Raw genomic sequence first — 69,421 nt, forward strand, 5'->3', positions numbered from 1 at the left:
ACATTTGTGTCTCCCTCGCATTCTAGTTTGCTGTTGTATTTTCAAAATGTCCGCCTTGCTTATTCTCTTCCCACACTGGACATAACACCGGGGCATATCTCTGATAGATGGATGAGCGTTTGACCGCATAACACTCTCCTTGTCATATCTACCGGTACATTTCCTTTGACTTTGGTCACATGACTGCTCTGGAGCCATTCTGACCCGCTTGTCCAGTTCACCAATCACAAGGCTGCATTTGGTACCAACTGACTCACTTGAGTCACTCTGTGGTTGGTCAGTTCTTGCACAGCGTTCTCTGGAAGGTGTTAGATTCACACATTCACGACTGGACTTAGTGCTGCGGTTCCCAAACTGCGGGTCAGAACCCCATGTGGGCTTCTGTGACTTAGGGCTTGTGTCCCCTCTACTGGTCCCTGTCTCTGAAGTGGAGACACTGTTGGAGATGCACTCGACGTCCGACAGCGATTCAGATTTATGTGGTTGGTCTTCAAGAACATCCAATCCAACGTCCTCCTCCTCTGGCATGTTGATGCAAATGTCCAGAGAGTTCCCAAATGTTCCATCTTGGTGTTTTTGGTTTGTGAGGTACTCCTGTAGAAAACAATCCCATTCCGTTTCGCCGTCCTCTGTTTAAACCTGACCAATTAGGTTTACTGGTTATCTGCCCAGTGTCCACCGTACCGTCAAGGTGGTCTGGTCCAGAGGCTCTGGGAGAATCCATCTCAGTGTCAGTGTGGGGGAGTTTACAGTGTAGATATTCTGCAAAAACAAATGATCCACATATCAGAACAGAAACGACATTGGTAGAGAAATTATGGTAGAGAAATGAACATTCAATTATTTGGCAAAAGCTCTAGTGGACATTCCTGCAGTCAGCATGCCAATTACGCGCTCCCCCAAAACTTGAGACATCTGTGGCGTAGTGTTGTGTGACAAAACTGCATATTTTAGAATTACCTTTTATTGTCCCCAGCACAAGGTGCACCTTTGTAATGTTCATGCTTTTTAATCAGCTTCTTGATATGCCACACCTGTCAGGTGGATGGATTATCTTGGCAAAGAAGAAATTCTTACTAACAGTGATGTAAACATATTTGTGCCCAACATTTGAGAGAAATAAGCTTTTTGTGCATATAGAACATTTTTGGGATCTTTTATTTCACCTCATGAAACATGGGACCAACACTTTACATGTTGCGTTTATATTTTTGTTCAGTGTATTTAGGCCTAATTACCACTAAAATGCCATGAAAACGTGAGAATGACAAACGTAATAAATATGTTGGCTATAGCAGCCTATAGGTAGGGAGCCTAAATCGTGGTTTCTTCCCTGTATTCTTTCTCTATGGCGGTGGCATGAATAATTTACTGTAGGCGTGTGTGCAGAGGCCCATCGATCCGAGGCGTGACCACTTTGAGTGGGCCGAATACGACGTACCAAGAATAGCCACAGATAGAAAACTCTCCCAGGTGTTTCTAAAACCACTGTCCTCAAAACAGTCTAGCACTCGCCCTACTGTCCGAGTGCTTAGTTTACAGAAACGTACCACCTCTATTGCATTGCAGACAAACTGATCCAACGCATGAACCTTATCATCAAATACACCATCACACCAACGAGATTTACTATTCAAATTCACTGCGTGTCTGTCATGATGTTCATACAACTCCACGGAACCCCTCGTGCAGTGGAAGCCAGAACGATACGTGACCACTGCTGTCCTTTCAGCACCACGATTTGAAGGGCGCTCAAATTGCTCAAAATAACCCTAACCAAGATGTTGCCAACTAATAGTTCTACTCATCACTTATTATTACAAATAGAAGATTATCACGTCTCACAATGGTGCTCGTTTAGTAAAGTTAGAATGAATGTCTCGCAAGATCACATAATGATTCATTTGTATTTTACATAGCATATCCGAATATAATAAGTATACTGCAGCATAGTATGCCTATAATACAGTGGGGGAAAAAAGTATTTAGTCAGCCACCAATTGTGCAAGTTCCCCCACTTAAAAAGATGAGAGAGGCCTGTAATTTTCATCATAGGTACACGTCAACTATGACAGACAAATTGAGGAAAAACAATCCAGAAAATCACATTGTAGGATTTTTAATGAATTTATTTGCAAATTATGGTGGAAAATAAGTATTTGGTCACCTACAAACAAGCAAGATTTCTGGCTCTCACAGGCTCCTCTGTCCTCCACTCGTTACCTGTATTAATGGCACCTGTTTGAACTTGTTATCAGTATAAAAGACACCTGTCCACAACCTCAAACAGTCACACTCCAAACTCCACTATGGCCAAGACCAAAGAGCTGTCAAAGGACACCAGAAACAAAATTGTAGACCTGCACCAGGCTGGGAAGACTGAATCTGCAATAGGTAAGCAGCTTGGTTTGAAGAAATCAACTGTGGGAGCAATTATTAGGAAATGGAAGACATACAAGACCACTGATAATCTCCCTCGATCTGGGGCTCCACGCAAGATCTCACCCCGTGGGGTCAAAATGATCACAAGAACGGTGAGCAAAAATCCCAGAACCACACGGGGGGACCTAGTGAATGACCTGCAGAGAGCTGGGACCAAAGTAACAAAGCCTACCATCAGTAACACACTACGCCGCCAGGGACTCAAATCCTGCAGTGCCAGACGTGTCCCCCTGCTTAAGCCAGTACATGTCCAGGCCCATCTGAAGTTTGCTAGAGTGCATTTGGATGATCCAGAAGAGGATTGGGAGAATGTCATATGGTCAGATGAAACCAAAATTGAACTTTTTGGTAAAAACTCAACTCGTCGTGTTTGGAGGACAAAGAATGCTGAGTTGCATCCAAAGAACACCATACCTACTGTGAAGCATGGGGGTGGAAACATCATGCTTTGGGGCTGTTTTTCTGCAAAGGGACCAGGACGACTGATCCGTGTAAAGGAAAGAATGAATGGGGCCATGTATCATGAGATTTTGAGTGAAAACCTCCTTCCATCAGCAAGGGCATTGAAGATGAAACGTGGCTGGGTCTTTCAGCATGACAATGATCCCAAACACACCGCCCGGGCAACGAAGGAGTGGCTTCGTAAGAAGCATTTCAAGGTCCTGGAGTGGCCTAGCCAGTCTCCAGATCTCAACCCCATAGAAAATCTTTGGAGGGAGTTGAAAGTCCGTGTTGCCCAGCGACAGCCCCAAAACATCATTGCTCTAGAGGAGATCTGCATGGAGGAATGGGCCAAAATACCAGCAACAGTGTGTGAAAACCTTGTGAAGACTTTCAGAAAACGTTTGACCTGTGTCATTGCCAACAAAGGGTATATAACAAAGTATTGAGAAACTTTTGTTATTGACCAAATACTTATTTTCCACCATAATTTGCAAATAAATTCATTAAAAATCCTACAATGTGATTTTCTGGATTTTGTTTGTCATAGTTGACGTGTACCTCAAATCAAATCAAATCAAATTTTATTGGTCACATGCGCCGAATACAACAGGTGCAGACATTACAGTGAAATGCTTACTTACAGCCCTTAACCAACAGTGCATTTATTTTAAACAAAAAAAGTAAGAATAAAACAACAACAAAAAAAGTGTTGAGAAAAAAAGAGCAGAAGTAAAATAAAGTGACAGTAGGGAGGCTATATATACAGGGGGGGTACCGTTGCAGAGTCAATGTGCGGGGGCACCGGCTAGTTGAGGTAGTTGAGGTAATATGTACATGTGGGTAGAGTTAAAGTGACTATGCATAAATACTTAACAGAGTAGCAGCAGCGTAAAAAGGATGGGGTGGGGGGGCAGTGCAAATAGTCCGGGTAGCCATGATTAGCTGTTCAGGAGTCTTATGGCTTGGGGGTAGAAGTTGTTGAGAAGTCTTTTGGACCTAGACTTGGCACTCCGGTACCACTTGCCGTGCGGTAGCAGAGAGAACAATCTATGACTAGGGTGGCTGGAGTCTTTGACAATTTTGAGGGCCTTCCTCTGACACCGCCTGGTATAGAGGTCCTGGATGGCAGGAAGCTTTGCCCCAGTGATGTACTGGGCCGTACACACTACCCTCTGTAGTGCCTTGCGGTTGGAGGCCAAGCAGTTGCCATACCAGGCGGTGATGCAACCAGTCAGGATGCTCTCGATGGTGCAGCTGTAGAATTTTTTGAGGATCTGAGGACCCATGCCAAATCTTTTTAGTCTCCTGAGGGGGAATAGGCTTTGTCGTGCCCTCTTCACGACTGTCTTGGTGTGTTTGGACCATGATAGTTCGTTGGTGATGTGGACACCAAGGAACTTGAAGCTCTCAACCTGTTCCACTACAGCCCCGTCGATGAGATGAAATGAAATGATGAAAATTACAGGCCTCTCTCATCTTTTTAAGTGGGAGAACTTGCACAATTAGTGGCTGACTAAATACTTTTTTCCCCCACTGTATAAACAGCTGTGGAAAAAATTAAGTGACCACTGCAAATTTTTCTTAAATCAGCATCTCTACATGTATGACAGCCATTCCATTCCAGTGTCTGTTGAATTCCAACACAGGCACACCTCATTCTACTGAATTAGGTACTGATTAGGTGATCACATGAACCAAATCTTATTTAATGAGGAAAAGTATAAAAACCACTGCTGTGGTCATCACTATCCTCTTGCAATAGGACCAGCTGGATGGCAAAAACAGTGCTAATAGTACCTCAAAAGTAATATTAATCAAAAAATAACTATTGACCATGCCAAAAGAGTTGAAAAGGAAAGTTGTAAGTGAGGAAAAGAAGGGGTCAATTCTGGCTTTACTGGCAGAGGGATACAGTGAGCGTCAGGTTGCTTCCATCCTTAAAATGTCAAAGATGGCGGTTCATAAGAAAAAGGTCAAGCAGCAGACATTGGGGACAACAAAGCTACAGACCGGCAGAGGGCGAAAACGACTCTCTACTGACTGGGATGACCGCCAACTAATTCGAATGTCACTCAACAACAGTAGGATGACATCAAGTGACCTACAAAAAGAATGGCAAACGGCAGCTGGAGTGAAGTGTATGGCAAGGACGGTTCAAAACAGGCTCCTAGGGGCAGGGCTGAAGTCGTGCAAAGCTAGAAAAAAGCCCTTCATCAATTAGAAGCAAAGAAGAGCCAGGCTGAGGTTTGCAAAAGACCATAAGGATTGGACCGTAGAGGACTGGAGTAAGGTCATCTTCTCTGATGAGTCCAATTTTCAGCTTTGCCCAACACCTGGTCATTTAATGGTTAGACGGAGACCTGGAGAGGCCTACAAGCCACAGTGTCTCGCACCCACTGTGAAATTTGGTGGTGGATCGGTGATGATCTGGAGGTGCTTCAGCAAGGCTGGAATCGGGCAGATTTGTCTTTGTGAATCATGCATGAATCAAGCCACATACAAGGTTGTCCTGGAAGAAAAATTGCTTCCTTTTGCTCTGACATTGTTCCCCAACTCTGAGGATAGATTTTTCCAGCAGGACAATGCACCATGCCACACAGCCAGGTCAATCAAGGTGTGGATGGAGGACCACAAGATCAAGACCCTGTCATGGCCAGCCCAATCTCCAGACCTGAACCCCATTGAACATTTCTGGAATGTGATCAAGAGGAAGATGGATGGTCACAAGCCATCAAACAAAGCCGAGCTGCTTGCATTTTTGCGCCAGGAGTGGCATAAAGTCACCCAACATCAATGTGAAAGACTGGTGGAGAGCATGCCAAGCTGTGATTGAAAATCAGGGTTATTCGACCAAATATTGATTTCTGAACTCTTCCTAAGTTAAAACATTACTATTGTGTTGTTTAAAAATGAACATTAACTTATTTTCTTTGCATTATTCGAGGTCTGACAACACTGCATTTGTTTTGTTATTTTGACCAGTTGTCATTTTCTGCAAATAAATGCTCTAAATGACAATATTTTCATTTGGAATTTGGGAGAAATGTTGTCAGTAGATTATAGAATGAAACAAAAATGTAATTTTTACCCAGACACATACCTATAAATAGTAAAACCAGAGAAACTGATAATTTTGCAGTGATCTCTTAATTTTTTCCGCAGCTGTATATATGTAAATAAAAATAAAAACTTATATATATACAGTAGCAGTCAAAAGTTTGGACACGCCTACTCATATAAGGGTTTTTCTTTATTTTTACTCTTTACTACATTGTAGAATAATAGTGAAGACGTCAAAACTAAGAAATAAATATGGAATCATGTAGTAACCAAAAAAAGTGTTAAACAAATCCAAATATATTTTATATTTGAGATTCTTCAAATAGCCACCATTTGCCTTGATGACAGCTTTGCACACTCTTGGCATTCTCTCAATCAGCTTCACCTGGAATGCTTTTCCAACAGTCTTGAAGGAGTTCCCACATATGCTGAGCACTTGTTGGCTGCTTTTCCTTCAATCTGCGGTCCGACATTCCAAAACATCTCAATTTGGTTGAGGTCGGGGGATTGTGGAGGCCAGGTCATCTGATGCAGCACTCCTTTACTCTCCTTCTTGGTAAAATAGCCCTTACACAGCCTGGAGGTGTGTTGGGTCATTGTCCTGTTGAAAAACAAATGATAGTCCCACTAAGCTCAAACCAGATGGGCTTAGTTTCTTAGTTTCTTGGCCCAAGCAAGTCTCTTCTTCTCATTGGTGTCCTTTACTAGTGGTTTCTTTGCATCAATTCGAACATGAAGGCCTGATTCACACAGTCTCATCTGAACAGTTGATGTTGAGATGTGTCTGTTACTTGAACTCTGTGAAACATTTATTTGGGCTGCAATTTCTGAGGCTGGAAACTCTAATGAACTTATCCTCTGCAGCAGAAGTAACTCTGGGTCTTCCATTCCTGTGGCGGTCCTCATGAGAGCGAGTTTCATCATAGCTCTTGACATTTTCCGAATTGACTAACCTTCATGTCTTAACCCTTGTGTGGTGTTCATGTTTTTGTTATTCACCCAATGTTCGAAGGGTCTGACGGACCCACAACATTATTGGGTTTTTAAAACAATACACCCATAACAATTTACGTAAAAATACTTATTACTTACAGTTGAAGTCGGAAATTTACATACACTTAGGTTGGAGTCATTAAAACTCGTTTTTCAACCACACCACACATTTCTTGTTAATAAACTGTAGTTTTGGCAAGTCGGTTAGGACATCTACTTTGTGCATGACACAAGTAATTTTTCCAACAATTGTTTACAGACAGATTATTTCACTTATAATTCACTGTATCACAATTCCAGTGGGTCAGAAGTTTACATACACTAAGTTGACTGTGCCTTTAAACAGCTTGGGAAACTCCAGAAAATGATGTCATGGCTTTAGAAACTTCTGATAGGCTAATTGACATCATTTGAGTCAATTGGAGGTGTACCTGTGGATGTATTTCAAGGCCTACCTTCAAACTCAGTGCCTCTTTGCTTGACATCATAGGAAGATCAAAAGAAATCAGCCAAGACCTCAGAAAAACAATTGTAGATCTCCTCAAGTCTGGTACTTCCTTGGGAGCAATTTCCAAACGCTTGAAGGTACCTTGTTCATCTGTACAAACAATAGTACGCAAGTATAAACACCATTCCTTGGCTTTGTTGTCCTTAAGCCATTTTGCCACAACTTTGGAAGTATGCTTGGGGTCATTGTCCATTTGGAAGACCCATTTGAGACCAAGCTTTCCTGACTGATGTCTTGAGATGTTGCTTCAATATATCCACATACTTTTCCTTCCTCATGATGCCATCTATTTTGTGAAGTGCACCAGTCCCTCCTGCAGCAAAGCACCCCCACAGCAGGTTTCTGCCACCCCTGTGCTTCACAGTTGGGATGGTGTTCTTCGGCTTGCAAGCCTTCCCCTTTTTCTTCCAAACATAACGATGGTCATTATGGCCAAACAGTTCTATTTTTGTTTAATCAGACTAGAGGACATTTCTCCAAAAAGTACGATCTTTGTCCCCATGTGCAGATGCAAACCGTAGTCTGGCTTTTTTATGGTGGTTTTGGAGCAGTGGCTTCTTCCTTGCTGAGCAGCCTTTCAGGTTATGTCTATATGGGACTCGTTTTACTGTGGATATAGATACTTTTGTACCTGTTTCCTCCAGCTTCATCACAAGGTCCTTTGCTGTTGTTCTGGGATTGATTTGCACTTTTCGCACCAAAGTACGTTCATCTCTAGGAGACAGAACGTGTCTCCTTCCTGAGCGGTATGACGGCTGCGTGGTCCCATGTTGTTTATACTTGCGTACTATTGTTTGTACAGGTCAACATGGTACCTTCAGGCGTTTGGAAATTGCTCCCAAGGATGAACCAGACTTGTGGAGGTCTACACATTTATTTCTGAGGTCTTGGCTGATTTCTTTTGATTTTCCCATGATGTCAAGCAAAGAGGCACTGAGTTTGAAGGTAGGCCTTGAAATACATCCACCGGTACACCTCCAATTGACTCAAATGATGTCAATTAGCCTATCAGAAGCTTCTAAAGCCATGACATCATTTTCTGGAATTTTCCAAGCTGTTTAAAGGCACAGTCACCTTAGTGTATGTAAACTTCTGACCCACTGGAATTGTGATACAGTGAATTATAAGTGAAATAATCTGTCTGTTAACAATTGTTGGAAAAAATTACTTATATCATGCACATAGTAGATGTCCTAACCGACTTGCCAAAACTATAGTTTGTTAACAAGAAATTTGTGGAGTTGTTGAAAAACTAGTTTTAATGACTACAACCTAAGTGTATGTAAACTTCCGACTTCAACTATAGACATTGACTTATGTCAATTACAAGCAATATAGACAGCATACATGGTTAATATTTGCCATTTACCTCTGCTAGATCACATTTATCAATAAAAGCGCTATTCGTTTTTTTAAATAACATTTATAATTATGAACAAGAGATTGGTGGGATAAATCATGTTTATCTTGAACAAATATAAATGAAACAAGGTTTTCATCACTATTGATGTTTATTGCTTTGAACTGAACAAATCGTAAGGACAAATTTTACATACAGTATTTAATGGAAATGATAAATGAGCTCCATTGAACACAAATTAATGCCGGTCTACACACCACATGAGGGACTGAGTTTTACTGTGTGTGTGTGTTGCAAATGTATTTCTTGCGCTTGATGCATGTGTACTGTGTCTTCCTGTCCTTCTTGGGTCCACACACATCGCAGCGCTTCTTCTTGTTGCTACCGGCTGCAATCTAGAATGATGAAACACTTAGTTCAGGAATCACTCACTCAATCACTCCTTCACTCACTCACTCACATATATAGTTACAGCAGGCCAAGGTAGGAGAGTCAGACACACACACACATGCAACAACATCACTTACACTTACTTCCGGTATTAGAGTTGTTGGTTCTGTGGGTCGGGCGGATGGGCGGATGAGGCACCAGCATCCTCGTCCTGAATCCTCCTCACGATGGCTGCAGAAGCTGGGGTCCTTGGGATATGTTGCCTCCTCTGGATTTGTGGTCTTACCAATTTGTGGTCTTGCCCAGCTCCTCGAGAAAGAGCTGTCTTCTCTGGAGCTTCCCCCTGTTCCAATCTGGGTTCAACGCCATCCAGATGACAAACGCGTTGTACGCCGAGATGTTGAAGAATATCACAAGTGGCCAGCATAGGGTTCTTCTTTTGCAGCTGTAGCCAGTAACCAGCTTGTCTAAATTGTCCACCCCTCCTTTTGTGTCATTGTAATCCATTGTGATTTCTGGTTTTTGATGTTCCTGGCCACAGATTCTCCCATCCCTATATATCCAAATAAATCCCTGTAAAACGTATGTTAGCTACCCTATCCTTTTCCCATCTCCCTTATCTGATTTGTTTTTAAATCACTGGACACACTACACACAAACATGGTGAAGCAACATTTCCACGATGGAGCAAACTTCCACACTGAAATATTTGACTCATGCACCTACTTACTACGACACTGTCCTCCTGTGCACTCTTAGAAAAACATGTTATACCTAGAACCTAGTACCCTTTGATGAATCCTTTTATGTTCTAGGTAGAACCTTTCATTCTTAGAGTGCACAGGAAGACAGTGTCGTAGTAAGTAGGTGCATGAGTCAAATATTTCCCAGTGTAAGGCAATTATTGAAAATGATTTCTAAGCCAGGAACAAGTTTCCCTTTATCCAATTATCTCTGCACGATCCATATATTAATTACAAAACTGCATATGTTCACAATGACCAGTGACTAATTATCTTTATCCTGCCTTGTGTAGGCATGGATTGAGGACCATGGCATTGAATGGTATGGACCAGTAAATGCACATGGTGAGATCGTCACAGAGCCTGTCCCTCCCACAGAAGCACTGCGGGGGTCAGTGACAACATGCCTGCAGGAGATTGATCCCTTAATGTACAGCAACTGTTTTGGCATTGACATTTACATGGATGCCCTGAGAATCCTGCAGGAAAGCTTATTTGCTTAGACGAAAGTTGTGATACTGATGTTATTGTAGTGGCCATATAACTGCAGTTTTATACTAATGGTGTAAGCAACCAATTAAAGGAATATAACGTAAGGTCTGGGATCATGTCATTCTGATATTCACCCAAACCATGACATCACAACAGATTACTCCAAACAAGTTGTTGTTGAGAAGCTAGTTGTTGTTGAGAAGCTAGTTGTTGTTGAGAAGCTAGGTGTAGTTGAGAAGCTAGTTGTAGTTGAGAAGCTAGTTGTTGATGATAAGCTAGGTGTAGTTGAGAAGCTAGGTGTAGTTGAGAAGCTAGTTGTAGTTGAGAAGCTAGTTGTAGTTGAGAAGCTAGCTGTTGATGAGAAGCTAGTTGTAGTTGAGAAGCTAGTTGTTGATGAGAAGCTAGGTGTAGTTGAGAAGCTAGGTGTTGTTGAGAAGCTAGTTGTTGTTGAGAAACTAGTTGTTGTTGAGAAGCTAGGTGTAGTTGAGAAGCTAGGTGTTGTTGAGAAGGTAGTTGTTGTTGAGAAGCTAGGTGTAGTTGAGAAGCTAGTTGTTGTTGAGAAGCTAGTTGTTGTTGAGAAGCTAGTTGTAGTTGAGAAGCTAGGTGTAGTTGTGTGTGTGTGCAGCATGTGACATACTTAACTCTTCCACCTTTCCCGTCACAGGATGAGATTATAGTTCTGTGTAGTAATGTCAGTGTTGGAGAAAGCTAGTGATGACAATGTAAATAAAACCACTCGTTTTTTGTACTTTATACCATCGATGACTACTCTGTCGTTGCTCTACACCTCCTATCTGATTATGGTTAGCCAACACCATCTTACTTTCACCATCTGTTTTTCCTCTCACTGGAACACGTTACAGCTTGAGCACATGTAAAACAATAACTTGAAAAGCTACTTACATGCCATGATTTAGACTTTCATTATAACCTTGTTTATGATCTGTTTATTATGTTATGTAAATAACTGACGATTATTTATGAAGAATGACAACAACCTTTCATTGCAGTGTGGTTTATTTATTTACTTTCAACAACAAAAAACATTCACAAATATGTTAATCAGGAGTGTTTACTCATTAGAGAAATTGAAATAAGTTATAATCCCCAGTATCTTCACAAAGTCTATTTGGTAAAATTATGAAATAGACTTTGTGATGATACTGAAGGTTTTACCATGGGCCTGCATCTCAGAGGCCTAACACAGTAACTACTTTATAGTCTGCCCAGTAGATAATCATGGCATTCTGTAATGAATAGACGGCAGACAGGGTATAGGCCAGGATGGTCCACCATGCTAACAGACTGTTCTGGTCCTGCATCTTCTGGTGACCTATTGAAAACTACAACAATGATATAGCAAATGAAGATTCATTATGTGTTCCTTTTGTTTTGATGACAAGACAAAGTAGCCTACACACCTGTGGAAGTTTGCTGCTTTCAGTGTCCAACTCCAACTGACAGGTTGAATACCATGTGGCATTTTTTTGTATTATTATTTTTATTGTTCCCCGTTCCTGAGCTTGAGGAAAACACTGTAGAAAAGAATAAGGCACAAGACTAATACCCCTTTTAACACAGCTGCGCTGGACTGCGTTGGCCCTGGTTGTGTCATTGCCATAGTTGCTGAAAAAAGGACAATGTGAAAAAGAGTATATCTGGACCAGCACAAGTCTGCAGGGTGAAAAAGGTTCAAACAGATACCAAACAACTGAATATGATACGATTATGGAGAGAAATTTAACTTTTCATTTTCTATGGTGTTTTTATCAACAGTTAAAAAGGCACAATATGGGATATAATACCCAGGTTAATGGTTATTGCAATAATATTTACCATTCTTGAAGAACAGAATGTATGTTAACTTATGGCCCTCATGTTGAACTCTAGGTTTCCATCCATCTTGAACCCACCTGGTCTTAGTGGGTCGTCATCACATCAGATCACAGCATACTAACCTGGTGCTACACAAAACAGACACAGACAATACAGTTAGATTTCAAGGTTTGTACTGAATAACATCAAATGTGATCAGTCGATGCAGGTACAACCACCATTCTGTAAAGTGGTAATGTCTGCTAACGATAATGTAATAACAATGTCCCAGTGATGTGTATACCTGTCTGTTTAGGCTAGCTGAGTCTAGAATGGGCTGGGGAAGACACTGTAATTTATGATGCAGAGACATGTTGTAAGTTTGTGTGTGTTTAGCTTTTGTCAGGTCACACACAAGTTAAGATATACAGTGAGGGAAAAAAGTATTTGATCCCCTGCTGATTTTGTACGTTTGCCCACTGACAAAGAAATGATCAGTCTATAATTTTAATGGTAGGTTTATTTGAACAGTGAGAGACAGAATAACAACAAAACAATCCAGAAAAAAGCATGTCAAAAATGTTATGAATTGATTTGCATTTTAATGCAATCAGAAAGATTTCTGGCTCCCAGGTGTATTTTATACAGGTAACGAGCTGAGATTAGGAACACACATCTCAGCTTGTTACCTGTATAAAAGACACCTGTCCACAGAAGCAATCAAAATCAATCAATCAGGTTCCAAACTCTCCACCATGGCCAAGACCAAAGAGCTCTCCAAGGATGTCAGGGACACGATTGTAGACCTACACAAGGCTGGAATGGGCTACAAGACCATCGCCAAGCAGCTTGGTGAGAAGGTGACAACAGTTGGTGTGATTATTCGCAAATGGAAGAAACACAAAATAACTGTCAATCTCCCTCGGCCTGGGGCTCCATGCAAGATCTCACCTCGAGGAGTTGCAATGATCATGAGAACGGTGAGGAATCAGCCCAGAACTACACGGGAGGATCTTGTCAATGATCACAAGGCAGCTGGGACCATAGTCACCAAGAAAACAATTGGTAACACACTACGCCGTGAAGGACTGAAATCCTGCAGCGCCTGCAAGGTCCCCATGCTCAAGAAAGCACACATACATGCCCGTCTGAATGATTCAGAGGAGAACTGGGTGAAAGTGTTGTGGTCAGATGAGACCAAAATGGAGCTCTTTGGCATCAACTCAACTCGCCGTGTTTGGAGGAGGAGGAATGCTACCTATGACCCCAAGAACACCATCCCCACCGTCAAACATGGAGGTGGAAACATTATGCTTTGGGGGTGTTTTTCTGCTAAGGGGACAGGACAACTTCACCGCATCAAAGGGACGATGGACGGGGCCATGTACCATCAAATCTTGGGTGAGAACCTCCTTCCCTCAGCCAGGGCATTGAAAATGGGTTGTGGATGGGTATTCCAGCATGACAATGACCCAAAACACACAGCCAAGGCAACAAAGGAGTGGCTCAAGAAGAAGCACATTAACATTTACATTTTAGTCATTTAGCAGACGCTCTTATCCAGAGCGACTTACAGTTAGTGAGTACATACATCATTTTTTTTTATACTGGCCCCCCATGGGAATCGAACCCACAACCCTGGCATTGCAAACGCCATGCTCTACCAATTGAGCTACATCCCTGCCGGTCATTCCCTCCCCTACCCTGGACGACGCTGAGCCAATTGTGCGCCGCCCCATGAGTCTCCCGGTCGCGGCCGGCTACGACAGAGCCTGGATTCGAACCAGGATCTCTAGTGGCACAGCTAGCACTGCGATGCAGTGCCTTAGACCACTGCGCCACTCGGGAGACACGGTCCTGGAGTGGCCTAGCCAGTCTCCAGACCTTAATCCCATAGAAAATCTGTGGAGGGAGCTGAAGGTTCGAGTTGCTTAACGTCAGCCTCGAAACCTTAATGACTTGGAGAAGATCTGCAAAGAGGAGTGGGACAAAATCCCTCCTGAGATGTGTGCAAACCTGGTGGCCAACTACAAGAAACGTCTGACCCCTGTGATTGCCAACAAGGGTTTTGCCACCAAGTACTAAGTCATGTTTTGCAGAGGGGTCAAATACTTATTTCCCTCATTAAAATGCAAATCAATTTATAACATTTTTGACATGCGTTTTTCTGGATTTCTTTGTTGTTATTCTGTCTCTCACTGTTCAAATAAACCTACCATTAAAATTATAGACTGATCATGTCTTTGTCAGTGGGCAAACGTATAAAATCAGCAGGGGATCAAATACCTTTTTCCCCTTACTGTATTAAAACACAGGAAAAACACGTTTTTAATTGCACTAGGCCTTTAAGTAACCTTCTGTCTTATGTAACCATATCAAACATAACATATCATACTAATAGAGTACCACAGTATGAGTCACAATACCCAGAAAACCTAGCGGTCAAACAGGTTCATTTTTCCACCATTCATTTTTCCCATAGGGGATTTTAGAAACACTTAAATAAGGGCTGTGTTTCGTGTAAGGTTACCCTGACGTAACATTTTGATAACCGTATAAATCTTTCTAGGGCAAGGTGACGTTTATCAAGTGCATTCAGAAAGTATTCAGACCCCTTGAAATTTTTTCACATTCTGTTATGTTACAGCCTTATTCTAAAATTGATACAATATTTTTTTTTACTCATCTACACACATTACCCCATAATGACAAAGCGAAAACATTATTTATTTTTTTGCAAAATAACAAAAAAAGAACAAAGAAATAGCTTATTTACAGAAGTATTCAGACCCTTTGCTATGAGACTCAAAATTGAGCTCAGGTGCATCCTGTTTCCATTAATCATTCTAGAGATGTTTCTACAACTTGATTGGAGTCCACCTGTGGTAAATTCAATTGATTGGACCTGATTTGGAAAGGCACACACCTGTCTATATAAGGTCACACAGTTGACAGTGCATGTCAGAGCAAAAACCAAGCCATGAGGTCGAAGGAATTGTCCGTAGAGCTCCGAGACAGGATTGTGTCAAGGCACAGATCTGGGGAAGGGTACCAAAAAATTTCTGCAGCATTGAAGGTCCCCAAGAACACAGTGGCCTCCATCATTCTTAAATGGAAGAAGTTTGGAACCACCAAGACTCTTCCTAGAGCTGGCCGCCCGGCCAAACTGAAAAATCGGGGGAGAAGGGCCTTGGTTATGGAGGTGACCAAGAACCCGATGGTCACTCTGACAGAGCTCCCGAGTTCCTCTGTGGAGATGGGAGAACCTTCAAGTAGGACAATTATCTCTGCAGCACTCCACCAATCAGGCCTTTATGGTAGAGTTGCCAGACGGAAGCCACTCCTCAGTAAATGGCACGACAGCCCGCTTGGAGTTTGCCAAAAGGCACCTAAAGGACTCTCAGACCATGAGAAACAAGATTCCCTGGTCTGATGAAACCAAGACTGAACTCTTTGGCCTGAATGCCAAGCGTCACGTCTAGAGAAAACCTGGCACCATCCCTACGGTGAAGCATGGTGGTGGCAGCATTATGCTGTGGGGATGTTTTTCAGCGGCAGTGACTGGGAGACTAGTCAGGATAGAGGGAAAGATGAACAGAGCAAAGTACAGAGAGATCCTTGATGAAAACCTGCTACAGAGAGCTCAGGACCTCAGACTGGGGTGAAGGATAACCTTCCAACAGGATAACCACCCTAAGCACACAGCCAAGTCAGCGCAGGAATGGCTTCAGGACAAGTTTCTTGAGTGGCCCAGCCAGAGCCTGGACTTGAACCCGATCGAACATCTCTAGAGAGACCTGAAAATAGCTGTGCAGCGACGCTCCCCATCCAACATTTACATTTACATCATTTAGCAGACGCTCTTATCCAGAGCGACTTACAAATTGGTGCAATCAAGTTATGATAGCCAGTGGGACAACCACTTTTTTTTTTTTTATGGGGGGGGGGGGGGGGGTGTAGAAGGATTACTTTTATACTATTCCAGGTATTCCTTAAAGAGGTAGGGTTTCAAGTGTCTCCGGAAGGTGGTCAGTGACTCTGGCGTCGTGGGGGAGCTTGTTCCACCATTGGCGTGCCTGAGCAGCGAATAGCTTTGACTGGGCTGAGCGGGAACTGTGCTTCCGTAGAGGTAGGGGGGCTAGCAGGCCAGAGGTGGATGAACGTAGTGCCCTCGTTTGGGTGTAGGGTCTGATCAGAGCCTGAAGGTAAGGAAGTGCAGTTCCCCTCACAGCTCCGTAGGCAAGCACCATGGTCTTGTAGTAGATGCAAGCCTCAACTGGAAGCCAGTGGAGTGTGCGGAGGAGCGGGGTGACATGAGAGAACTTGGGAAGGTTGAACACCAGACAGGCTGCAGCGTTCTGGATAAGTTGTAGGGGTTTAATAGCACAGGCAGGGAGCCCAGCCAACAGCGAGTTGCAGTAATCCAGACGGGAGATGACAAGTGCCTGGATTAGGACCTGTGCCGCTTTCTGTGTAAGGTAGGGTCGTACTCTGTGAATGTTGTAGAGCATGAACCTGCAGGATCGGGTCACCGCTTTGATGTTAGCGGAGAACGACAGGGTGTTGTCCAGGGTCACGCCAAGGTTCTTTGCACTCTGGGAGGAGGACACAATGGAGTTTTCAACCGTGATGGCGAGATCATGGAGCGGGTAGTCCTTCCCCGGGAGGAAGAGCAGCTCTGTCTTGCCGAGGTTCAGCTTGAGAGGATCTGCAGAGAAGAATGGGAGAAACTCCCCAAATTCAGGTGTGCCAAGCTTGTAGCGTCATACCCAAGAAGGCTCGAGGCTGTAATCGCTGCCAAAGGTGCTTCAACAAAGTACTGAGTAAAGGGTCTGAATACTTATGTAAATGTGATATTTCAGTTTTGTTTTTTTATACATTTGCAAAAATGTATAAAAACCTGTTTTTACTTCGTCATTATGAGGTATTGTGTGTAGATTGATGAGGGGGAAAAAAACTATTTAATCAATTTTAGAATAAGGCTGTAACCTAACAAAATGTGGAAGAAAATGCACTGTATTCTGTATTTACCCCCCAAAATGAAATGCTAATTAGCTGTTAATGTGGCTATAATAAAGAATTACAAATGCAATGATGATTAACTATGCATTTTTAAATGGACAATTCTGTGAACTGTCTTGTGCACGTTTTAAAATGACACAATAACTGTTAGCAAAGTTGTCAGATAGAGATGACGTGCAGGAGCTTGCAGGGATTTGTAGTTTTGGATGATGTCTACTTCGATGCTAATTAGCTTTTTCGAACCAGAGTAAATAGAGACGAATATATTGATAAAAGTAACTTTGTCTACGAGATTTACATGGTTATCAAAACGTTACACCAGGGTAAGCCAACCCGAAACACAGCCCTTATTTTAAATGTTTCTAAAATCCCCTATAGGAAAAATGAATGGTGGAAAAACAATTGGAACATTTCCCTGTTTGACCGCTAGGTTTTAATGGTATTATGACACTTCCACTGTGGGGCTCTATTTTAGTGTCACATATTTGCATTTGCTATGTTAGGTCTGACATGAGACATTTCTTTGAATTATAGTTTCAAGAATTCACAATCCAAATGCAGTTTGACTGTTTAATGTAAACATAATATGTGGTCGTCTGAAAGAAGTTAATGAAATGTAATAATAATAGCACATAGCATTTTTTTATATATGTATATTTTTTTATAACATTCATGCTGAGTTTATCGGCTGGATAGAATGACAATTTTACCACATTCAAAATCACCAGTATGAAAACACCCCCAAAATATTATATATATTTTTCAAATCAAATTTTTTTTAATCCCTTGCAGGACAAAAAAGCCATTTATCACCATGTTCTTTTCAGAACTGTGCAAATGGATAATGATACAAAACATGTCTAAAGTAACAAGTTATCTATTGCTGCAACCATTAGAAGTAGGCCTACAAATGTTTCTCCGAACTACAAGTCATGAGACATGGGTCATGTTCATTAGTGCACACCATTTCAAAACGCAAAAGGAGAACAAGGGCTACTTATTGGACCAGTTCTGGTAGATCTCTCCCTGTTTCAGTCCGTTCTCCCCCCTCCCCCCGTTTGGTGCCTAATGAATACGACCCAGATGTGCAACTGATTAAAAACATAATACTGTAAGAACAATTAATTATTAAACAACAGACTGATAAACATATAGCTCACCATCTTTTACATAACTTTCAAAACACCCACGCTTCACATACTCATCCACCCGTTTCTTAAGTATTCTTTGGTTTCATTCTATCACCTAACTTTCTTTGGTATAAATTCACATCAAGCAGAATAGTCAGGACACACACTCACATTTGTCTGGTTACACATATACACCTAAATGCTAGCCCAGATCTATTTCTGCTGTCTGGCCAACTCCGATGGTCATTAATATTGGAGCTGGCAAGACCGCACAAACAGATCTGATCTGGGACCATGCTACCTAAATGCACTAATGGTGAATAATTAGTCCTGAGCCCATTGTTGTTTATGAAGAAATTCATTTCTGCCAGTGGTCAGTGCAACACTTAAATTATTTATATTATGTATAATTATTTATCAAAATGCCATCAAATAATAAACACCTTATAATACATAGTAGAAAAAAAGAAGGGAAGCGCTGCTAAGGTACACAATAGTAGATTCTGGTAGACAGAAGGTGCTCTTTGGTAAAAGGTGTAAATTGGTCATCATAAAGAAAGGAGGACCAAGGCTCTCTTTATATAATTAATTTAAATGCCTTTATTTGTATAATACATGTCTTCCAGAGAAGACATAATACAGCCCTAACCTGGGTTCAAATACTAGGTGAAATTATTACAAATACTTCCATCTGCGCTTGATCGAGCTTGCCTGGTTTAACGGAAGCAATAGAATAGATACAAAACTACACTACAAAGCAAACGCAGAAAAGTATTTCAAAAATGTCAAATACTACTTGGACCCAGGTCTGCAACAGAGCGGTTGGGCACATCAAAAGTGCTTTAGTTAAAAACAAAACCGTATGAGGTTAGAATGAGAAGCCCAGTTTCAAGTGTTTATGTTATTCCAGTATCATCCTGAACTTTAGAAAAATTGTCTACGTCCCAAATGGCACCCTTTTGCCTATGTAGGGCCCTGGTCAAAAGTAGTGCACTATATAACAAATAGGGTGCCATTTGGGATAATACACAAACATCTCCCCTTCTAAACATTGATGTATAATATTGAAAAGGTTTCCCAAAATGGTTATTTTGGTAATATATGGAAAAATCCAAAGTAATATTTTCACACATTATTCTCCCACTGACATCAATGCATGACTTTTTGACTGAAAATCTGACTTAAATGGAAGTCATTTCATCAGTCTGAATGACTCTCCTCTTCCTCTTCTTCTTCATCCTCCTCGTCTTCCTGACCGTCGGGACTGTAAAGTTCGTCTGCTGACTCACTCTGGTCGTGTACACCCTCCTCTTCCTCACTCCTCATCTCCTCAGCTTCTTCTTGCTCATCTCCATCACTGCTGTCGTCATCATCTTCGTCCTCCTCCTCCTCCTCTCCTCCGCTGTCCTCCTCTACCCTGACTACAGGACCTGGTAGAAGACAAAACCGTTTAAGATGGAATCCACATTTGGTGAAACCGTGCCACTGTTCGCCCCCCAGTCTCTTTGTTATTGTTTTTGTTGATGAAACTGAGGAGAGGAGCGTCCGACAGCGTTGTTAAAGACATATGCTGTTCTAAAGACATGTTGCAGTACATATTCTGCTGTTCTAAAGAAATGTTGCAGTACATATTCTGCTGTTCTAAAGACATGTTGCAGTACATATTCTGCTGTTCTAAATACATGTTGCAGTATATATTCTGCTGTTCTATCGCGCGTGCAATGAAGTCTGAGGAGAAAAATGTGTTTGTGTTTTCAAGTAACTTCTTCAGGTTTGTTTATTTGTCGAACACACACACACAAAAGACAAGTAAAAGAAACCGTGCAGATAGAAAAAAGCTATGTAAAAAGAAATGTACATGTGAAGCTGCAAACCCAAAGGGCTTATTTAAAAACCCACCAAAAATATATACATATGTGAACATGATACATTATACTTTTTGTGTGCTCTTGTGCCCACAAATTCAAAATGTATTCAAAACACCCTGGTTCCCTCTCTCCTTTATCACACACACCAGTCTGTTACTCACAGAGCTCGTTGATGAAGTGAGAGACGTGAGAGTGTACTTCAGTGAGGAAGTCTTCCTGTTTAGCCTCCATTGACTCGGCCAGGCCGTCTGAGTCCACGCAAGCACACTCTGGGTGGAACAGGGGTTTCTTCAACTGCCTGCAGAAACTGGGACACACAAACACACTCGCATTAGCAATGGACCATAGATATCAGTGGTTAGTAGGTGGTCAGGTTGAGAGAGAGAAAGACACACACACTGCAAATGGCTAAACACCCATAGACATTTGGAGAGACACACACACACTGCAAATGGCACAACAACCATAGACATTTGGAGAGACACACACACACACACTACAAATGGCGCAACACCCATAGACATTTGGAGAGACACACACACTGCAAATGGTGCAACACCCATAGACAGTTGGAGAGACACACGCATGCACACACACACACACACACACACACACACACACACACACAACCAAACAAGCAAACAAACAAACACTTACTTTTTGCTTGTTGACTTGTACGCCTAAACAGCAAATCAGCAAAGAATACCATTACTTAGTTCACGAAAATAAAAAAATTAAGCTATTTAGATAACAGCAGGAGGTTTTAAAAATAATAATGTTACATGCATATCCATTTGTCCATGTATATCAATTTATCCACTTGTGGCTGAATTACTACCAGAAGAATGTGTCAAAAACCAAGCACTGACCTCCAGGAAGCAGAAGGGGTCGTTCTCCTGGGCGAGGGTCTGGATGCCACTGTGGACATCCTGCAGCCGGGACTGGTCCTGGACCGCCTTGGCTATGTTTCGCTGGATGCTGGAGCTACACTCGACCCCGTGGGAGCAGGAACAGTCCCTGAGGGAGGTGAGGAATCCCTCCAGATGGACCTGTAACACCTCCCCCAAGGCTGTGACCCGCTGGTCTGAGCCCTCCAGGAACCTCTGCACAGAGAGAGATAGGGAGAGGGTTGAGAGTTGTGTGTCTAACCAAAGAAAACTAACTAATCAGTATCCAAAGTTTCTCTTCATCTTCACATATGAAAACAGAGAAAACCAAATACAAAAAAATTAAAAACTAAAACAAAAAATATCAAAATATACGGCTCTGTAAACAATCCAAATACATGACACCTTACATTATGGAAAGGAGTGCTGATCTAGGATCAGGTCCGACCGTCCGCCCCTTTGTCCATAATCATGTTCATTACAATCTTAAAATGCAAAAATGATCCTAGATAGGACTGTTACGGTGACCATATTACCGAATCACGAATCATGACGGCAGTCAAATTCCAAGTGAAAGTTTAGTCACGGTAATTAGGCTTCTCCAAGCTCTGATGCTGCTGATGGTCATTAGTAGCCTACCAAACTTGCTAACTGCCTGGTACTCCGCACTCTATTGTCCCTCTAATCACTGACATCTTTGCAAATGTTATCAAAAATCTAATCAAACACACTGAGCTCATGTTGCGCAACATTTCTATAGGCTATGCAATTGCGTGAGAAAACAGTTTTGATGGCCTCTATTAAAAAGAGGAGGATCCCATCAGCTTTCTATAGGCTAGGCCTACTATATTTATTTCTCAACTTTGCTTTGATTTACAACAGGAGTATAGCTTACCTGGCTGGCATGAAAATGAACCACGGGAAAAGAGTACTCCATTCGCTATTGAAGTTCATAGATTACATGTATTTTTTCCCCCTGCCCCTGTTTCGAGACAGGTGCATGATAATGGTCCACACTTATATTATTTAGTATATGTAAAGACAAGATTAAATCAAGAATACTCTGCCGAAAAGTAAATGGGGACAGTTCTTCTAATATCTTCAATATTCACCTAGCCTGTGAGAAAGACCCGATCACGTGACGGGCATTGGCTAATAAGAATTGAGCGATCTGAGAGAGCCATGTGAGTGAGAGGCGCTTTGGAGCATGCAGCCGGGAGAAGGGAATTATAATGATTATATTCAGCCCAAGGGCACAATGGCCACAGGCCGCAAAAGGCATGGATGTTTTTAGGGGGCATTACGGCCACACAAAGGGGATGCTGCCGGGAAAATGGAGGCATTATCAAGTGCTTGTCAAATTGTGAATGAGAGACTGATGAAGTGTGTACAGTCTGCGCAAAAAACTAAGCAGAGCTCATGCCTTTCATGCAACTTTTTTCAAATCATCATTAGAGTCGCATCATGCAGCCTTAGAATGTATTAAAAATCAAAACATATAGCACAACGTTTGTATCGCAACTAAAGTTGCATAAATCACTCTAAATTAAGCATAATAGGAGGATCTGTTTCTTTTTTAACCGCTCAACACAGTCCCTCAAATCGTTTGGGGAAAATATCATTTTTATTTTATTCAGCTATGTTCAATTGTATTCTTCATACTATAAAATAATGCCACAGAAATCTAAGCAAATCTTGTCTGCTAAATGAACTAGTGTAGCCCACAGGTCATATGGCATAGCCAGATCAGGGCCTAACATAAGGATAACTCAGAGTATGCTGTTCTGTTCTTCTGAAATAGACTAGATTTTCTTAATATCATGTTTCTTTAGACCTGTCTAAAATAAATAATGGATTTATTGTGATGGTGTAGGCTATATTACATGGATTTATTAGACTTTTTAAAGTGTAGATGTTCCAAAGGTCTGCATTAGAGGCTTGTAGGCTATGTGTGGAAGCCAGGAGATGCTAAATGTGTTTATGTTAATTAACGGTCAATTACTGTGAGACTGGCAGTTATTTGCTTGACAATCACCGGCTGACAAAATGTCATGGCCGCCACAGCCCAAATCCAAGATAAGCAATATTACCTCGTTCAGTCGTTCTTGTTCTTTCTGCTCCTGGAGATTTCTCTCTGCTTTGTTCAGCTTCCTGTCCACCTTCTGTAGCTGGGTCTCCAGAGAGCCCTGACACCAGAGAGGGAGAGAGTGTTTGGGGGAGGGGAGAGAGAGAGACATATGTTACATTCAGTGTATTTTTATTTTTTAGGGGGTAGATCAGCTTTAATATTGCAGATAGATTTTAACTTCCATCAATGTAATTGTCTGCATCACTTCCAATCCCCCATGTTTTTTTCCCGCAAATATACAGCTGCGGAAAAAATTAAGAGACCACTGCAAAATTATCAGTTTCTCTGGTTTTACTATTTATAGGTATGTGTTTGGGTAAAAATAACATTTTTGTTTTATTATATAAACTACTGACAACATTTCTCCCAAATTCCAAATAAAAATATTGTCATTTAGAGCATTTATTTGCAGAAAATGACAACTGGTCAAAATAACAAAAAATATGCAGTGTTGTCAGTTCATGTTCATTTTTAAACAACACAATACTAATGTTTTAACTAAGGAAGAGTTCAGAAATCAATATTTGGTGGAATAACCCTGATTTTCAATCACAGCTTTCATGCGTCTTGGCATGCTCTCCACCAGTCTTTCACATTGATGTTGGGTGAATTTATGCCACTCCTGGCGCAAGAATTCATGCAGCTCGGCTTTGTTTGATGGCTTGTGACCATCCATCTTCCTCTTGATCACATTCCAGAAGTTTTCAATGGGGTTCAGGTCTGGAGATTGGGCTGGCCATGACAGGGTCTTGATCTGGTGTTCCTCCATCCACACCTTGATTGACCTGGCTGTGTGGCATGGCGCATCGTCCTGCTGGAAAAACGAATCCTCAGAGTTGGGGAACAATGTCAGAGCAAAAGGAAGCAAGTTTTCTTCCAGGACAACCTTGTACGTGGCTTGATTCATGCGTCCTTCACAAAGACAAATCTGCCCGATTCCAGCCTTGCTGAAGCACCCCCAGATCATCACCGATCCTCCACCAAATTTTACAGTGGGTGCGAGACACTGTGGCTTGTAGGCCTCTCCAGGTCTCCGTCTAACCATTAGACGACCAGGTGTTGGGCAAAGCTGAAAATTGGACTCAGAGAAGATGACCTTACTCCAGTCCTCTACGGTCCAATCCTTATGGTCTTTGCAAACCTCAGCCTGGCTCTTCTTTGCTTCTAATTGATGAAGGGCTTTTTTCTAGCTTTGCACGACTTCAGCCCTGCCCCTAGGAGCCTGTTTCGAACCGTCCTCGCCATGCACTTCACTCCAGCTGCCGTTTGCCATTATTTTTGTAGGTCACTTGATGTCATCCTACGGTTGTTGAGTGACATTCGAATGAGTTGGCGGTCATCCCAGTCAGTAGAGAGTCGTTTTCGCCCTCTGCCGGTCTGTAGCTTTGTTGTCCCCAATGTCTGCTGCTTGACCTTGTTCTTATGAACCGCCGTCTTTGAAATTTTAAGGATGGAAGCAACCTGACGCTCCCTGTATCCCTCTGCCAGTAAAGCCAGAATTGACCCCTTCTTTTCCTCACTCAAAACTTTCCTTTTCAACTCTTTTGGCATGGTCAATAGTTATTTTTTGATTAATATTACTTTTGAGGTACTATTAGCACTGTTTTTGCCATCCAGCTGGTCCTATTGCAAGAGGATAGTGATGACAACAGCAGTGGTTTTTATACTTTTCCTCGTTAAATAAGATTTGGTTCATTTGATCACCTATTCAGTACCTAATTCAGTAGAATGAGGTGTGCCTGTGTTGGAATTCAACAGACACTGGAATGGAATGGCTGTCATACATGTAGAGATGCTGATTTAAGAAAAATTTGCAGTGGTCACTTAATTTTTTCCACAGCTGTATATACATATACAGTGGCTTCCGGAAGTATTCAACCCCCTAGGCATTTTTCCTATTTTGTTGCCTTACAACCTGGAATTAAAATGGATTTTTTGGGGGGGGGTTTATCATTTGATTTTAACAACATGCCTACCACTTTGAAGATTTTGTACCTACCACTTTGTAGAGCCACCTTTTGCAACAATTACAGTTGCAAGTATCTTGGGGTAAGTCTCTATAAGCTTGGCACATCTAGCCACTGGGATTTATGACCATTCATCAAATCAAAACTGCTCCAGCTCCTTCAAGTTGGATGGGTTCCGCTGGTGTACAGCAATCTTTAAGTCAAACCACAGATTCTCAATTGGATTGAGGTCTGGGCTTTGACTAGGCCATTCCAAGACATTTAAATGTTTCCCCTTAAACCACTCGAGTGTTGCTTTAGCAGTATGCTTAGGGTCATTATCCTGCTGGAAGGTGAACCTCTGTCCCAGTCTCAAATCTCTGGAAGACTGAAACAGGTTTCCCTCAACAATTTCCCTGTATTTAGCGCCACCCATCCTTCCTTCAATTCTGACCAGTTTCCCAGTCCCTGCCGATGAAAAACATCCCCACAACATGATGCTGCCTCCACCATGCTTCACTGTGGGGAAGGTGTTCTCGGGGTGAAGAGAGGTGTTGGGTTTGCGGCAGACATAGATTTTTCCTTGATGGCATTTTTTTTTAAATATTAGTCTCATCTGACCAGAGTACATTCTTCCATATGATTTGGGAGTCTCCCACATTCCTTTTGGCGAACACCAAATGTGTTTGCTTATTTTGTTCTTTAAGCAATGGCTTTTTTTCTGGCCACTCTTCCGTAAAGCCCAGCTCTGTGGAGTGTACGGCTTAAAGTGGTCCTATGGACAGATACTCCAATCTCTGCTGTGGAGCTTTGCAGCTCCTTCAGGGTTATCTTTGGTCTCTTTGTTGCCTCTCTGATTAATGCCCTCCTTGCCTGGTCCGTGAGATTGGGTGGGAGGCCCTCTCTTGGCAGGTTTGTTGTGGTGCCATATTCTTTCCATTTTTTAATAATGGATTTAAATGGTGCTCCGTGGGATGTTCAAAGTTTCAGATATTTTTTTATAACCCAACCCTGATCTGATCTGTACTCCACAACTTTGTCCTTGACCTGTTTGGAGAGCTCCTTGTTCTTCATGGTGCCGCTTGTTTGGTGGTGCCCCTTGCTTAGTGGTGTTGCAGACTCTGGGACCTTTCAGAACAGGTGTATATGTACTGATATCATGTGACACTTAGATTGCACACAGGTGGACTTTATTTAACTAATTATATGACTTCTGAATGTAATTGGTTGCACCAGATGTTATTCAGGGGCTTCATAGCAAAGGGGAGAATACATATGCACGTACCACTTTTCCGTTATTTATTTATTTTACTTTTTTTTTTAAACAAGTTATTTTTTTCATTTCACTTCACCAATTTGGACTATTTTGTGTATGTCCATTACATCCAAATAAAAATCAATTTAAATTACAGGTTGTAATGCAACAAAATAGGAAAAAACGCCAAGGGGGATGAATAATTTTGCAAGGCACTGTATGTACATTACATACACACACACGTTTGGGGTCACTTAGAAATGTCCTTGTTTTCGAAAGAAAATCAATTTTGTCCATAAAAACATCAAATTGTTCAGAAATACAGTGTAGACATTGTTAATGTTGTAAATGGCTATTGTAGCTGGAAACGGCTGATTTTTTATGGAATATCTACATAGGCATACAGAGGCCCATTATCAGCAACCAACAGTCCTGTGTTCCAATGGCACGTTGTGTTTGCTAATCCACGTTTTTCATTTTAAAAAGGCTAATTGATCATTAGAAACCCCTTTTGCAATTATGTTAGCACAGCTGAAAACTGTTGTGCTGATTAAAGAAGCAATAAAGCTGGCCTTCTTGAGACTTGTTGAGTATCTGGAGCATCAGCAATTGTGGGTTCGATTACAGAATCTAAATGACCAGAAACAAATAACTTTCTTCTGAAACTCGTCAGTCTATTCTTGTTCTGAGAAATAACGGCTATTCCATGCGAGAAATTGCCAAGAAACTGAAGATCTCGTACAACACTGTGTACTACTCCATTCACAGAAAAGCGCAAACTGGCTCTAACCAGAATAGAAAGAGGAGTGGGAGGCCCCGGTGCACAACTGAGCAAGAAGACAAATACATTACGGTGTGTAGTTTGAGAAACAGGCGCCTCACAGGTCCTCAACTGGAAGCTTCATTAAATAGTACCCGCAAAACACCAGCCTCAATGTCAACAGTGAAGAGGCGACTCCCGGATGCTGACCTTCTAGGCAGAGTTGCAAAGAAAAAGCCATATCTCAGACTGGCCAATAAAAATAAAAGATTAAGATGGGCAAAAGAACACAGACACTGGACAGAGGAAAATTTGAAAAAAAGTGTTATGGACAGACGAATCAAAGTTTGAGGTGTTCGGATCACAAAGAAGAACATTTGTGAGATGCAGACCAAATGAAAAGATGCTGGAGGAGTGCTTGATGCCATCTGTCAAGCATGGTGGAGGCAATGTAATGGTCTGGGGGTGCTTTGGTGCTGGTAAAGTGGTAGTATTCCGTCTGAAGAAGGAATACTATCACTCTATTTTGCAACACCATGCCATACCCTGTGGACGGCGCTTTATTGGAGCTCCAAACTATGCAATAACTATTTAGGGAAGAAGCAGTCAGCTGGTATTCTGTCTACAATGGAGTGGCCAGCACAGTCACCAGATCTCAACCCTATTGAGCTGTTGTGGGAGCAGCTTGACCTCAACAAATTGACAACTAGAATGCCAAAGGTCTGCAAGGATGTAATTGCTGCATTCTTTGACGAAAACAAAGTTTGAAGGACACAATTATTATTTCTATTAAAAATCATTATTTCTAACCTTGTCAATGACTACATTTCCTATGCATTTTGCTATATTTCCTATTCAAACTAATTTCATGTATGTTTTCATGGAAAACAAGGACATTTCTAAGTGACCCCAAACTTTTGAACAGTAATATATATATATATATATACACACACACAGTGGGGAGAACAAGTATTTGATACACTGCTGATTTTGCAGGTTTTCCTACTTACAAAGCATGTAGAGGTCTGTAATTTTTATCACAGGTACACTTCAACTGTGAGAGACGGAATCTAAAACAAAAATCCCGAAAATCACATTGTATGATTTTTAAGTAATAATTTGCATTTTATTGCATGACATAAGTATTTGATCACCTACCAACCAGTAAGAATTCCAGCTCTCACAGACCTGTTAGTTTTTCTTTAAGAAGCCCTCCTGTTCTCCACTCATTACCTGTATTAACTGCACCTGTTTGAACTCGTTACCTATATAAAAGACACCTGTCCACACTCAATCAAACAGACTCCAACCTCTCCACAATGGCCAAGACCAGAGAGCTGTGTAAGGACATCCGGGATAAAATTGTAGACCTGCACAAGGCTGGGATGGGCTACAGGACAATAGGCAAGCAGCTTGGTGAGAAGGCAACAACTGTTGGCGCAATTATTAGAAAATGGAAGAAGTTCAAGATGACGGTCAATCACCCTCGGTCTGGGGCTCCATGCAAGAGCTCACCTCGTGGGGCATCAATGATCATGAGGAAGGTGAGGGATCAGCCCAGAACTACACGGCAGGACCTGGTCAATGACCTGAAGAGAGCTGGGACCACAGTCTCAAAGAAAACCATTAGTAACACACTATGCCGTCATGGATTAAAATCCTGCAGCGCACGCAAGGTCCCCCTGCTCAAGCCAGCGCATGTCCAGGCCCGTCTGAAGTTTGCCAATGACAATCTGGATGATCCAGAGGAGGAATGGTCTAAACTCCAATCGCCGTGTTTGGAGGAAGAAGAAGGATGAGTACAACCCCAAGAACACCATCCCAACCGTAAAGCATGGAGGTGGAAACATCATTCTTTGGGGATGCTTTTCTGCAAAGGGGACAGGACAACTGCACTGCATCAAACAACCTCCTTCCCTCATTAAGAGCATTGAAGATGGGTCGTGGCTGGGTCTTCCAGCATGACAACGACCCGAAACACACAGCCAGGGCAACTAAGGAGTGGCTCTGTAAGAAGCATCTCAAGGTCCTGGAGTGGCCTAGCCAGTCTCCAGACCTGAACCCAATAGAACATCTTTGGAGGGAGATGTTCGTATTGCCCAGCGACAGCCCCGAAACCTGAAGGATCTGGAGAAGGTCTGTATGGAGGAGTGGGCCAAAATCCCTGCTGCAGTGTGTGCAAACCTGGTCAAGACCTACAGGAAACGTATGATCTCTGTAATTGCAAACAAAGGTTTCTTTACCAAATATTAAGTTCTGCTTTTCTGATGTATCAAATACTTATGTCATGCAATAAAATGCAAATTAATTACATCAAAAATCATACAATGTGATTTTCTGGATTTTAGATTCCGTCTCTCACAGTTGAAGTGTACCTATGATAAAAAATTACAGACCTCTACATGCTTTGTAAGTAGGAAAACCTGCAAAATCGGCAGTGTATCAAATACTTGTTCTCCCCACTGTGTGTGTGTGTGTGTGTGTGTGTGTGTGTGTGTGTATATATATATATATATACACACACACACACACACACACACACACACACACACACACTGCTCAAAAAATAAAGGGAACACTTAAACAACACAATGTAACTCCAAGTCAATCACACTTCTGTGAAATCAAACTGTCCACTTAGGAAGCAACACTGATTGACAATACATGTCACATGCTGTTGTGCAAATGGAATAGACAACAGGTGGAAATTATAGGCAATTAGCAAGACACCCCCAATAAAGAAGTGGTTCTGCAGGTGGTGACCACAGACCACTTCTCAGTTCCTATGCTTCCTGGCTGATGTTTTGGTCACTTTTGAATGATTTTGAATGCTTTTTTTGAATGATTTTGAGTGCTTTCACTCTAGTGGTAGCATGAGACGGAGTCTACAACCCACACAAGTGGCTCAGGTAGTGCAGCTCATCCAGGATGGCACATCAATGCGAGCTGTGGCAAGAAGGTTTGCTGTGTCTGTCAGCGAAGTGTCCAGAGCATGGAGGCGCTACCAGGAGACAGGCCAGTACATCAGGAGACGTGGAGGAGGCCGTAGGAGGGCAACAACCCAGCAGCAGGACCGCTACCTCCGCCTTTCTGCAAGGAGGAGCAGGAGGAGCACTGCCAGAACCCTGCAAAATGACCTCCAGCAGGCCACAAATGTGCATGTGTCAAACGGTCAGAACCAGACTCCATGAGGGTGGTATGAGGGCCCGACGTCCACAGGTGGGGGTTGTGCTTACAGCCCAACACCGTGCAGGACGTTTGGCATTTGCCAGAGAACACCAAGATTGGCAAATTCGCCACTGCCGCCCTGTGCTCTTCACAGATTAAAGCAGGTTCACACTGAGCACATGTGACAGAGTCTGGAGACGCAGTGGAGAACGTTCTGCTGCCTGCAACATCCTCCAGCATGACCGGTTTAGCGGTGGGTCAGTCATGGTGTGGGGTGGCAATTTCTTTTGGGGGGGGGGGGGGGGGGGGGGGTCGCACAGCCCTCCATGTGCTCGCCAGAGGTAGCCTGACTGCCATTAGGTACCGAGATGAGATCCTCAGACCCCTTGTGAGACCATATGCTGGTGCGGTTGTCCCTGGGTTCCTCCTAATGCAAGACAATGCAAGACCTCATGTGACTGGAGTGTGTCAGCAGTTCCTGCAAGAGGAAGGCATTGATGCTATGGACTGGCCCGCCCGTTCCCCAGACTTGCATCCCAATTGAGCACATCTGGGACATCATGTCTCACTCCATCCACCAACGCCACGTTGCACCACAGACTGTCCAGGAGTTGGCGGATGCTTTAGTCCAGGTCTGGGAGGAGATCCCTCAGGAGACCATCCGCCACCTCATCAGGAGCATGCCCAGGCGTTGTAGGGAGGTCATACAGGCACGTGGAGGCCACACACACTACTGAGCCTCATTTAGACTTGTTTTAAGGACATTACATCAAAGTTGGATCAGCCTGTAGTGTGGTTTTCCACTTTAATTTTGAGGGTGACTCCAAATCCAGACCTCCATGGGTTGATAAATTTGATTTCCATTGATAATTTCTGTGTGATTTTGTGTCAGCACATTCAACTATGTAAAGAAAAAAGTATTTAATAAGATTATTTCATTCATTCAGATCTAGGATGTGTTGTTTAAGTGTTCCCTTTATTTTTTTGAGCAGTGTGTATACAGTGAGGGAAAAAAGTATTTGATCCCCTGCTGATTTTGTACGTTTGCACACTGACAAAGAAATGATCAGTCTATAATTCTAATGGTAGGTTTATTTGAACAGTGAGAGACAGAATAACAACAACAAAATCCAGAAAAACGCATGTCAAAAATGTTATAAATTGATTTGCATTTTAATGAGGGAAATAAGTATTTGACCCCCTCTCAATCAGAAAGATTTCTGGCTCCCAGGTGTCTTTTATACAGGTAACGAGCTGAGATTAGGAGCACACTCTTAAAGGGAGTGCTCCTAATCTCAGCTTGTTACCTGTAGAAAAGACACCTGTCCACAGAAGCAATCAATCAGTCAGATTCCAAACTCTCCACCATGGCCGAGACCAAAGAGCTCTCCAAGGATGTCAGGGACAAGATTGTAGATCTACACAAGGCTGGAATGGGCTACAAGACCGTCGCCAAACAGCTTGGTGAGAAGGTGACAACAGTTGGTGCGATTATTCGCAAATGGAAGAAACACAAAAGAACTGTCAATCTCCCTCGGCCTGGGGCTCCATGGAAGATCTCACCTCGTGGAGTTGCAATGATCATGAGAACGGTGAGGAATCAGCCCAGAACTACACGGGAGGAACTTGTCAATGATCTCAAGGCAGCTGGGACCATAGTCTCCAAGAAAACAATTGGTAACACACTACGCCGTGAAGGACTGAAATCCTGCAGCGCCCGCAAGGTCCCCCTGCTCAAGAAAGCACATATACAGGGCCGTCTAAAGTTTGCCAATGACCATCTGAATGATTCAGAGGAGAACTGGGTGAAAGTGTTGTGGTCAGATGAGACCAAAATGGAGCTCTTTGGCATCAACTCAACTCGCAGTGTTTGGAGGAGGAGGAATGCTGCCTATGACCCCAAGAACACCATCCCCACCGTCAAACATGGAGGTGGAAACATTATGCTTTGGGGGTGTTTTTCTGCTAAGGGGACAGGACAACTTCACCACATCAAAGGGACGATGGACGGGGCCATGTACCGTCAAATCTTGGGTGAGAACCTCCTTCCCTCAGCCAGGGCATTGAAAATGGGTCGTGGATGGGTATTCCAGCATGACAATGACCCAAAACACACGGCCAAGGCAACAAAGGAGTGGCTCAAGAAGAAGCACATTAAGGTCCTGGAGTGGCCTAGCCAGTCTCCAGACCTTAATCCCATAGAAATTCTGTGGAGGGAGCTGAAGGTTCGAGTTTCCAAACGTTAGCCTCGAAACCTTAATAACTTGGAGAAGATCTGCAAAGAGGAGTGGAACAAAATCCCTCCTGAGATGTGTGCAAACCTGATGGTCAACTACAAGAAACATCTGACATCTGTGATTGCCAACAAGGGTTTTTCCACCAAGTACTAAGTCATGTTTTGCAGAGGAGTCAAATACTTATTTCCCTCATTAAATTGCAAATCAATTTCTAACATTTTTGACATGCATTTTTCTGGATTTTTGTTTTGTTATTCTGTCTCTCACTGTTCAAATAAACCTACCATTAAAATTATAGACTGATCATGTCTTTGTCAGTGGGCAAACGTACAAAATCAGCAGGGGATCAAATACTTTTTTCCCTCACTGTATAACCTGGATTGCCATTGCATTACATTACATTTTTGTCAAGCAATTATTATTTTAGCAAACAATTATTGTGGTTCTTCCAATATTCTCCCTAACATCCCCTTGCAACAGATGTGGGATACACACACACACACACACACACACACACACACACACACACACAACCCCTTTCCTCCACAATCAACCATAAACTCAGATACTCAACGGTTGCTACATCCCAGAGCCCAACTCAAGAGAGGACCTGATTTACAAATGCATATACAGTTACAGCTGTTTGAGAAAGCATGCAAGATTGAGCAAAAATTGACACAAATTTGAGCTTCGATTAACCTATGTCAAGTCCTAGGTGATGGAGATCAGATCCACCCCCTTCCCATGAAACACACACACTGGTCCCCCATTGTAACCATTTCCCCAAGCATCTCTATGCAGTCAGACCTTTGATTATTTTGTGCCACCAGGGCCACAATTATATGCATTTACAGTCAATCTCTATGACAAGACTATAGTGAGGGTAAATGGTGAACTGAACTGGAAATGTCTCCCTTTCTCTCATTGGTTCGGACAAGTCACTTCAGGAAGCAGCTTGAACAATTCATTCAAACAGTGAGATCACATCACGTTTCGTCTGCATCTCAAATGGCACCCTATTCCCTTTATAGTGCACTACTTTTGGCCAGAGCCCTATGGGATCTCTCTCTTTCCACCATATAGTCTATAGGGTGACATTTGGGACTCTCTCATTCGCTCAACCATGTCAGACCACAGCAGTGACAATGACATTCACCTGTGTTCTAGACTCATCAATGGCCATTCTGTGGAGGCCTAGTCTAGAGGTGTGGTTTGTGTGTGTACCTTTTGTTTGACCGAAAGTGATAGGGAGTACATACTACTTGCGTGTGAGTGCCTTTGGTTTTTAGAGTACTACATTTAGGCCTGTACATCCCCCCTCCTGACCAGTAGACCAACAAACAGAGACCTCTACCTCTACCCCTCTTCCATAATGATATGGAACCTAAACACAGTGATTAACCTATTAGACATTGTTTTATAGGTTCTAACTCTAGAGCTGTTACCTTCAGATCCTTCATGGTGTTCTTCAGGGTCTTGATGGTGTGTCCGGCGTGGCCCCCCTCTATGGTACAGGCATTGCAGACACACACCCGGTCGTCCATGCAGTAATAGCGGTACATCTCATCGTGTTCGGGACACTTCCTCTTCCTCAGGTCTCCCATGGGCTCGGTCAGCGGGTGCTCCCTAAACGCAGGCAGCTCCAGGTGGGGCTTCACGTGTTCCTGACACACGGACAAAATGAAGAAAAAGTCATGTTTGCCTCGACTTACCTGCTGATTTGAAAATGTAAAATAAAAACGAAGCTTTCAAAAAAAGACAGCATTATGCACATCCAACACTTGAATGTGTTGAGGATACTGGTGCTGTGTAAAAAATAGTTATTAGATAACGGAATAAGAATATTGGACTATTTCTGCTCTACAGTGATTTACCATGGGTGCACCATATGGGTGCCAAACATATTTGGAATTATGGATGCAAAAAAAAAAAGGTATTGGGAATAGCACTATTCCGTGTGTGTGGGCCTCCCAGATCTTTACCTGACACATGGACACCTCGCATTTCAGACACGTCTTCACCGCTACCTCCACTCCAGCCACAGGTTCCTGTTTCCCCGCCTTGCTAGTGTCCCCTGGAGAGCAGTAGTCACAGGGCACGGACATGGGGGTCTTGGCTGTTGCCGGGCAGCCGCCTGGTTGTTGTTGTCTTGACGATGCTGCCTGGACATCATAGAAACAGAGAGAAAGGAAGAGGAAGAGAGGAGTGTGTTTGCTGGTGGGCCTATAGGCTATGAATCAGTAGAGTAGGCTATTGTAGAGATGAATACTCCTGAAACTAAGGTCTTAAAATTCATATCAACTTTACTTTGGTGCTTTTAGCTACCGCTCCACAGCTATTGTGACCAGGGGCCGTATGTATCAAGCATATCAGAATAGGAGTGCTGATCTAGGATCAGGTCCCTCCTGTCCATGTAACCTTTTCATTATGACCGAAAAAGGTTAAACTTATCCTAAATCAGTACTCCTCCTCTGAGACACTTTATGAATACGGCCCCAGACAGCACATACCTGTCCCCTGCAGCGGAAGTCGTCTGCGATGTTGGCAAGCTTAAAGTTCTTCTGGGAGGCTGCAGAGCAGCGGTGGCTCTCTCGGCACTCGGGGCAACGGAAGCGGCCTCGCTCCGCTTGGCGTTTGAGGCGGCGGACACACAGGAGGCAGAAGTTGTGGCCGCAGGGCAGCAGGTGGGGGTCCCGGAACAGGTCCAAGCACACGGGACAGGTGAGCTCATCTTCTAGAAGAGTGGACTGGTCCATAGAGGTAGCCATGATGGGAAGAGGGAGAGCTGATGTTGTGGGGGGAAGAGCTGAGGTATGTGTGGTGTGGTCGCTGTAGAATAGTAGACACAGAAAACATTTCAGATTAGATGTTCAAGATATAAAAGTATTATACACTGAGTGTACAAAACATTAGGAACACCTGCTCTTTCCATGACAGAGTGACCAGGTGAATCCAGCTGAAAGCTATGATCCCTTATTGATGTCACTTGTTAAATCCACTTCAATCAGTGTAGACGTAGGAGAGGAGACAGTTGAGACATGGATTGCGTATGTGTGCCATTCAGAGGGTGAATGGGCAAGACAAACGATTTAAGTGCCTTTGAACAGGGTATGGTGGTAGGTGCCAGGCGCACCAGTTTGAGTGTGTCAAGAACTGCCCCGACGGGGGTTGCATAGCAATATTGGAAAAGGTGTTCTTAATGTTTTGTACACTCAGTGTATAATAATACAAATAATAATACAAATTGTCTACACTATCTTGACTCATAGACCAACAATTTGCAACAAACATATAGCAAAATGTAAAATAGGCCTTCTATTGCCTCTCTTCCTTGTTGTGATACACAGCCTAATAAAACAATGACAAACCTAAAAGCCTAAATAACGAGGTGATCAGCTAAGAAGTAACACGTATGGCAGTTTAAAACAAAACTACATTCAAACTTGTCACTTCCCCTTTCCTATCAACACTCTTGATGTTGGACCAGCTCTTAACTTGCTGACCTAAACACCTAAAGTTCAAAGGTCATGTGTGGCCATAGTTGCATGTCCGCTAATAGGTAATTTAAATTACAATAGTAGCCTCATAAATTACCAGTGGTGGAAAAAGTACCTAATTGTCATACTTGAGTAAAAGTAAAGATACCTTGATAGAAAATGACACAAGTAAAAGTGAAAGTCACCCAGTAAAACACTACTTGAGTTAGTCTAAAAAGCATTTGGTTTTAAATATACTTAAGTATCAAACGTAAATGTAATTGCAAAAATATACTTAAGTATCAAAAGTATAATGCATTTCAAATTCCTTATTTTAAGCAAACCAAAAAACATTTACTGATAGCCAGGGGCAAGCTCAGACATCATTAACAAAATGAAGCATGTGTTTAGTGAGTCCGCCGGATCAGAGGCAGTAGGGATGACCTGGGATGTTCTCTTGATAAGTGTTTGAATTAGACCATTTTCCTGTCCTGCTAAGCATTCAAAATGTAACGAGAACTTTTGGGTGTCAGGGAAAATGTATGGAGTAAAAAGTACATCATTTTCCTTAGGAATGTAGTGATGTAGAAGTTGTCAAAAATATAAATAATAAAGTACAGATACCCAAAATACGACTTAAGTAGTACTTTCAAGTATTTTTACACCACTGTAAATCACCATAATAACCAACATATGTATCTCTTTCAACAATACTGGAGATATAGCTGTGGGTTTAGGGTACATATTGTATGCAAGTGCAATGCTTCTAAACAAACGTAGTTGAGTTGAAACGTATTTATATTTTAAATAGATTACGCTGACCTATATGGCATGTTCCAGTTTAGAGAGCTGAGAATCGAATTAATTAACTAGCTGCCCTAGTTTAGCAGGTGGCATAAGGTCATGGCTAGATGGGATCCATCTTTTGTAAAATGAACGTCAAATGTTGAAATGTTTTGCATTTTAACTAACCCTAACCATTTTCCTAACCTTAACCTAATTATCCTAACCTGCTGAGTAAATTATTCTAACCTGCTATAAAAAGTCAAATCGGACGTTATTTGACAAAAACTGGATCCCTTCTAGCCCTGTCCGTGGCATATAGCAGCCCGAGCACACCTTGTGGAGCTAGCTAGCTTCAGTTGGTAACATTGGTCGCTTACCTTACCTCGATCTTAGATGACACCGTATTTCACAACTTATTCAGCCTCTCTCGTTCCTGGTCATAGCGAAATCTCAGGTGAACACGATTCAGGCACTTACAATTGTTTTTTGACCATTCTTGCCGGGGAACTGCAGGTGGGCTCGCTCGCTCAATCGGTAACCTCGCGACACTTGGGGCAAACTGATCGGATGACGTCAAGAAATTGCGCGCGCAGAATTTCTTCCCAGTTGTAATCCAAACTTCATTAGTTAGCCAGTTATGGATGAACGCGAAGACTTCGTCAACATTTTTCAAACACAGGTTAAGACGGTTTTGGATATTCTGTTGAATGTCGCCGTATCGGAGATAACACATATTTTCCAAGGCACTTCGGGTAACGCTACTATCCAAAATGGAGTTTTACCCGTTGCTCTTTGTGCCGGAGACGACGCCACACAAACGGTGCAGGCATATAGACTGAAGAATGCATTGGAGAGGGCAATATGCACACACCGGGAAACCACTGAAGTGACACGACGTGGTGAGTGACTTTCTAACAAATAAATTGTTTAAAGTAAGCCTAATGTAACAGTCTCCGCGTTAGTTTGTTGTCTGTGAATTAATAGGCTGTAGAATAAGGCTACACGTGGTACAGACTGGTATTTTTTGGGGGGGGCGGCCTAGGAACGGTAGGCGGCCTACGAACGGTAGGCCTACCACAGATGGGCGTTCATAATTGCAATTTCAGGTAACACTGTAGGCACCTCAGTAAGCAAGGGCCGACTCCTTTTGGAGGTCTTTTTTTTTTGTGCAATTCGGACTGGCTTTGGTCCAGACCAAATCTGAACTACTGTTTTTTCAGATTTTGTCCATAAACGTCTATACATGAAGTCTTTTCAACTTTCATTCAGAACCAAAAATGAGCCTTATTTCAACATCTGGAAAATACATATATTGAACTCCAGAAAATACGAAAAAAATGTACGTTAGGAAAATACGCAATTTTCTTCAACGTCTGGAAAATACGCAATTTTCCGTTCAGAACCTGTTGGTGCTATCATCTTCAGGACAGGAATACCGGCTTACTTAACGGAGGAATAAACACACATGTTCATCGTTGGTGTTTCAACCAGAACGCGGGAAAATGCCCTCTCTTTATTTTCGCACATGCGCAGTTGTACATCTCTCATAGGGCATAACTGTACCAGTGTAAGAGCACAATTTATAACATATTAGTCTATATGTTAACACCCCCACTTGCTCTTATACTGTACAAGTCGTATTCAACCTAACTATCAACACATTTAGCTTACAGTTATACATCTCACAAATGTCAGTTTACATTCCAAACATATAACCCAAGAATTTTTCATTTTTGAACTTCGTTACAGGTTTAGTCAAAACATCTGCAACCATGTCTGCCGTTGGACAATATTCAATACTTATTTTGCCATCACTGAGCGCAGATCGAATGAAATGATATCTGATGTCAACATGTTTACATCTCTGACGACATACTGGGTTCTTTGACAGAGCAATTGCACCTTGGTTATCTTCAAAGATTGTTACTGGTGCATATTGGCACTCACTATCCATCTGGCCCAATAACTGTACAAGGTACAAACTTTCTTGTGTAGTAGCAGCCAGTGCCATGTACTCTGCTTCACATGTAGATAAAGCTACTGTTGGCTGCTTCTTAGACCTCCATGAAATAACAGGTCCACATTTAGTTAAACTAAAACAATACCCTGTTATGCTTCGTCTGTCACTTTGATCTGCTGCCCAATCAGCATCACTATATGCTACGAGGTTGAGTTTTTCCACCCCCATTTTGTAACACAACTCCTGATTCATTGTCCCCTTCAAGTACCTCAACACATGTTTAGCTGTTATCCAGTGTTGCACTTTTGGTTCTGATAGGTATTGTGACAGCTTGCTGACAATCCAACTGATATCCGGTCTTGTACATGTCATAACATATATCAAGCTGCCTATCACTTCACGATACCTTTTTGAATCAATAGGTTCACCATCACCATCAAAGTTTGTTTTTTGTTCACATGGTGTTGACCTTGTTTTACAGTCTGACATACCAAACCTTTCCAGTATCTTGGTTATGTACCTTGTTTGGCTCATCTTTATTTTCCCTTCACTTTGTGTAAAATCAATGCCTAGGAAATGTCTAAGCCTCCCAAGATCTTTCATCTTAAATTTTTCACTTAACATTTCTTTTACACTTGTGAGTGAGTCACTATCACTAGCAGCGATAATTAGATCATCGACCCAAATTATCAAAATGATCCTTTCTGTTGCAGTTTGTTTGTTGTAAACACAGTGATCAGCTGGGTTCTGTGTAAAACCATTTTCACTAAGGTGATCATGCAACATTTTGTTCCAGTTCCTTCCTGACTGTTTCAGGCCGTACAGTGACTTGTTCAGTTTGCAGACTAGTTGCTCACCTGTATCTGACCTGACTTCAAAACCCTCTGGTTGCTCCATGTACACTTCACAGTCAAAAGGAGCATGTAGATATGCTGTTTTGACATCCATCTGATGTAACTCTAAGTCATACTGAGCTGCTAGCTGCATCAAACAACGTACTGATGTCATATTTGCAGTTGGAGAAAAAGTCTCCTTATAGTCTATTCCTGCCACTTGACTATATCCCTTTGCAACATATCTTGCCTTGTATGTCTCAGTCTCATCTGAATTGTTTTTGACCGCATAGACCCACCTGCCCCCCACTGCATTTTTACCCTCTGGCAGTGTGGTCAATGTGAATGTATCATTTTCCCTAAGGGAATCCATCTCCTCCTTCATAGCAGTAGCCCAAATCTCTGATTTTGGTGAAATCATTGCTTCTTTGAAGGTTTGTGGTGCATTGCACATTACTCTGTAGCAGTAGTCAACACTAGGTGGTATCTGGTCATCACACTTCACTTTACACTCATAGTCTTTTAAGTACTGGGGCTTCTTCCTCTCTCTGTCTGGATAGCGTGGACTCTGACTATCTGAAGTCTCGATTTGCACATCTTGTGTCTCTTCGGAATTTTGATCTGCCATCTTGGCTTTTGGCATGGGGGATTGAAATCTCTCCCCATGAAGATCATCACTCATTTCCAAATCTGTCTGAGTTTGGCGTTCGACTACACCTTTTGTAACGAACTTGACTAATCTGTTTTTAAGAACTTTTCCAGTGTCTGGGTAGTAGACTAGGTATGCTGGACTATTTTTATCATACCCGACAAAAATACCCTTTTCACATCTTGAGTCCAACTTTTTCTTGTTCTGTCTGTATGCATAGCAAACAGATCCAAATTCTTTCATCTTTGAAAGATCAGGCTTTCTCCCAGTAAACATGTAGTGTGGAGTCTGTCCTACACGCTTATTGTAACACCTATTGCGAATTACTGCAGCAGTCACTACAGCATATGTCCACAATTTCTTTGGTAGGTTGCTCTCAAGTAGCATGCATCTTGCCATTTCAAACAGTGTTCTCCAATTTCTCTCAGCGGTCCCATTTTGATGGGGTGAGTAAGGGGCTGAAGTTTCATGTCTTATGGCATTCTTACTGAGCAGTGACTGGAACTCTTTGGCTGTGTACTCTGTGCCATTATCTGACCTGACACACTTTATTTTTCCATAAGGGGCCACATCAGCAATAAACTTCTCAGTAGCTTTTACAGTATCACTTTTTGCTTTTAGGAAATACACAAAAACTGCCCCTGAATAATCATCCGTAAATGCTAGAGTATATCTGAACCCATCTTTCGCCTCTGGCTCAATAGGGCCAGCCAAATCAGTGTGCACAAGCTCAAGAGCTGCTTTTGCCTTTTCATCAGGCTCTCTGTTTCTGCTCTGAACAAATTTTCCCTGTGTGCAGATTTCACAGTTGAGGGTAGATTTGTCAATCTTACCTGTGATTTTCATTCCCTCTGTCACATTTTCTAACTTTGACACATCCTCAATTACAGTGGCCAAGAATTTTGTGCCATGTGTGAATATCATAGCACCCATGACAGCCATCATCATTTTCATCACTTACAGTGTTAAGATAGTAAAGTCTATCGTACTCCTCGATGTCAAAAGTGGTACCGTTCTTGTGGATGAGCTTGTTACACCCCTGTCGAAAGTTGACTGAAGCTCCGTTGGCTGTCGCTGCTTTAACAGAGAAAATGTCCTGTGGAAACGACGGCACGTACAGCGCCTTCGTCAGCGTTGTTTTCACCCGACGACCCGTGTTGTCTCTCAGGTAAACCTCCGCTGCACCTCTCCTCTCCGCGACACCATTCGTTCTTGTTCCGTCAGCCAGCTCCACGGAATGTTTTTCCGGTTTGAAAGTCTCGTCAAACTCCTTAAACTTCCCGATGTCCGTGACTATATGTGACGTTGCTCCCGTATCAGCCCTTTATGTTTCAGTCCACGAACCTGACAGTCACTTATTTTGAATGCAAATGTGTGGCCTTCAGCATCTGTTGCTTGTTTCACATTGTCTCTTCTTTTTCGTCTGCAATTTGCGTCAGTATGAGTGGAGCGCTTGCAAAAACTACACCACTGTCTCCGTTCTCTGTGCTCTCCAGTAACAGTACATTCCCGGGCCTTGTGCCCTTTCTGGCCACAGTTGAAGCAGGTTATCTCGGTCCCTTTATCTCTTCCTCTTGGCCAGCTAACTTTAATGTTACTTGCCTTCATCACGTTGTCGTCAGTGGAAATGGCGCTAAACTTCTCGGTGCTTTCATAGCTCCTCAACTTGGTTTTGAACTTGCCATAAGTTGTCGGCTCGTCACTCTGCGTTATGTGGATGGCAAACGGCTTAAATGATTCGGGCAAACCTTTCAGAATCATTGCAATCAACAGCCCGTCACTTAAAGTCTCTTCAGCATTCCTCAGTGCTGTAATAGCCGTCTCAGCACAAATTATATAATCCGTAACACTTTCGTCAGCAGCTTTCTGAAGAGAAGTTAGCTCAGTGTAGAGGCTAATCACACGTGGCTTCCCTTTACCTGCATAATGTTCCCTCAATATCTTCAACGCTTTTCTCCCATCATCTGCTGCTTCTCTCATTATCAGGGAAATACTTTTATCATCCAAAACCTGTATCAATTCGGCGTAGGCTTCTTCATTTTTCTCTCCGTCTTCTTCATCTTCATCCACGCTCAATATGGTGGCCTTTAGCCCTAGCAAACGCAAGTGTCCCAAAAACTTCGTCTCCCATAACTCGTAGTTTTTTTCATCTCCGTCGAAACATAATCTATTCCATCGGCTTCCATGTTCCCTCCTGGGCCCATAACCTGTTGGTGCTATCATCTTCAGGACAGGAATACCGGCTTACTTAACGGAGGAATAAACACACATGTTCATCGTTGGTGTTTCAACCAGAACGCGGGAAAATGCCCTCTTTATTTTCGCACATGCGCAGTTGTACATCTCTCATAGGGCATAACTGTACCAGTGTAAGAACACAATTTATAACATATTAGTCTATATGTTAACAGAACCTAAATTGCATCAAACGTCAGTGTCTGTAAAATATGTGTTTTAGTTTTCTTTTCAATGTCATTTTGCTTACTGTGACTTTTCTAGTTTAGCATTGTTTTGGTCTCACCTAGGGCAACAGAACCAAGGACCTACAACAGGTGTTACATCTAGCTAGTTCTAACTTCTGTTCCCTTGGTATTCCAGAATCTAGACTAATATTTGTTGCCACATTAGTATTCCAGACATTTCCTTTGTTTTCTTCTGTGTACTTTTGTGTGGTTCAACTCCTGCTGTGTTGTCCCTAGCAACTCAACATGATGGTGGGGAGGCCCTCAGTGGCTCTGTTGCTATGCCAAGGGCTGATGATGGTGAAGACATAGACATTCATCTTAAAGATGAGGTGAGATGGTTAGAATTGTAGAGATGGAATGATTAAAACGGAACAGCATCATTGACATGAATGGGGAAGCCTGTTCTACTCATTCTAGTTCTGTGGTTAGAATGCTCTTGATTGTGTAAAACTCAACTGCTCTTTTAGTTGACCATTTGATGATTTAATGGCCCCTGTAATGTTCAGTGTCAGTTTTGTTTCCTTCTGTAGCTGCATCTAAATGCTAATGACAACTTCAGTAAACACTATATCCATTGTTGTGCCTGTAGAGATTGGACTGGGAGGTGGTGAAGATTGGTGTCTTTGAGGAGGGAGGCAGTGACCGTCTTGGGAACAGCATGCAACGTAAGTGGACCAGACAAGTGGATTGCTTGCTCTTTGGGGATTTAGGCTGGGTAACTGTAAAACAATTTGACAACTGCTGATGTAAAAAGGGCTTTATAAAATGCATTTGATTGAAATGGTGTGGAGTAGTGAATGGAAAGATAATTTCTCTGGACAGGATTAGAACTGTAATCATGTCAAGTCAATAGTTTTATTGTCCCAGTAGTAGAGGTACATAAAGATGATGGCCCTCATGCACTTACCACAAATTATTTGTTTTGCTATGTTCGGCGTATTGTAGGGTACATTACTCTCATTATAATTTATTTGTATGTTCATTAGCACCGTATACATGATCCCAATTTTAGCTCAGCGACTGCTGCATTTAGAAAAACCGAAAAGGTAGATTATTAGCACATTGAACCATGTCGCGCGCCATAGTTTACAAACTCAGTGGATAGTGCTAAAACAATGACATCATATATGAATTCTGCCATCTTTATGCACGTTCGCCATTGGGACATTTGTAGTGCAGTCAGGGTAAAACAATCATCTATAGGCTCCTGTATCAAGTGGATTTGGAGGGCAAGTGTGTGTGTGTATATGGGCAATATTAGTGCTTTACGTTTCTCAATTTCAAAATTTTCTGCAAACACTGATATGACAAAGATGAATGTTACGAGGCCAACAGCATCTGTTTTCTTTGTTTTTCCAGAGAGTGAAGAAAATGAATGTCTTGTCTCGGAAGTGAAGTCTGAACCGTCAACATACTCAGAGGTCTGGGAGCCCCACTGCATACACACTGAAGACAGAGCCGTCACCACCCTGTCACTGTGTTCAAATGACAACGTATCCTTAAACTCCCCGACAGACGGACTGACTGAACAGGAGATGCAGGTCGGTACTTCCCAGACCCCACATCCAGTGCCCCAGAAACGGCTTCTATGTCCTCTTCCTATCTCAGTCAGCACACTAAAAGAAGAACTAAAAGAACTGGACCAAGAAAGGGAAAAACTGGAGTCTGTTCCCATCGCCATCAGCACGCCGGTGGATTCGGAACAGCAACCACCCAACACCCTTAGAACTATAGAACTAGAACCCATGTTTAGAAGACCTGTTGAACGCCTGGAAGCACTCACTGACTGTGACATCACTGGTGCTGCTCTCAAAGTAGAGCCGCCAGGATGCCCGGGACCACCGGAGCTCAAGGAGGAGGAGATTGTGATGGTCAGGCATGCTGCACAACAAAGTACAGAACAGCACAATGACAACACAGCAACAACACAACAACTAAGCACACTACAAGAGCCCATTCTCGCCCAAGAGAACACCCATGTACATGCGGCCACACAACCAAGCACTATACTAAACCCAGCCGCAAAGGAGGAGCAGCGAGACCGAGGAGGACCAGTGTTGAGAGTGACCAGAAGCAGGAAAGGCTGTGACACCACTTCCACAGCACTTCGACACACCCTCACCTCCTCCAGAACACCGCACCGTGCCCCCCTCACCCCCACCACCACTCCACCTCACCGCTTCCCCTCCACTCCACCACTGCTGCCCCATGAGCTGGAGAAGCAGATGAGAACCTGTTCAGGTATTCACCAATTCTGTAACTCTCAATTCCTTGAATCGGATCTCCTCGCCTCCTCAACCTTATTGGAGGAGTAAGTCCAAAGTTCCTCTCCTCTGACCTTTTCCAGAAGGTTTCGAGAAGGTGGTGAGGATGGAGGATGCAAGGAATTGAAGCCTTAGTCCTCCCTTCTTGTTTGTACACTGAGTATACCAAACATTAGAAACACCATCCTAATATTGAATTACACCCCCCCCCCCTTTTGCCCTCAGAACAGCCTCAATTTGATGGGGCATGGACTCTACAAGGTGTCAAAAGCGTTCCACAAGGATGCTGGCCCATGTTGACTCCAATGCTTCCCACAGTTGTCAAGTTGGCTGGATGTCCTTTGGGTGGTGGACTATTCTTGATACACACGGGAAACTGTTGCGCGTGAAAAACCCAGCAGCGTTGCAGTTCTTGTCACAAACCGGTGCTCCTGGCACCTACTACCATACTTCGTTCAAAGGCACTTAAATATTTTGTCTTGCCCATTCACCCTCTGAATGGCACACACACAATCCATGTCTCAATTGTCTCAAGACATAAAAATCCTTCTTTAACCTGTCTCCTCCCCTTCATCTACTCTGATTTTGAAGTGGATTTTACAAGTGACATCATTAAGGGATCATAGCTTTCACCTGGTCAGTCTGTCATGGAAATAGCAGGTGTTTTTAATGGTTTGTATACTCCGTGCCTTCAAAGTATTCACACCCCTTGACTTTTTCCACATTTTGTTAGTCTGAATTTGAAATGGATTAAATGGCTATTCTTTTTTAAGTCACTGGCCTACACACAATACCCCATAATGTCAAAGTGGAATTATGTTTTTAGACATTTTTATAAATTAATTCCAAATGAGAAGCTGAAATGTCTTGAGTCAATAAGTATTCAACCCCTTTATTATGTCAACCCTAAATAAGTTCAGGGGTAACAATGTGCTTAACAAATAAGATAATGTTGCATGGACTCACTGTGTGCAATAATGGTATTTAACATGTTTTTTGAATGACTACCTCATTTCTGTACCCCACACATACAATTATCTGTAAGGTACCTTAGAGCAGTGAATATCAAACACAAATTCCACCACAAAGACCAGGGAGCTTTTCCAATGCCTTGCAAAGAAGGGCCCCTATTGGTAGATGGGTAAAACAAAAAAAGCAGACATTGAATATCCCTTTGAGCATGGTGAAGTTATTAGTTACACTTTGGATGGTGTATCAATACACCCAGTCACTTCAAAGATACAGGCGTCCTTCTTAACTCACTTGCCAAAGAGGGAGGAAACCGCTCAGAGATTTCACCATGAGGCCAATGGTGACTTTAAAAGAGTTTAATGGCTGTGATAGAACTGTGGATGGATCAACAACATTGTAGTTACTCCACAATACTAACCTAATTGACAGAGTGAAAAGAAGGAAGCCTGTACAGATTAAAAAAGATTCCAAAAGATGCATCCTGTTTGCAACAAGGCACTAAAGTAATATAAAACATTTTTTTTATGTGACAAAGCAATTAACTTTTTGTCCTGAGTACGAAGTGTGATGTTTGGGGCAAATCCAATATAACAAATTACTGAGTACCACTTTATATTTTCAAGCATAGTGGTGGCTGCTCATGATATGGGTATGCTTGTGGAACGTTAAGGACTCAGGTGTGTTTCAGGTAAAAATAAATAAAAGGAATGGAGCTAAGCACTGGCAAAATCCTAGAGGAAAACCTGGTTCAGTTCGCTTTCCACCAGACACTGTGAGATGTATTCATCTTTCAGCAGGACAATAACCTAAAACACAAGGCCAAATCTACATTGGAGTTGCTTACCAATAAGACCGTGAATGTTCCTGAGTGACTGAGTTACAGTTTTGATTTAATCTACTTGAAAATCTATTGCAAGACCTGAAAATTGTTGTTTAGCAATGATCAACAACCAATTTGACAGAGTTTGAAGAACTTTGAAAATAATAATGGGTAGAATGTTGCGCAATCCAGGTGTGGAATGTGCTTCGAGACATACCCAGAAAGACTCACAGCTGTAATCACTAGCAAAGGTGCTTCTACAAAGTATTGCCTACGGGCTGTGAAAACTTATGTAAATGAGATTTCTGTATTTAATTTTCAATAAATTAGCAAACATTTCTAAAAACACGTTTTCACTTTGTCATTATGGGGCATCAATTTTATCCATTTTGAATTCAGGCTGTAACACAAATGGAATAAGTGAAGGGGGAACTAATACTTTCTGAAGGCACTGTATGTGTCGAGTATTCAATGTATAGTTTTTATTAGGAATACAGTAGTACTGTGTCTAAGACTGTTTTACCCTAGTGGATAATTAAGTTTGTCTTATCTTATCCAAGGGTGCAAAATTCTGTTAACACTCCCAAATTTGCCAGGTTTTCCACTTTTCCAGAATTCCCTCTTTTATTCTGGGAATCTTACCAGGATTTCTGGGAATTTTGGGGAAATTACTGGAATTTTGCATTAATAATCGTATTTTATGCTTTCCTATCTTATCTCATCCTCTCCAGTGAAGCTCAAGGACATGCGGCTGGTGGGACAGTGTCACCGTCGCCTGCGCATCTGCTGGGACTGCAGCAAGATCTTCTACCGGAAACGGAAGCTGCGGCGGCACCGCCGTTTAAACCACACCGGAGAGAAACCGTACTGCTGCTCCCAGTGTCAACGGGCGTTCTCGCTCAGGAAGAACCTGAAGAAGCACCAGAGGGCCCACGCAGGGGAGAAACCGTACCACTGTAAAGACTGCGGGAAGCAGTTCCGGTGCAATGGGAAACTGAAGATCCACATGAGGTTTCACACAGGGGAGAAACCCTTTGGCTGCACCCTCTGTGGCAAAAAATACAGGGTGCTGAAGAATTTAGAGAGACACATGGTCACCGCACACGCCAACCCACCCCCTGGCCAACGTCTTAACCGTTAGAACAAGTCCGAAATGCCCTATTCCCTTTATAGTGCACTACTTTTGACTTATGTTGCTCCCTTTGTGGGAACAGGGTGCTGAAGAACTTGACACGACAACCACACACCCAGACTTAAAGACATTGAGGAGGTGAAAGACCACACCCAGACATAAAGACATTGAGGAGATGAAAGACCACACCCAGACATAAAGACATTGAGGTGAAAGACCACACCCAGACATAAAGACATTGAGGAGGTGAAAGACCACACCCAGACATAAAGACATTGAGGAGGTGAAAGACCACACCCAGACAGTGAAAGACTGAATAGTAGAAGATAGAATATTTGAATGGGATACAGAACACGTAGGCTGCCTGTAATCTAGAAATCTATTTAACTATGTATAAAATCCTTCAATACGTTGTAGATCCATCCTTCAATGCATATTAGATCCATATAGATGTTTCATATTGTTCTCAGGAAAACCACTTGCCGACAGACTTTGAAAACGAAGTGTATGTGCGAGAGGTGAGAGCTGGATGCTGTTAAAACAGTGAATGTGAATGATGAGCCAGCATGTTTAGAAAAGGCTTTTCCTGCCTGGCTGTCGCCTACTCTGAGCCTTATGCCGCGTTCAAAACCTTTGGGAGTTCTGAACTCTTCGACTTCAGTGCGTTCAAGACAACTGAGAACTTGGAAAAAAACTAGTTCCGACAGGGAAAATTTAGTTTTGAACGGTCATCCAACTCGGAATTCCAGGAACCTGGGCCTCTTTCTAAAGCTCCGACCTTAAGATCGTCATGATTTGACCTTGGTGTTTTTTTTTTGTTCCCAGTTGTCTTGAACGCACAATTAGAAACAAGTGTTTTGCATGTCTCTTTCTAAGATGGCTGATGTTTAACTGTGAACACTGTGGCCCTTACTAAGATGGATAACACACCTCGGTGTACTCGTACACTGATAATTTAGTAGAACACTATGGGAGAATCTCAATTGGATACTCCTCGCATCCTCTCTCTGTGCCTCCTAAAAATCCATTGGATGAGAAAGCCAGAGTTCCCTCTCCTCTGACCTTCTCCTCCAATAGGTTTTGAGAAGGAGGATGGAGGACTCGAGGAGTATAACATTTACATTCCCCCTAAGCAGTTTCTCCTGACCAGGAAAAGATTCAGGGCCCTAGTTGTCCAGAGGGTTATATGAAGATGAAGGCTCAAGGAGTTAGCCTGATAACTTGCCTAAATATTCATATATATATTTTTTTTTTTTGAAAGATCAGCTTGAAATGGGCATGGTCTACGTAACTCAACAACCAAAAACACATATCTAAGTTTAGATTTCTTTATGAATGATAAAATAGTTATTTCTGGTTGTTTATCAAAGTTAGCTGGCTTTGATCCTACTTTGTAGTATACCCCTCTGGTCAAACCAATTGGTCAGGAAGCACTCCTGGCCCTAGGCATATCATATGAAGGTACTGTACTGTAGTTAATAGCTAGCATACTAAATGTCTCCTTTTGAGATGGGTTTTCTGTAAGGGTAAATACACTCTAACATCAATCTGTGGATGCCGATGTTTTCTATTGAAATGATTGAAGGCAAATGCATGTGTTTGTGTGCTTTTTGGTGGAAGGATGTTCCTGGAATAATATTTAAATGTTCTGTCAGTCAGTGTCCAAACATCCTCCTGTGGGTTTACTTTTATTTGATCAGAAATAATAATTATTCCATTATAATTTGCTATTATTCTGTTTGCACCACATCCAGTGTTTTGATATTTTTCTTATTGTGTTGCCTTACAACCTGGAATTAAATGGATTTTTGGGGGATTTGTATCATTTGATTCACACAACATGCCTACCACTTTGAAGATGCAAAATATTTTTAAATTGTGAAACAAACAAGAAATAAGACAAAAAAACAGAACTTGAGCGTGCATAACTATTCACCCCCCCCCCCCCCAAAGTCAATACTATGTAGAGCCACCTTTTGCAGCAATTGCAGCTGCAAGTCTCTTGGGGTATGTCTCTATAAGCTTGGCACATCTAGCCACTGGGATTTTTTCCCATTCTTCAAGGCAAAACTGCTCCAGCTCCTTCAAGTTGGATGGGTTCCGCTGGTGTACAGCAATCTTTAAGTCATACCACAGATTCTCAATTGGATTGAGGTCTGGGCTGTGACTAGGCCATTCCAAGACATTTAAATGTTTCTCCTTAAACCACTCGAATGTTGCTTTAGTAGTATGCTTAGGGTCATTGTCCTGCTGGAAGGTGAACCTTCGTACCAGTCTCAAATCTCTGGAAGACTGAAACAGGTTTCCCTCAAGAATTTCCCTGTATTTAGCGCCGTCCTTCCTTCAATTCTGACCAGTTTTCCAGTCCCTGCCGATGGAAAAACATCCCCACAGCATGATGCTGCCACCACCATGCTTCACTGTGGGGATGGTGTTCTCGGGGTGATGAGAGGTGTTGGGTTTGCGCCAGACATAGCATTTTCCTTGATGGCCAAAAAGCTCAATTTTACTCTCATCAGACCAGAGTAGCTTCTTCCATATGTTTGGGGAGTCTCCCACCTGCCTTTTGGCGAACACCAAATGTGTTTGCTTATTTTTTTCTTTAAGCAATGGCTTTTTTCTGGCCACTCTTCCGTAAAGCCCAGCTCTGTGGAGTGTACGGCTTAAAATGGTCCTATGGACAGATTCTCTAATCTCCGCTGTGGAGCTTTGCAGCTCCTTCAGGGTTATCTTTGGTCTCTTTGTTGCCTCTCTGATTAATGCCCTCCTGGCCTGGTCCGTGAGTATTGGTGGGCGGCCCTCTCTTGGGAGGTTTGTTGTGGTGCCATATTAATTAATTAATATTAATTAATAATATTAATATGCCATTTAGCAGACGCTTTTATCCAAAGCGACTTACAGTCATGCGTGCATACATTTTTTTTTTTGTGTATGGGTGGTCCCGGGGATCGAACCCACTACCTTGGCGTTACAAGCGCCGTGCTCTACCAGCTGAGCTACAGAGGACCACATATTCTTTCCATTTTTTAATGATGGATTTAATGGTGCTCCGTGGGATGTTCAAAGTTTCTGATATTTTTGTATAACCCAACCCTGATCTGTACTTCTCCACAACTTTGACCCTGACCTGTTTGGAGAGCTCCTTGGTCTTCATGGTGCCGCTTGCTTGGTGGTGCCCCTTGGTTAGTGGTGTTGCAGACTCTGGGACCTTTCAGAACAGGTGTGTATATATACTGAGATCATGTGACACTTAGATTGCACAAAGGTGGACTTTATTTAACTAATTATGTGACTTCCGAAGGTATTTGGTTGCACCAGATCTTATTTAGGGGCTTCATATCAAAGGAGGTTAATACATATGCACGCACCACTTTTGCGTTATTTATTTTTTCGAATTTTTTAAAGCAAGTTATTTTTTTCATGTCACTTCACCAATTTTGACTATTTTTGTATGGCCATTACATGAAATCCAAATAAAAATCCATTTAAATGACATGTTGTAATGCAACAAAATAGGAAAAACGCCAAGGAGGATGAGTTGCAAGGCAATGTAGGTCTCTCTTTATGTTGTGGTGTTTTGTTAGATGCAGGCTTCTATTTGAGCCAGGCATCAATTTACTTAATGCACACTCCTTTTACTAATTTGCATAGTTGTTTAATTCCAGCATTCACTTCTAGCATTTTAATCAATTTCCTGCACTAATGTGTTATCATTTACACATTGTGTCACGTTTCTTTTGTCTTAGTAGGCCTCTATAATAAATAAAAAAATCTGCCAATTTCTGGGGGTCTGTATTCCCAAAGTTGTTGACTGTTTTTATGCTTGCCAGTTAGCTAGCAGTTCTCAGCTGTTAGCAGCCAATGGTTAGCAGTTTTTTTACTGGCGATTAAAAACGGAAGATTGCCATAATTTCTTCGAGTCATTACTGAATTATTTAATGTAACAAATCAAACATTAAACCTCCGAAACAATTCATTTAGACCTTGGGTTTATTTTGAAACAGGTGTTTATTTGAGACTGTGTATAATTGAAGTTTTATGGTAGATAGATTATGTCATCAAAACAGTCCAATGTTAAAACTATTTTGTCTCCTTGGAGTCTCTCACCAGGCTAGCCCCCTTCAGTTCCACAGACACCTGGAAAAGAAATGACAAACTCTTTCAGGTACTAATTGAGATATCACTCGCTAACACTCACTACAATAACAACTTGGAAACAAGGTAATAAGACCCAGAGTTAGGGATAATTCCATTTCAATTCAGGAAGTAAACTGATATTCTACTTCCACATTTTCATCATTGAAATACATTGAAGAAAATTGGAATAAAAATGTGTTTATTTCCTGAAACATAATTGACCCCAACTCTGATAAAAGCACAATGTCTTCAATGCCTGTCTGTTGCAATAAGGAAAACAGTCTGTAATATGCTCCTTGTTGTTACCTGTCTGAGTGGTTCCACCCTCCTCTTCTTCCTCACGGTGGAAAATCTGTCCATCTGGTTGAGTCCTCCAGCGCAGTTGAACGTCAGACACACCCTGCTTCATGAGCTCTACATGCAGCTAGATTAAAGCACAAGAGGTTGGATTATTCTCTCTCGCTCGCTCTCTTTCCATGGGAAACATGTTAACATTGCCAAAGTAAGTGAAATAGACAACAAAAGGGAAACAGAAAATAAACAGTAAACATTACACTCATAAAAGTATTAAAATATAGACATTTCAAATGCTATACTATTGGCAATGTACAGTGTTGTAACACTGTGCAAATAGTTTAAATATGAAAGGGAAAATAAAAACATAAATATAGGTTGTATTTACAATGGTGTTTGTTCTTCACTGGTTGCCCTTTTCTTGTGGCAACAGGTCACAAATCTTGCTGCTGTGATGGCACACTGTGGTATTTCAACTAATAGATATGGGAGTTTATCAAGGTTGGATTTGTTTTCAAATTCTTTGTGGGCCTGTGTAATCTCAGGGAAATATGTGTCTCTGATATGGTCATACAGTTGACAGTCGGTTAGGAAGTGCAGTTCGGTTTCCAACTCATTTTGTGGGCAGTGGGTACATAGCCTGTCTTCTCTTGAGAGCCAGGTCTGCCGATGGCGGCCTCTCAATAGTAAAGCTATGCTTACCGAGTCTGTACATAGTCACGGATTTTCTTAATTTTGGTTCAATCACAGTGGTAGGGCTGTCCCCGACAAAAACAAATCTTGGTCGAAAATAAGTTACTTTTATTTTTCCCATATATTGACACATCCTATGTGTTTTAATCAAATCAATTTTATTCACTGAGCTTGTCTGATGCTTTAAGCACAAGGTTTAATAAAATAATTAAGACACACAATTGACTAGAGGGAGTCAGCAATTTATTTGATTGTGCGGGGCCATGCTCAGACTTTCTGCGCTGTGTTAAAATTAACAAAAGACAGCGAGTGACTGTGACTAGCAGCTGTTGTCTCACTCTCATCCCTGCTGCAGCGACCACCGCAGAACATCAAAGTGTTAATCGCGCTGTCCGTGTTGCTGAAGCTGCAACATAATTACAGCCATTTCTGATTGAAACGTTTTGTTACCGAGATCCCTCATTTGTTTAGGAAAAACATTCCTTATTCCCTCAAACCTTGCTCTCTTTACGTGACACATGTATGCGGCGCATGCACGTGACCAAATACCTATTCGCATGGGACTAGTATTACTAGAGAACGTTGGTTATATCATTATTACTCCAGAATGTCCGTTATTCCAGAGGACGATTTGGATTGTATTAGTTTTTTCCAAACTGCCCCCTGTAATTCTTTATTTTTTTTCTCCAACTAATTGATAGTTATGAAGGAAGTCTGGATGTTTTTATTCTAGGCATGAAGATACAGTATTTCAACATGTCCAGGTGATAGGACTACACTGATAACTCAAGCTTGGTTCCCAAGTTTCCAATTAAGTGATAATGCCCGAGAAGCCAGTGTTTGGAGGCTATATTGGCACGGGTGTTGTTAGGCCCGAGACGAAGCTTATACGCATACTAGCTGGCAACGTTCTTATCCCTTGCTTGCTAGCTAGCAAACTACGGCTAACTTACAGTCACGTCAAAAAGTGCAGACAGGGTCCTCCCGAGTGGCGCATCGGTCTAAGGCACTGCATTGCAGTGTTGCGGCATTACTAGAGCCTGGAGATCGATCCCAGGCTATGTCACAACCGGCCGTGACCGGGAGTCCCATAGGGCAGCGCACAATTGGCCCAGCTTCGTCCGGGTTAGGGGAGCGTTTGGCCGGGGGAGGTTTAATTGGCTCATCGCGCTCTAGCGGTCATCAGTTGAACAGTGTTTCCTCCGACACATTGGTGCAGCTGGCTTCCGGGTTAAGGAGCGGATGTTAAGAAGCGGGCGACTCGACCTTTGCCTCTCCCGAGCCCGTTGGGTAGTTGCAGCAATGAGACAAGATCATAATCAGGAAATTAGCCAGAATAACAGCAAAGTAGCTGCATTTGTTTAAGCTGTTTTCTAGTGACATTTATTTGGATACATCTATAACAATGAGCTAATGAGGTGCGATTTCGCCTGGCATAGAAAATGTGCTCACTTGTCAGGTCACAAGTTAGCCAACAACACAGCTAACACAATTACTTTAAACTGAAGCTGGAAAGACTGCAAACTAGCTGCACTTCATTTATTTTTATCTTTTTTCAACTGACATTTCTTTGTATATATATCCATAAAAATGTCAGCTGATTCATGATTTCAACTGGCTGAGAAACGCTGCCTGTCAGTCCATCTCATCCTGACTCCCGACATGTTCATTACTATGGGACAGCTGGAGATGGAATTTGAATATTGAAACAATGTTGCAAATGTCGGAAAGACAGACAAAGGTTTATACAAATCTCCGCTGTTGAAAACTAAATGTCAGCTAATGTGTAGATGCTTTTTATAGTGGAGATCAAGTTTAGAAATTGCTTGGCTGGGTCCTACCTAATTTCTACCAGCATGTTAAATGTGCAACCTGAGGAAAAAAAACTCTACACCACCTTTACTCCACACACAGAGACGTGTACAAAACTCTCCCTCGCTCTCCATTTGGCAAATCTGACCATAATTATATCCTCCTGATTCCTGCTTATAAGCAAAAACTAAAGCAGGAAGCACCAGTGACTCGGTTAATAAGGAAGTGGTCAGATGACGCAGATGCTAAGCTACAGGACTGTTTTGCTAGCACAGACTGGAATGTGTTCCTGGATTCTTCCGATTGCATTGAGGAGTACACTACATTAGTCACTGCCTTCATCAATAAGTGCATCGATGACGTTGTCCCCACAGTGACTGTACGTACATACCCCAACCAGAAGCCATGGATGATAGGCAACATCCGCACTGAGCTAAAGGGTAGAGCTGCAGCTTTCAAGGAGCAGGACTCTAACCTGGACGCTTATAAGAAATCCCGATATGCCCTCCGATGAACCATCAAACAGGCAAAGTGTCAATACAGGACTAAGATTTAATCGTACTACACCGGCTCCGACACTCGTCGGATGTGGCAAGGCTTGCAAACTATTACAGACTACAAAGGGAAGCACAGCCGCGAGCTGCCCAGTGACACAAGCCTACCAGACAAGCTAAGTCACTTCTATGCTCGCTTCGAGGCAAGCAACATGCATGCATGAGAGCATCAGCTGTTCCGGATGACTATGTGATCACACTCTCCATAGCCGATGTTGGTAAGACTTTTAAGCAGGTCAACATTCACAAGGCCGAAGGGCCAGATGGATTACCAGGACGTGTACTCTGAGCATGCGATTACCAAGTGGTAAGTGTCTTCACTGACATTTTCAACAAGTCTGTACATAATTCTAGCATACCACCATAGTCCCTGTGCCCAAGAACACTAAGATAACCTGCCTAAATGACTACCGACCCATAGCACTCACGTCTGTAGCCATGAAGTGCTTTGAAAGGCTGGTCATAGCTCACATAAACACCATTACCCCAGAAAAACTAGACCCACTAAATATGCATACCGCCCCAACAGATCCACAGATGATGCAATCTCTATTGCACTCCACACTGCCCTTTCCCACCTGGACAAGAGGAACACCTACGTGACAAAGTTATTCATTGACTACAGCTCAGCGTTCAACACCATAGTCCCCTCAAAGCTCATCACTAAGCTAAGGACCCTGGGACTAAACACCTCCCTATGCAACTGGATCCTGGACTTCCTGACGGGCCGCCCCCCGGTGGTAAGGGTAGGTAACAACACATCTGCCACACTGATCTTCAACACGGGGGCCCCTCAGTGGTGCGTGCTCAGTCCACTCCTGTACTCCCTGTTCACCCATGACTACAACACCATCATTAAGTTTGCCGATGACACAACAGTGGTAGGCCTGATCACCGACAACGATGAGACAGCCAATAGGGAGGAGGTCAGAGACCTGGCCGTGTGGTGCCAGGATAACAACCTCTCCCTCAATGTGATCAAGACAGAGGAGATGATTGTGGACTACAGGAACAAAAAGACAGGACTGAGCACACCCCCATTCTCATCAATGGGGCTGTAGTGGAACAGGTTGAGAGCTTCAAGTTCCTTGGTGTCCACATCACCAACAAACTATCATGGTCCAAACACACCAAGACAATCGTAAAGAGGGCCCGACAAAACCTATTCCCCCTCAGGAGACTGAAAAGATCTGGCATGGGTTCTCAGATCCTCAAAAAGTTATACAGCTGCACCATCCTGACTGGTTGCATCACTGCCTGGTATGGCAACTGCTCGGCCTCCGACCGCAAGGCACTACATAGGGTAGTGTGTGCGGCCCAGTACATCACTGGGGCCAAGCTTCCTGCCATCCACAACCTCTATACCAGGCGGTGTCAGAGGAAGGCCATAAAAATTGTCAAAGACTCCAGCCACCCTAGTCATAGACTGTTCCCTCTGCTGCCACACGGCATGCGGTACCGGAGCGCCAAGTCTAGGTCCAAAAGGCTTCTTAACAGCTACTACCCCCAAGCCATAAGACTCCTGAACAGCTAATCATGGCTACCCGGACTATTTTCAAGTGGCAAATAAGATTTGATGAGACAGTGGATTGCGCAGTCAGATGGAACAGAGTAAATAGGCATTTTAACATCATAGATTTAGCCAGTGATAACTTGCGAAATAGACAGCGGCTGGAATGCGGTTTTAACCGATCAGCATTAGACCGGCATGTTGTATAAACCATATTATAAACTGGGTGGTTCGAGGCCTGAATGCTGATTGGCTCAGACCGTATACCAGGGGTATGACAAAACATTTATTTTACCGCTCTAATTACGTTGGTAACCAGTTTATAATAGCAATAAGGCACCAGGTTGCGTCTTGCCTAAGAACATCCCTTAGCTGTGGTATATTGGCCATATAATAACCCCCTCATTGCTTAACCAAACCATATTTCTATAGTGTCGCCATAATATTTGAATTGAGGAAGTGTGATCATAATCATTAGGATATGTTAGTGATCTACAATATGTCCTAAATGCCCACCTGTCACGTTCGTTGAAGGACGGGTCAGACCAAGGCGCAGCGTGAAATGCGTACATGTTTATTACAACGATAAACACACTAAACAAAACAACAAACAAACGAAACGTGAAGTCCTAAGGCTAAACACCATACAAGCCTCAAACCGGAACAAGATCCCACAACTAATGAGTGCCAATAGGCTGCCTAAGTATGATCCCCAATCAGAGACAACGAGCGACAGCTGTCTCTGATTGGGAATCACACCCGGCCGAACATAGACATACAAACCTAGAATGAAAACATAGAAATACTAACATAGATATCCACACCCTGACTCAACATACAAGAGTCCCATGAGTCAGGGCGTGACAGTACCCCCCCCCCCCCCCCAAAGGTGCAGACTCCGACCACACAAACCTTAAATAACAGGGTAGGGTCCCGGTGGGCAATCCGCCTTGGAGGCTGATCCGGCTCCGGGCGTGACGACCACATTCTCTCAGCCTCCCTGTTGCGCCCCTGGTCTGGTCTGGACCTCGGCGCGCTGCTTCCCCTCTCCTTCCTCTTACGAAGTACCAAGCCCTGTCTGGACCCTGGTGTGGGAGACCCCGAACCTGGAGAGGGGCTGACGTCTGGGTCTGGACTGGAGCCGCTGACCGGAGCTGGACTAGGCACCAGTGGAGCGGACTACTCTGGCTCCGGACTGGAGCCGCTGACCGGAGCTGGACTGGGAACCGGTGGAGCGGACTGCTCTGGCTCTGGAGTGGAGCCGCTCACCGGAACTGGACTAGACCCTGGTGGAGCGGACTGCTCTGGCTCCGGAGTGGAGCAGCTGAAACGGACACGGGCCGTGCCGGACTGGACACACGCACCACTGGTCTGGTGTGAGGAGCAGGCACTTGCCGGACTGGCGACACGCACCACTGGCTTGGTGCGAGGAACAGGAACGGGCCGAGCCGGACTGGGAACACGCACCACTGGCTTGGTGCGAGGAACAGGAACGGGCCGGGCCGGACTGGGAACACGCACCACTGGCTTGGTGCGGGGAGCAGGAACGGGCCGGGCCAGACTGGAAACACGCACCACTGGCTTGGTGCGGGGAGCAGGAACGGGCCGGGCCGGACTGGGAACACGCACCACTGGCTTGGTGCGGGGAGCAGGCACGGGCTATACCGGACTGGGGACATGCACCACTGGCTTGGTGCGGGGAGCAGGCACGGGCCCGGGCCGGACTGGGAACACGCACCACTGGCTTGGTGCAGGGAGCAGGCACGGGCCGTACCGGACTGGGGACACGCACCACTGGCTTGGTGCGAGGAGCAGGAACGGGCCGGGCCGGACTGGGAACACGCACCACTGGCTTGGTGCGAGACGCAGGCACGAGGTGTACCGGACTAGGAACTGACGTCAGAGATCTCCGACCGTACCAGTCTTTCACTCTCCGCGCCCAGTCCTCCTCCCGTGAGGACTCCTCCCTGAGCCCCCACAAGTGCAGTGGTCGGGGCTCTTCAACATCGATCCCGACCACCCTTTTAGCCCCCCCCAAAAAAATTATTGGGGCTGTCTCTCTGGCTTCTTCCTCAGCCGGCGCCTTCTACGTTGCCGTTGCTCCTCTCTATACCGGGCCTCCACTGTCTCCTCCCAAGGACGGCGATCCATCCCAGCCTGAATCTCCTCCCATGTCCAGGATCCCTTTCCGTCCAGGATCTCCTCCCATGTCCAGGCTGTCTGCTCCTGGGCACGCTGCTTGGTCCGTGTTTGGTGGGATCTTCTGTCACGTTCGTTGAAGGACGGGTCAGACCAAGGCGCACCGTGAAATGCGTACATGTTTATTACAACGATACACACCCTAAACAAAACAACAAACAAACGAAACGTGAAGTCCTAAGGCTGAACACCATACAAGCCTGAAACCGGAACAAGATCCCACAACTAATGAGTGCCAATAGGCTGCCTAAGTATGATCCCCAATCAGACACAACGAGCGACAGCTGTCTCTGATTGGGATTCACACCCGGCCAAGCATAGACATACAAACCTAGAATGAAAACCTAGAAATACTAACATAGGTATCCACACCCTGACTCAACATACAAGAGTCCCATGAGTCAGGGCGTGACACCACCAGCCTTCAGGTGTGAGCTAAACAGTGCAATTGCAGTTGCGATGCCCTTTCAGGCTATGGATGAGAAAGTTAACTTGTAATTTCCAAACGTTTAGGTCAGTTGTATGCTGCTGCTTTGCAATCTATTAACAGCAAGGGTTGCATTAAATAGGCTCAATATCTTTTACTGATGCATTTCGCAATATTCCATTCATATGCAGAAAACATATAAACCAAAGCATTCACTGTGAAAGTTGCTAGGCTACATGTAGGCCATTCATATATAGCTGATGCGCAGCACTTAGTTCAATTTATCGAATCAGTTATTGCAACACCTGTCAAACTCAGACATTTCTCTCAAAACACAGGGATGCCAATTCGCATGTGACTAATATTATCACAGAACATTGGAGTTCTAAAAAAAAAAAAAACAGGAGGTTATTCTGGCTGGAATTGTTACTCTCCTGCCATGTAAAAATGACATGGCAGATTCGGACGGGGCTAAAATGACAGATGTGGTGTTTTGTGCTCATTCACTTAATTACATTACCCGACCTCCCCCAGAAAAAGCTAATCCCGCACAACAGAGCCAGGGCCGGCCTTTGCGGTTCTGCCACCATATGCGAGACTAGAATTGTCCCAGTAAGCAAAATGACGTTGAAAATACGTATTTCCAAGACTTTGAATTTAGGTTCAATTTAGATTCTGAATGAAAGGTGAAAATATTTATTTTATGATGTTGAAAATACGTATTTTACAGACGTTGACATTATTATTTTTTTACGGATGTTGAAATCAGGCTCATTTTTGGATCTGAATGAAAGTTGAAAATAAGTTATTTATAGACGTCTATGTTTGGACCAAATCAAGGCTATTGCAGACCGGACAAAATGGACCAAAAATCTATGTCAGTGGATATGGAAATCAAGGCCGGTCCGGAACTGCAACAAAAAAAGACATCGGTCAGTGCTTACTGAGGTGTAGCCTACAGTGTTGCCTGAAATTGAATGTTATGAATGCCCATCTATGTGGTAAGCCTACCATTTGTAAAACACCAAAAACGATGCCCAGACAGAACCCAAAAAAGACGTCCAAAAGATGTCGGCTTGTTCTTACTAGGGTGAAGCCTACCATGTCCGCCTGCAATGGAATTTTATGAATGCCCATCCATGTGGTAGACTCACCTTTTGTAAAACAGGCCATTGCATAGGCTTTATTAGTCCTGATTCATGTGACTAATCAATTTGGCTATTTAAGCTCTGAAAGTCAGCTACTCAACTTTATCAGGAGTTATCGTGAGCCTATTTGCAATGTGTTTACACAGTGGCTAATGCAGAAGTATTTTCTTTTCCGCTATGATCAGCTTGTCAAAAAATTGGGGTGAAATGGGGTGAAACTCCTGGACAACAATTGTGATTGTCCATTTTACTTTGACCTGTCCTGTTTTTAGGATATGTTGCTTTGTTAATTTAACATGACAGCACATGTTTTATTTGATTGAGCGCCATTTGGGTTAGGCTATTTGATCAGAGAACCCTGCATGATGTAAAAAGTGTCTGTCATGACATTGTCATAAATTTTATATCCAGCCTGTAGGCTACAGAAAAGGCCACATCCTCTTTCTACCATATCCTTTGACTGAACGTTGGTGGAGCACTACAGAGATGCGTCTCTCCAACAGCACCCTGGAAAGGTACGCTGGGAATGGACAAGCAAAATATTTTACGCCCCTGCCTTTGACAAAGTGGGCACTGCTTATCAAAGAGTGGCATCAGCGTTCACCTAAAAAGCTGTCCCGCTTGCCGTGCGGTAGCAGACAGAACAGTCTATGACTAGGGTGGCTGGAGTCTTTGACAATATTTATGGCCTTCCTCTGACACTGCCTGGTATAGAGGTCCTGGATGGCAGGAAGCTTGTCCCCAATAATGTACAGGGCTGTACGCACAACCCTCTGTTGTGCCTTGCGGTCGGAGGCCGAGCATTTGCCATACCAGGCAGTGACGCAACCATTAAGGATGCTCTCGATGGTGCAGCTGTAGAACCTTTTGAGGATCTGAGGACCCATGCCAAATCTTTTCAGTCACCTTAGGGGAAATAGGTTTTGTCGTGCCCTCTTCACGACTGTCTTGGTGTGCTTGAACCATGTTAGTTTGTTGGTTATGTGGACACCAAAGAACTTGAAGCTCTCAACCTGCTCCCCTACAGCCCCATCGATGAGAATGGGGGCATGCTCGGTCCTCTTCTTTTTCCTGTTGTCCACAATCATCTTCTTTGTCTTGATCACGTTGAGGGAGAAGTTGTTGTCCTGGCACCACGTGGCCATGTCTCTGACCTCCTCCCTATAGGCTGTCTCGTTGTTGTCAGTGATCAGGCCTACCACTGTTGTGTCATCGGCAAACTTCACTTAATGGTGTTGGAGTCGTGCCTGGCCATGCAGTCATGAGTGAACAGGGAATACAGGAGGGGACTGAGCACGCACCCCTGAGGGGCCCCCGTGTTGAGGATCAGCATGGCAGATGTGTTTTTACCTACCCTTACTACCTGGGTGCGGCCCGTCAGGAAGTCCAGGATCCAGTTGCAGAGGGAGGTGTTTAGTCCCGGGGTCCTTAACTTTGTGATGAGCTTTGAGTGCACTATGTTGTTGAAAGCTGAGCTGTAGTCAATGAATAGCATTCTCACATAGGTGTTCCTTTTGTCTAGGTGTGAAAGGGCAGTGTGGAACGCAATAGAGACTGCATCATCTGTCAATCTGTTGGGGCGGAATGCAAATTGGAGTGGGTCTAGGGTTTCTGGGATAATGGTGTTGATGTGAGCCATGACCAGCCTTTCAAAGCACTTCATGACTACAGATGTGAGTCCTACGGGTCGGTAGTCATTTAGGCTGGTCACCTTAGTGTTCTTGGGCACAGGGACTATGGTGGTCTGCTTGAAACATGTTGTTATTACAGACACAGACAGGGAGAGGTTGAAAATGTCAGTGAAGACACTTGCCAGTTGGTAAGCGCATGCTCAGAGTACACGTCCTGGTAATCCGTCTGGCCCTGCGGCCTTGTGAATGCTGACCTACTTAAAAGGTCTTACTCACATCGGCTACGGAGAGCATGATCACACATTCGTCCGGAACGGCTGATGCTCTCATGCATGTTTCAGTGTTACTTGCCTCGAAGTGAGCATAGAAGTAATTTAGCTCGTCTGGTAGGCTCGTGTCACTGGGCAGCTCGCGGCTGTGCTTCCCTTTGTCGGTGTAGTATGATTCCTTCTTAGTCCTGTATTGACGCTTTACTTGTTTGATGGTTCGTCAGAGGGCATAGCGGGACTTCTTATAAGCATCCGGGTTAGAGTCCCGCTCCTTGAAATTGGCAGCTCTACCCTTTATCTAATTGCGGATGTTGCCTGTAATCCATGGCTTCTGGTTGGGGTATGTACGTACAGTCACTGTAGGGACGACGTCATCGATGCACTTATTGATGAAGGCAGTGACTGATGTAGTGTACTCCTCAATGCCATCGGAAGAATCCTGGAACATATTCCAGTCTGTGCTAGCAAAACAGTCCTGTAGCTTAGCATCTGCTTCATCTGATCACTTTTCTATTGACCGAGTCACTGGTGCTTCCTGCTTTAGTTTTTGCTCGTAAGCAGGAATCAGGAGGATAGAATCAGATTTGCCAAATGGAGGGCAAGGGAGAGCTTTCTTTGCGTGTCTGTGTGTGGAGTAAAGGTGGTCTAGAGTTTTTTTCCCTCTGGTTGCACATTTAACATAGTGGTAGAAATGAGGTAAAACTGATTTAAGTTTCCCTGCATTAAAGTCCCCGGCCACTAGGAGCGCCACCTCTGGATGTGTGTTTTCCTGTTTGCTTATGGCCGTATACAGTTCATTAAGTGCGGTCTTAGTGCCTGCGTCGGTTTGTGGTGGTAAATAGACAGCTACAAAGAATATAGATGAAAACTCTCTTGGTAGATAGTGTGGTCTACAGCTTATCATTACATTTAAGTCATTTAGCAGACGCTCTTATCCAGAGCGACTTACAGTTAGTGAGTGCATACATTATTTTTTTTATTTTTCATACTGGCCCCCCGTGGGAATGGAACCCACAACCCTGGCGTTGCAAACGCCATGCTCTACCAACTGAGCTACATCCCTGCCGGCCATTCCCTCCCCTACCCTGGACGACGCTGGGCCAATTGTGCGCCGCCCCATGGGTCTCCCGGTCGCGGCTGGCTACGACAGAGCCTGGATTCGAACCAGGATCTCTAGTGGCACAGCTAGCACTGCCTTAGACCACTGTGCCACTCTAGAGGTATCATGAGATGCTCTACCTCTGGCGAGCAAAACCTAGACTTCCTTAGATATTGTGCACCAGCTGTTGTTTACAAATATACATCGACCGCCACCCCTTGTCTTACCAGAGGCTGCTGTTCTATCCTGCCGATACAGTGTATAACCCGCCAGCTGTATGTTATTCATGTCTTCGTTCAGCCACGACTCAGTGAAATATAAGATATTACAGTTTTTAATATCCCGTTGGTAGGATATACAGGCTTGTAGTTCGTCCACTTTATTATCAAGCGATTGTAAGTTGGCCAATAGTATCGATGGCAAAGGCAGATTAGCCACTCGTCGCCGGCTCCTGACCAGGCACCCCGATCTCCTTCCGCAATATCTTATTTTCTTTTTACTGCGAATGACGGGGATGAGGGCCCTGTCGGGTGTCTGGAGCAAATCCCTCTCGTCCAACTCATTAAAGGAAAATATTTGTCCAGTTCAAGGTGAGTTATCACTGTTCTGATGTCCAGAAGCTATTTTCGGTCATAAGAGACGGTAGCACCAACATTATCTACAAAATAAGTTACAAACAATGAGAAAAAACACACAAAATAGCACGGTTGGTTAAGAGTCCATAAAACGGCACCATTGTACAGGTTTCTTTGCAGCAATTCGACCATGAAGGTCTGATTCACACAGTCCCCTCTGAACAGTTGATGTTGAGATGTATCTGTTACTTGAACTCTGTGAAGCATTTATTTGGGCTGCAATTTCTGAGGCTGGTAACTCTGCAGCAGAGTTAACTCTGGGTTTTCCCTTCTTGTCGCAGTCCTCATGAGAGCCAGTTTCATCATAGTGCTTGATGTTTTTTGCGACTGCACTTGAAGAAACTTTCAAAGTTCTTGAAATGTTCCGTATTGACTGATCTTCATGTCTTAAAGTAATGATGGACTGTCGTTTCTCTTTGCTTATTTGAGCTGTTCTTGCCATAATATGGACATGGTCTTTTACCAAAATAGGGCAATCTTCTGTATACCCCCCTACCTTGTCACAACACAACTGATTGTCTCAAACTCATTAAGAAGGAAATAAATTCCACAAATTAACTTTTAAGAAGGCACACCTGTTATTTGAAATGCATTCCAGGTGACTACCTCTTGAAGCTGGTTGAGAGAATGCCAATAGTGTGCAAAGCTGTCATGGGATCAGCCCTACACAGTGGTCAGATGTTCTGCTATTGTGTACTCTCTGTTTAGGGCCAAATAAAAAAAACTGTTTGCTCAGTTATTTTGTTGATTCTTTCCAATGTGTCAAGTCATTATCTTTTTGTTTTCTCATGATTTGGTTGGGTCTAATTGTGTGTTGCTGTCCTGAGGCTCTGTGGGGTCTGTTTGTGAGCAGAGTTCCCGTACCAACTGGCAGAGGGGACTCTTATCCAGGTTCATCTCTCTGTAGGTGAGGGATTTTTATGGAAGGTTTGATAATTACTTATTTTCGGTGGTTGTAGAATTTAATTGCTCTTCTCTGGATTTTGATCATTAGAGGGAATCGTCCTAATTCTGCACTGCATCCATTATTTGTGTCACACCCTGGCTCTGGGACTCATTATGTTGAGCCAGGGTGTGTTCATTTCTATGTGTGTATTTCTATGTTGGTGTTCATTCTAGTTTGTTGTATTCTATGTTTGCCTGAGTGACTCCCAATCAGAGGCAACGAGTGTCAGCTGTTGGCTGGTTGTCTCTGATTGGGAGCCATATTTAAACTGTATGTTTTCCCTTTGTGGTTGTGGGTTTTTGTTCCGTGTTCGGTCATTGATACCGTGGACGTCACGAGTCGTGTTTTGTTTTGTATTTTGACGCTTTAACTAATTAAAGTATGTTTGTTCATCACGCTGCGCCTTGGTCTACTCCTTACCTCGATCGTGACAATTTGGTGTTTTACGTAGTACACGGAGGATGGTTTTTCAGAATTCTCTCTCTCTTATCACATGGACAGCACTCGCACATACATTTTCATATTCAAAGACACATTCAATTTCTCTCTTTCTCTCTCCCTCCACCTTTCTCTCTCCTTCCCCCTCTCCCTCTCTCTCACCTGCTGTAGGAGCTGGTCACCGACTGCCTGGTCTGTCAGATCAGCATCTGATTGGATCTTCATCCTCACCACCGTTCTCTTTGACTTGGGGGCTGAAATACATTTGGTTACATTTTTTATGGTGCAAAATAGTTAAATTCTGTGCAACATACCAGGAATACCACAAAACTCATTAGGACTTGACAGTATGACTTAATTTGACATATTTCTTTAACAATGCGCTGTATAAAAAGGTGATTGTTTTACTAAAGTTTAGTAAGCTGAGCAATGCATGAATAGTGTTCTTTTTATAACGCACATTGTTGAAGAAAAAAGTGTCTTATTAAATCTCACTGACAGATTATGAGTTTTACTGTATTTCTTTCACAGATTTGTACTAATTTGCATTGTGAAAATATCTCCCACTGAGTCACAGAAAAACCATTCAATATAAGAACATGAATTGTGGAAGAAAAAGTATAACCTCCACTAAAACGAAGTCCGATAGGAAAATAATTATCTTCATTAAAGTTATTATTGCATTTGACATGTTTAGAAGATGGGTAATATTAGTGGTGGGAGGGGGAGTGGAGGGGAGGGGAGGGGGGAGATGGTAGTGGTGGGAGGGTTGGAGGAAATAGGGGTGGCTGGGTCTGAAATAAGAGGTTAAGAGTTCAGTTATTATTACCATATCTATATAAGAAATAAATACAACATTAAAAGTGTGACTGCAGAAGCAAGTCACATTAATAGGAATATGACAGAAATCAAGAGTGATGTTGCTGTCAGCAAGCACATTAATTATACTTCCAGAACATTGATGTTCTACCATGTAAACGTTATGTAAACTTTACTTGATGATGAATGTGAACAGTGAAGACAGTTACAGATGATTACCTAGAATGCCATATACTTCCACCTCACACAGAGTGAGAATCCTGTTCTCTCCAGGGATGACCACAACAACATAACGACCCTCCATCTCATTACACTGGAAGGTGTGGGTCTCTCCTGCTGGGATGTGGGATATGACAACACATCTGAAAGAGAGTGAGAGAGAGAGAGAGAGAGAGAGAGAGAGAGAGAGAGAGAGAGAGAGAGAGAGAGAGAGCACATGAGAGGGAATGAGGATGCTCTACAATGTACCACAGAGAATACAATCAGTCTGTTCAATACATAGCCACAGAATAGCTACAGAAGCATGGATGAAGTCCAATGTATCCAAATACCTTCAAGACAGGACATACAAATGTACTGATGTCTATGTATCACCTGGGGTTGTTGATGCCGTTGTTATTCAGTGAGTTACCGATATGGATCTCAGCACCATCAAGCCTCTCAGGACAGCAGTCTCCTCTGTTGGTGATGGTGACAGCTGTCACTCTGTACACATCCAGCAGGTCCACTCTCCACCAGGGGTTGGTGTTAAAAGTAGTGCTGCTGCAGGATCCACCATAGTTATAGTTAGAGTTGCGGTTTCCATCGATGACTTTGCTTGGAGTATAGGCCCAATGAAAAAGTGATGACTGAGCGGCCACTCCTCTCAACGCCACGTTGTCTGTTTGAGTGACAGAGACAGACATAATACACAGGTTTATTCAGTAGTGCACACCTTAGCCATACATTTTGCAACAGAAAACATTTTACAGGTTAGTACAGGTTAGTTCAGGTTAGTCCTTCCCCATTTCGTCCATTTTGTTCCATTTGGTTCCTAGTGAATACACCTTAGATATACACATCCCCACCCCCCTGTACATACACACACACACACCTGCACCAACTTGTATTAAATGTAATTAGTTACCTTTAATTGGGACATGCTTATACTTTATTCATTGATTTATTGATTTGTTTATTTGACTATGAATGAAGCACCTGAACCAACTGAATGTTTATCAGTTCCAACATTCATGTTCTACTATATAAAAGTAATGTAAACTTCACTTGATGAGGAATGTGAATAGCGAAGACAGTTACAGGTGATTACCTGCATGAGTGCCATATACTTCCAATTCACACAGAGTGAGATATTCCTTCCTGCCAGGGATGACCACAACAACGTAGCGACCCTCCATCTCTTTACACTGGAAGGTGTGGGTCTCTCCTGCTGGGATGTGGGATATGACAACACATCTGAAGTAAAGAGAGAGAGAGAGAGGGTGGGGGAGAGAGCGTTTATTGTACAGTGCGTTGCTATAGTTAACATGCTACTTCACTAAAGTATGACTGAAAATATCAACACATTTATTGAATAACTTATTTTTACTGACTCACATAAACTTTACAATTAATCAGAATTACAGTACAATGTTATCTATTCTATTTCACTACTCACCTGGGGTTGTTGATGCCGTTGTTCTCCAGTGAGTTACCAATATGGATCTCAGCACCATCAAGCCTCTCAGCAACATCGTCTCTGTTGGTGATGGTGACAGCCGTCACTCTGGTCACATCCAGCAGGTCCACTCTCCACCAGGGGTTGGTGTCCTGTGCAGTGTGGGTGCAGGATCCATAGTTTGTGTTTCTTTTCCCATCAATGGCATATTGAGCTTTGCGATCCCCAAACTGTGATGACTGAGCGGCCACTCCTCTCAATGCCACGTTGTCTGTTTGAGTGACAGACAGATATAATACAGAGGTTTATTCATTAGTGCACACAGCAGCAATAAGTTTTGCAACAGAAAACATTTTGCAGGTTAGTTTAGGATAGTCCCTCCCCATTTTGTCCATTTTGTTCAATTTGGTTCCTAGTGAATACACCTTAGATATACACATCCCTGTACACACACACATACACACCTGCACTAACATGTATCAAATGTAATTAGTTACCTTTAATTGGGACATTAACTGAATGAAAGTTATTATTAGGCCTAGCTTCTGTTGCAGTGGCCATTGCTTGTACTTTATTCATTGATTAATTGATTTGGATTGTTTGTTTTGTCCATCGATCTTCTTTTTGGTGATTGTTTTTGTGTCTGTCCATCTGTCTGTCTGCTTTATTAAAAATGTGTTTACCTATTTGCACGGTGACCCTCAGAAAGAGTAGGAAAATCCCTGTAAAGCCACAATAATAATATGAATGATTAGTCATAATTAATAATATTAATGTGAATGCATTTTAATAACATTAAATGACAAATTGTGTAACCTGCTATACGGTAATGCTGATTAGAGATCTCTGACTTTTAAATGGAAGGGTTGGGGTCAATTCAATTTAATTTCAGTAAATTCGGGAAGTACACTGAAATTCCAATTATCTGTTCAATTCTTACTGGTTATTTTGAAAGCTACAGACCTTGTCTTTTTGGAACTCAAATATTACTGCTGACAATGTCATAAACATCTCTCAGAGTTTTTCAGGTTAATTGGAATTTGGTTTACTTTCTGATTTGACTGTAATGGAAATGGAATTGACCCTAACCCTTGTTGGTAGTTAATACTCACCAGAGACAGGGATAGCTCTCAGACTCCACTCCATCG

General features: G+C 43.0%; 2 protein-coding genes across 2 annotated transcripts; one reads left to right on the forward strand and one right to left on the reverse strand.

Moving 5' to 3' along the window:
* Window positions 1-18,084: 18,084 nt before the first annotated feature.
* LOC311112666 (uncharacterized protein) lies at window positions 18,085-37,335 on the reverse strand. The gene is made up of 9 exons (XM_084155803.1): window positions 37,293-37,335; window positions 35,159-35,477; window positions 34,631-34,810; window positions 34,094-34,312; window positions 23,245-23,340; window positions 21,137-21,370; window positions 20,925-20,947; window positions 20,429-20,574; window positions 18,085-19,829 (listed from the first exon to the last, which is right to left on the reverse strand). The coding sequence occupies exons 2-9, from the start codon at window positions 35,414-35,416 to the stop codon at window positions 19,600-19,602; spliced, it is 1,386 nt and encodes a 461-aa protein (XP_084011929.1). The 5' UTR covers window positions 35,417-35,477; window positions 37,293-37,335; the 3' UTR covers window positions 18,085-19,599.
* Window positions 37,336-37,547: 212 nt separating this feature from the next.
* On the forward strand, window positions 37,548-49,821 carry LOC311112667 (uncharacterized protein; the record flags this gene model as incomplete). The annotated part of the gene is made up of 5 exons (XM_084155804.1): window positions 37,548-37,809; window positions 43,052-43,146; window positions 43,407-43,482; window positions 44,177-45,058; window positions 47,605-49,821. 5 exons carry the CDS (start codon window positions 37,548-37,550, stop codon window positions 48,012-48,014), a joined length of 1,725 nt encoding a protein of 574 aa, XP_084011930.1. The 3' UTR covers window positions 48,015-49,821.
* Between the last annotated feature and the right edge of the window lie 19,600 nt (window positions 49,822-69,421).

The sequence above is a fragment of the Coregonus lavaretus genome (genome assembly GCF_964263955.1).
Source record: "Coregonus lavaretus genome assembly, chromosome: 39".
Taxonomy (NCBI): Eukaryota; Metazoa; Chordata; class Actinopteri; order Salmoniformes; family Salmonidae; genus Coregonus; species Coregonus lavaretus.

Coding starts and splice junctions, on each gene's coding strand:
- LOC311112666 (XM_084155803.1), bottom strand. CDS start 35,416: ATGGCTACCTCTATGGACCAGTCCACTCTTCTAGAAGATGAGCTCACC. Junction 20,575..20,924: donor TACAAGTCAACAAGCAAAAA/GTAAGTGTTTGT, acceptor TGTGTGTCCCAG/TTTCTGCAGGCAGTTGAAGA. Junction 19,830..20,428: donor TCACTTCATCAACGAGCTCT/GTGAGTAACAGA, acceptor GTCTTCTACCAG/GTCCTGTAGTCAGGGTAGAG.